This window comes from Triticum urartu, chromosome 5A (assembly GCF_056163025.1).
Source record: "Triticum urartu cultivar PI428250 chromosome 5A, HENAU_Tu73, whole genome shotgun sequence".
Classification (NCBI taxonomy): Eukaryota; Viridiplantae; Streptophyta; class Magnoliopsida; order Poales; family Poaceae; genus Triticum; species Triticum urartu.
In genome coordinates, this window is record NC_141877.1 from 355,256,248 (window position 1) to 355,328,336 (window position 72,089).

A 72,089-nucleotide genomic window follows, 5' to 3' on the forward strand; every position below is an offset into this window, starting at 1 on the left:
CGAATTTGATGGCAGTCTAGGACCACTTCAGATAACTGGGTGTTGCAGGAGCAACCATGTTTACTTCCCTGTTAATAACTTTCAACCGACTTTTGCTTTCAACATCAGCAAAAATCATCAGTGTGGAATTGACATTGGGAAAACCATCATCATCTTCTTCCCTATCCTCACCTCCGTCTGACTCCTTTTCCTTCTCCTTGGGTTGTTTCTCTCGAAACTGCTGGATAAGGAAACGACACTGTCGAGTGGTGTGTTTAGGGTAAATGATGTTCCCCTCTTCACCTTTTTTGGTATGAATATGGCATGGTAAATCCAACACATCATTCCCATCTTTATCCTTAACTTTTTTGGGAGTCCAAGGCCCCTTGGGCTTTCCTTTTAACTTTCCTTGGGCAACAACTAAAGCTTTACCAGGAGCAGCTAGTTCAGCCTTTCGCTTCTGTTTCCGACTAGAATTACCTCCTCCGGTTTCTTGGGCGATTGTTTTGTGCTTGCCACTCCGGAGTCCGTCTTCCTCTTCACCATTGGCATATTTGGTGGCAATCTCCATCATCCGAGTCAGAGTCATATCTCCTGTCCGACCGAATTTCAGATTCAACTCCCGACACTTAACGCCTTCCTTGAAGGCACAAATTGCTTGGTGATCCGACACATTCTCCACTGTATGGTGCAACGTGATCCATCTCTGGATATAATCCCTCAAGGTTTCATTCGGTTTCTGGACACAACACTGCAATTCTGTCAACCCTGCTGACCTTTTGCAAGTGCCTTCAAAGGTCCTAACAAACACTCGAGCAAGTTCCTCCCAACTATATATACTGCCAGGAGCCAACTGATTCAACCACGCTCTGGCTGAGCCCTCCAACATCAAGGGGAGGTGCTTCATAGCCACATCATCATTGCCGCCACCAATCTGCACATCCACTCGGTAGTCCTCAAGCCAAGTGTCTGGCTTGGACTCACCGGTGAACTTGCTGACTCCAGTCGCCAACCTAAAGTTGGGAGGAATCACCGCTGCGTTGATGGCTCTGCTGAAACACTCGGGTCCTGAAACGTGCACCCTGCTTCCAGTCGAATGATCTCTATCGTGGCCTTCTTTGTGAGCCCTGTTCCTATCAACCAGACCTTGAACGAGGATAGATCTTGCATCAAAGCCTGGCTCTCTGGGGTCGACTGGAATTCTTCGTTCGCCGCTGTGGGGGCGCCTGTCATCTTGCTGCCGAGGCACTTATGACCCACTCCTCGGAGGAGGCGTGGGCACTCGACGATGGTCATCGTGGTCGAGTCGATGATCATACTGCTCACGGTTCCTGTACTGATCTTGCCGGTGCCCACGTTCCTCACGTCGTGGAGGCGATCTTGGGCTGTGAGCAGATTGGATAGTATCTACCACCACAGATCTGCTATGAATCCTATTCCGCGACTAAGATACTGCTGTATTCTACTCTCCCGCTGCCCGGAGCAAAGCCCGGATCTGCATCAAACCTCGGCTAGCTTCTGACTGGGAAGGTTGAATTGACTTTGCTATTCGAGCTGCAGCTATGAGATTCTGGATCGAAGTTTGGTATATCTGAGTCGGAGGCGGAAAAAGTTGCCGTTGACTGTATTCAGGAATTCGCTGCCAAGCACGCTCGTCGAGTGTGCGCTAGAGGTTCTCCAGTCAAGTGCGCTCAGCCAAGTTGGCCAGGCACGCCTCCTCCAAGGCCTGGGCCTCGGGGGTTTCTCCAACGATAGGAGTGTGAAGTGCATCCATGTTATGGCGGCGAAGCTCTTCCCTCCGGTGCGAAGCGAGGGGTTCGAGACGGTACTCCTCGTGGGCATGTGATGGGTCGCCGACGCCATCACCATCGTCTTCACGGGTGAAGCCAGTAGGAATGCTTGGTACATTGACCATCAAAAATTCCGCCGCGGGGTCGCTGCTGTCGCACTCGGATGCAGTCTCGGCGGAGCCAGTCGACAGATCGAACATGCCGTAGAGAGTTTCATCAGGCTCGATCACCGCGATTTGTGGGGTGGCTGATTGGCGGGCCACCGCATGCCTCACCCACCGCTGAAGCCGCGATCGACCGGATCGCTGGCGCCGGCGAACAACGGAAAGTGAGGTTGCCGTAGGAGCCGATTGATACTGAGTCGACGGCTGCCGAAGAAGGACGCCGCGGACGCATGCACGGAAGTGCATCGCCCCGCAGACGGGGAGCGCCTCGACGTCGAGTGGAGCCTCATGGAGCTAAGCGGAGTCATCGGCGATGAAGATAAGCGTGCCGAGACGGATCTCGCGGCCTTCAGCCAATCCTCCGCCGGAAACCATGATGACGGGAATTGAAAAAATTGCAACTTCTCCGACAAATTGCTAAGACACCTTCCCCATGGTGGGTGCTAACTGACGTGGTTCTAAGACTGACAGTAGAATGGGGGGTAGGTATGAAGAGGCAAGATCCTAGCTATGGAGAAGTTGTACACACGAGTTTACGAGTTCAGGCCCTTCTCGGAGGAAGTAATAGCCCTACATATCGATGCCCTGGGGCGGTCGACTGGATTATATGTGTGTGTGTTTTACAAAAGATGTGAACCCCTGTCCTGGAGGAGGGGGTGGCTTATATAGAGTGTGCCAGGACCCCAGCTCCCCTCCGTTATGCGGGGTTCAATGTACATAAAGAAGGAGCGTTACAGGTAACATCCGTATTAAAGTGCTATAAATGATAGTTAAGTCTATGAGTAAACGTCCGACCGTTGCTGTGTAGAGTGGCCTCAGATCTTCTGTTTGTCGAGTGAGTTATGTGACGGTCGAGTGACATTGTTTCTTCCGAGTGGAATGTCTCTGGTTGAGTGGGTGATGGTACCCTTTGAATGCTGCTGGCTTTGGGGTGATGTCCTTGGGGAGGAAGTCTAGGTCAGGCCTATGACCCTACCCTAGGTACATAGCTTCATCAGTTCCAGCAGCCGGACATGCTGGCTCGCCAGCTACCTCGCCGAGCGGAGCGACGACAATCAGACAATGGACGTAGCTTCTGACCAGGAACCGGCACCACTGTCCAAGCCGGTTCATGTCGTGTTCACCATAGAGTACATGCGACCGCACTTCGACGCCCTAATGGCGGAAGAGCTACCAGCGCGAGAGGACATGCGCTGCAACCTCCATCTCCTCAACGAGCACCGGTGAACAAGCGAACGACAATGCCGTCGCGGACATGTGGCCCTATGATCCTGGCTTCTCGAATGAGCAGCGGGCGCTGTATCTGACCATCCGTAGGGCCCGCGAGGCCCTCTCTGTCGTCCTTCGAGTTGTTGCGCTCGCCGTGGTGCCGCCGTCTCGCATTGTCAACATGGTCAACAGACATGAGGATGAGGAGATGATTTTACTTGGAGAGGATGACAGTGGGGACCCACCAGGGCCATAGCCGCACGTACGCAAGTGCCTCCTTATTAGTATATAAAACTATAATTTTTTTTGCTTCCTCCTGGGTTCCTGACATCACGGTCCCACACCATTGTCAACCTATGTAGTCAATAAACGAGAGAATTGCACAAGAAGCGGCCGACAGCTGGGACCAAACAGCTCGAGCAATATTTGTGTTTTTGAGGTGTGAGAACTGCAGAGTTTTTCTTGAGCGATGTTTAGCCCAGATATTAATTATTCTCCTCTGAACAACAACAAAAACATCGCTGCAACTATTAACTGGGCGGGCTGTGGCCCGTCTAGCCCAGGCCAGATATCCAGCCCAGATCTTAATTTTTTTCAAGCTAAAAATGGCTAGCCCAACTATACTTTTTTTAGGAATACCCAGGCAAGGTCAAGTTGTTATTCTCCACCTCACTGGGCTGCAAATCTTTCCTAGGAGGGATGCATTAGGCTTAACAAGAAAATGGGCTTTAAGAAATAATAAATGGGATGTAATTATAAAAATTGGGCAGTAACTATAAAAAATGCACCAAACACGTAATTACTTTATAAAATATTATTTTTGGATATTGAAAATTTAATTTCATTAATTGTTGCGAGCGCAATGTTTCATTGGATTTTTACGTAATATAAATTTATATTGAAATTGTATTTAATCTGACTAGAAATTTCAGGATAAAAATACCCATCAAAATGTGGGAAATTTTATTGAATTCTGTTTTGAACGGTTGGTTGAAATGGGCTGTACTTTTAACAAACTGTAAATGGGTTGTAGTAAATTCCATTAGAATTTAGAAATTGGCTGCACATTCTTACAAATCTCAAATGGGCTATAAGTTCTCCGCCACACACTTGTGGCCTTACTAAGTTGACACGTCCCCTAAAAAAAGGAGAGTTGACACATATGCAAGGCTTTGTCAACTTATAGTCAATGCACGGTTCTAGCAGCAGTGGCCTGATACGTCTCCGTCATATCTATAATTTTTGATTGTTCCATGCCAATATTCTACAACTTTCATATACTTTTGGCAACTTTTTATATTATTTTTGGGACTAACATATTGATCCAGTGCCCAGTGCCAGTTCCTGTTTGTTGCATGTTTTTTGTTTCGCAGAATATCCATATCAAACAGAGTCCAAACGGAATAAAAACTGACGGAGATTTTTTTGGAATATATATGATTTTTGGGAAGAAGAATCCATGCGAGACGATGCTCGAGGGGCCCACGAGGTAGGGGGGCGCCCCCCAGGGTGTCAGGCGCACCCCTGACCCTTGTGGCCACCCCGTAAGGCGGTTGATGCCCTTCTTTCTGTGCAAGAAAGCTAATTTCCGGATAGAGATCGTGTCAAAATTTCATCCCAATCAAAGTTACGGATCTCCGGGAATATAAGAAACGGTGAAAGGGAAGAATCCGAGAACGCAGAAATAGAGAGAGACAGAGAGACAGATCCAATCTCGGAGGGGCTCTCGCCCCTCCCATGCCATGGAGGCCAAGGACCAGAGGGGAAACCCTTCTCCCATCTAGGGAGGAGGTCAAGGAAGAAGAAGACGAAGGGGCCCCCCTCTCCCCTTCTCTTCCGGTGGCGCCGGAACGCTGCTGTGGCCATCATCATCATCACCGCGATCTACTCCAACACCTCCGCCATCTTCACCAATATCTCCATCACCTTCCCCCCTCTATCTGCAGCGGTCCACTCTCCCGCAACCCGCTGTACCCTCTACTTGAACATGGTGCTTTATGATTCATATTATTATCCAATGATGTGTTGCCATCCTATGATGTCTGAGTAGATTTTCGTTGTCCTATCGGTGGTTGATGAATTGCTATGATTGATTTAATTTGCTTGTGGTTATGTTGCTATCCTTTGGTGCCCATCATATGATTGCGCACGTGGATCACACCCTAGGGTTAGTTGTATGTTGATAGGACTATGTATTGGAGGGCAAGAGTGACAGAAGCTTCAACCTAGCATAGAAATTGATGCATACGGGATTGAAGGGGGACCAATATACCTTAATGCTATGGTTGGGTTTTACCTTAATGAACATTAGTAGTTGCGGATGCTTGCTAATAGTTCCAATCATAAGTGCATAGAATTCCAAGTCAGGGATGACATGCTAGCAGTGGCCTCTCCCACATAATACCTGCTATCGGTCTAGTAAAGTAGTCAATTGCTTAGGGGCAATTCCGCAACTCCTACCACCACTTTTCCACACTCTCTATATTTACTTTATTGTTTCTTTATCTAAACAGCCCCTACTTTTTATTTATGTACTCTTTATTATCTTGCAAACCTATCCAACAACACCTACAAAGTACTTCTAACTTCATACTTGTTCTAGGTAAAGCGAACATCAAGCGTGCGTAGAGTTGTATCGGTGGTCGATAGAACTTGAGGGAATATTTGTTCTACCTTTAGCTCCTCGTTGGGTTCGACACTCTTACTTATCGAAAACTGTTGCGATCCCCTATACTTGAGGGTTATCAAGACCTTTTTCTGGCGCCGTTGCCAGGGAGCAATAGCGTGGGGTGAATAATCTCATGCGTGCTTGTTTGCTTTATCACTAAGTAATTTTTATTTGCCGTTATTAGTTGTTTTCTATCTTTAGTCATGGGTAGGAAACACAAAATACCAAAAACATTAGTTGTACCTACTGAACCAATGGTTGAAGAACCACTCAAAATCTATCACACTGCTGAAGCTTTTTACTTGGATCATCTTCGATCCCTTTGTGCTCGTGCCGAAACCCCAACTAGCTTAGTTGAGGGCAAATATTTAGATGAGCATGCTTGTTATGTGCGACACCGTATATCTGAAAAAGGGAAATTATTATGGAGTCAAATTCAACGTTTGCAATGCTATGCTTGGAATTTATGTGAATTATATGATTTTACTTGTTGTTCTGAAAACCCTAAGAAACACCTTCCCTACCAATGTGAGTTTATTGATAATGAAATCTTATCTTCTTATGCTAAAGGTGTTTATAGTTACTATGATGTTCAACAAATTGAAGAATTTGTTGCTTTTGAGGGTGCTTATGAAATTGCTTCTTTGATTTAAAAGTATGATGCTACTTTTCACAAATCTGAAAATTTTGCTATACTTAAATATTGCTATGATAATTATGCTTCTAATACCTATGTTAAACAATATATTGAGGAATACTCCGCTGTCCAAGAAGAGACTAATATTTTGCAGGAGTCTATGGAAGAAGAAATTAATGAAACTGTGAGCTCATTGGATGAAAAAGATGATGAGGAGAGCGAAGAACAAAAGGAGGAAGAGCGGATTGATCACCCGTGCCCACCTTCTAATGAGAGTAACTCTTCAACTCATACATTGTTTAATTCCCCTTCGTGCTTACCGAAGGATGATTGCTATAATGACTATTATGATCCCGTTGATTCTTTTGAAATATCCCTTTTTGATGATGCTTGCTATGCTTGTGGCCAAGATGCCAATATGAATTATGCTTATGGAGATGAACTTGCTATAGTTCCTTATGTTAAACATGAAATTGTTGCTATTGCACCCATGCATGATAGTCCTATTATCTTTTTGAATTCTCCAAACTACACTATATCGGAGAAGTTTGCACTTATTAAGGATTACATTGATGGGTTGCCTTTTACTGTTGCACATGATGATTTTGATAGATATAATATGCATGTGCTTGCTGCTCCTACTTGCAATTATTATGAGAGAGGAACTATATCTCCACCTTTGTATGTCTCCAACACGATAAAATTGCAAGAAACTATTTATACTATGCATTGACCTTTACTTTGTGTGCATGAATTGTTCTTTTATGACATGCCGATGCATAGGAAGAGAGTTAGACTTCGTTGTTTCTTGATATATGTTGCTTTGTGCTCACTACTAAATTACAAATTATTGTTGATTCAAATTGGCTTTGATATACCTTGGATCCGGGTGGATTCATTACTTGAGCACTATATGCCTAGCTTAATGGCTTTAAAGAAAGCGCTGCCAGGGAGACAACCCGGAAGTTTTAGAGAGTCATTTATTTCTGTTGTGTTCTTTTATAAATTTTAGAAATAAAAATAAGGTGCCAAGGTTTGCCTTTAGGATGTTTACATTTGCTTGATGGTTTGTACGGTGCAGGACAGAAACTTTGGCTGTAGTGCGCGATTTTACATTTTTAGCTGGAACGTCAAATGGTTCTGATTCTTTTTGCACTGTCTTCCTATACAAATTGTTTATGTTTCCTAATTTTTGCAGATTTTTTGAAGTATCATAAGTATGGTGAATGTTCAGATTGTTACAGACTGTTCTGTTTTAGACAGATTCTGTTTTTGATGCATAGTTTGCTTGTTTTGATGAAACTATCAATTTATATCAATGGATTAAGCCATGAAAAAGTTATATTACAGTAGACACAATGCAAAAACAAAATATGAATTGGTTTGCAACAGTACCTACAGTAGTGATTTGCTTTATTATACTAACGGATCTTACCGAGTTTTCTGTTGAAGTTTTTTGTGGATGACGTGTTCGATGATCGAGAAGGTTTCGATGTGAGAAGAAGGAAGAGAGGCAAGAGCTCAAGCTTGGGGATGCCCGAGGCACCCCAAGTAAATATTCAAGGAGACTCAAGCGTCTAAGCTTGGGGATGCTGGGAAGGCATCCCCTCTTTCTTCAACAAGTATCGGTATGTTTTCGGATTCGTTTCGTTCATGCGATATGTGCAATCTTGGAGCGTCTTTTGCATTTAGTTTTCATTTTTCTTTTATGCACCATGCTGGTATGAGATAGTCCTTGGTTGATTTATAGAATGCTCATTGCACTTCACTTATATCTTTTGAGTATGGCTTATAGAATGCTTCATGTGCTTCACTTATATCATTTGAAGTTTGGATTGCCTGTTTCTCTTTACATAGACAACCGCCATTTGTAGAATGCTCTTTTGCTTCACTTATATTTGTTAGAGCACGAGCATATCTTTTGTAGAAAGAATTAAACTCTCGTGCTTCACTTATATCTATTTAGAGAGATGATAGGAACTGGTCATTCACATGGTTAGTCATAAAACCCTACATAAACTTGTACATCGCTGAATATGATATGTTTGATTCCTTGCAATAGTTTTGTGATATAAAGATGGTGATATTAGAGTCATGCTAGTCGAGTAATTGTGAAATTGAGAAATACTTGTGTTGAGGTTTGCAAGTCCCGTAGCATGCACGTATGGTGAACCGTTATGTAACAAAGTCGGAGCATGAGGTGTTTATTGATTGTCTTCCTTATGAGTGGCGGTCGGGGATGAGCGATGGTCTTTTCCTACCAATCTATCCACCTAGGAGCATGCGTGTAGTACTTTGTTTCAATGACTAATAGATTTTTGCAATAAGTATGTGAGTTCTTTATGACTAATGTTGAGTCCATGGATTATACGCACTCTCACCCTTCCATCATTGCTAGCCTCTTCGGTACCGTGCATTGCCCTTTCTCACCTCGAGAGTTGGTGTAAACTTCGCCGGTGCATCCAAATCCCGTGATACGATACGCTCTATCACACATAAACCTCCTTATATCTTCCTCAAAACGGCCACCATACCTACCTATCATGGCATTTCCATAGCCATTCCGAGATATATTGCCATGCAACTTCCATCATCATCACATACATGACTTGAGCATTTATTGTCATATTGCTTTGCATGATCGTAAGATAGCTAGCATGATGTTTTCATGGCTTGTTCGTTTTTTTATGTCATTGCTATGCTAGATCATTGCACATCCCGGTACACCGCCGGAGGCATTCATATAGAGTCATATCTTTGTTCTATTATCGAGTTGTAAATAAATAGAAGTGTGATGATCATCATTAATAGAGCATTGTCCCAAAAAAAGGAAAGGCCAAAAAAGGCCAAAAAAAGAAGAAAAAAGAAAGGCCAAAAAAGAGAAAGGCCAAATAAAAATATATAAAAAAAGGGGCAATGCTACTATTCCTTTTTTCCACACTTGTGCTTCAAAGCGGCACCATGTTCTTCATATAGAGAGTCTCTTGAGTTATCACTTTCATATACTAGTGGGAATTTTCATTATAGAACTTGGCTTGTATATTCCAACAATGGGCCTCCTCAGGTGCCCTAGGTCTTCGTGAGCAAGCAAGTTGGATGCACACCCACTAGTTTCTTTTGTTGAGCTTTCATACATTTATAGCTCTAGTGCATCCGTTGCATGGAAATCCCTACTCCTTGCATTAACATCAATCGATGAGCATCTCCATAGCCCATTGATTATCCTCGTTGATGTAAGACTTTCTCCTTTTTTGTCTTCTCCACATAACCCCCATCATTATTCTATTCCACCTATAGTGCTATGTCCATGGCTCACGCTCATGTATTGCGTGAAAGTTGAAAAGGTTTGAGAACGTCAAAAGTATGAAACAATTGCTTGGCTTGTCATCGGGGTTGTGCATGATGTGAATATTTTGTGTGGTGAAGATGGAGCATAGCCAGACTATATGATTTTGTAGGGATGAGCTTTCTTTGGCTATGTTATTTCAATAAGACATAATTGCTTGGTTGGTATGCTTGAAGTATTATTATTTTTATATCAAAGGATAGACTATTGCTTTGAATCACTTGTGTCTTAATATTCATGCCATGATTAGACATATGATCAAGATTATGCTAGGTAGCATTCCACATCAATTTTTTTTATCATTTACCTACTCGAGGACGAGCAGGAATTAAGCTTGGGGATGCTGATACGTCTCCGTCGTATCTATAATTTTTGATTGTTCTATGCCAATATTCTACAACTTTCATATACTTTTGGCAAATTTTTATATTATTTTTGGGACTAACATATTGATCCAGTGCCCAGTGCCAGTTCCTGTTTATTGCATGTTTTTTGTTTTGCATGGCCGTTGGATGTCCATCCAACGGATGCCGTGCTTCTCCTTCAATATCGGATATTCTAGCTTCACCCGCCCAAAAAATGATTCCTCCCCCTGACATCTGGGGCGCACCATTTCGGAAGCTGACCTGTGGGCCTACTAAGTTGACACGTACCAAGGGCTTTGTCAACTTAGTCAATATGAACGACGTATGATGTCCATCCAACGGCCGTCGTGCTTCTTCAACCTTTGGTCTTCTTACTCTAACCGCGCAAAGTAGCATCGGTCGTGCCACCTGCTCCTGCCTCCCGTGGCCGGCTATGCTGCTGCGCATGCCTCACCCCCCTACTACTCCCACCGCTGGCCAGGTCATCCCTCCACTCACCCACACCCCCTGTTATTCTGCGGCGACGACAGCCTCACACCGCAGCCGAACCACTGAACCCTCGCACTCCTCTCCGCGTGGGCATCCACTGCCGCATCTTCCCTGGCTCCGTGTCGTCCCCTTCCCAGGCCTCGCCGTCGTCCACCGCCCTGGTGCTCTCGGCGCGGCGTGGTCAAGGAACGACTTCCATCAGAAGAATATTGTACGTGGAGAGGCTGACAGCTGGGTCCACGGCGGCCGCAAGGAAGTGCCTCCTTATTACGCGCAAAATAATTATTCCTCCACCTGACAGCAGGGACCCACCGGATGAGCAATTGTATTTCGCGAAAAAAATGTTTCCCCCTGACTGTTGGGACCTACCAGCTACATCTTCGCATGCAAGGAAGTGCGTCCGGGCAAAAAAACGATTCGCCCCCCTGACTGCTGGGACCCACCAGCTACATCTTCGTACGCAAGGAAGTGCCTGACAGTCAGGACCCACCTGGTTGAAGCGTACGTAGCATTGTCATTCTAGTCGCGAACGTGTATGTACATACTGGTCGATGTAGAGGCGCGCACGTGTCGTAGTAGAGGTGCGCATGTAGCATGTACACGTACGTACATCGGCCAGTGTGCAAGAAAGAAAATACGGCCACGTACATACATACAGGCAGGGTCTCGAACGCCTACTCGCGCATACGTACGGCCAGGGCTCATGTACATGGCTGGGTCGGAACGGAGAAACTGCATTGCCGTCGTGTTCATGGGGAGCCAACCGGCTGGGTCGAATGGAATGCATCGTCGTGTTCATCGGGAGGGCTTGGACAGAACAACCGATGGAAACGAGGCCTGGCGTACCGCGGAACGGAGGAATCAGCCTTGTGTTCAACCAGCCACATTCGAAACGGGATCATATTCATCAGGAGGGGTCTGGCGTACAGCAAAACAGAGGAAACAGACCTCCTACGGTCGAAACGGGGGTCCTATTGATCGGGAGGGGTGTGGCGTACCGCAAAACGGAGGAAACAGACTTATGTTGGCGCGCTACGCTCGAAACGAGGGTCCTATTCATCGGGAGGGGTGTGGCGTACCACAAAACGGGACTCCACTGTATACTGTTCATCTCCATCGTCAACCCCCTCCAGCCTCCACGGGCTACTGTTCATCCACTGTCGACCTCCTCCAGCCTCCACCTGTGACTGTTCATCCACGGGCTCTTGTTCATCCAGCCTCCACCGCGCGCTACTCCACCGGCTACTGTTCAACTAGCCCTCTCCACGGGCTCCTGTTCAACCACCCCTCCACGGCCTACTGTTCATCCATCCCTCCACTGTCTACTGCTCATCTAGCCCTTCATGGGGTGGTCCTATTCATCCTGCCCTCCATGGGGTCCTGTTCATCCAGCCCCAACCGGCTCGATCGATCGGGGTCCTGTTCATCCAGAGGCAACACCACGGGGTCCTATTCATCCACCCCCACCAGGAACTGTTCATCCAAACCCCCCAGCAACGCTCACTATTCATCCAGAGGTAGCATCGATCGACTTCAGTTAGCAGCAGTAGCGAAGGAATCGCTCGATCGGGTTCAATTAACAGCCATCGATCGATCGGTCGGGTTCAGTAACGCGCAACCTGCAGTGCAATCACTCGGGTTCAGTTAGAGCCCAACGCCTCGCTCGGGTTCAGTTAGAGCCCAACGCCTCGCACCCACACGCGTGCGTGTACGAGAGAAATGCACATCGCTCGGCCCCGACCACCTGTAACCGGGAACACCCCGATATTTTCCTCGCCCTCGCTTCTACCATCATTTTTTTCGTCATGGACGGCACAAAGAATGTCATGCAGCTGGGTCTCCGACCCGCCCAGGACGAAAAGCCCATTTTCTGTCATGATTTTTTGTCATAGATGTAGGACCCCACCACATCTATGATGATACCGGGTTTTGTCACAATTATCATCATAGAAGTGTCATAAGTATGACAGATTTTTTTTCGTTCGACCCAAAATGTCACAGATGTGTCTTTTTTTGTAGTGATACTTTGTTCTCATACATGGATCCCATCTTAGATTTCATGGCCTCAAGCCATTTTATGGAATTTGGGCTCATCATCGCTTCCTCAACGTGTTTGGTTCAGGGGAATTAGAGATGGGGAATGGGAGTTGAGGGGTAAGGAGATTAAAAATCCACTATTTGATTAGAGGGAATGGGAGTTTAAGTGGGAAGGGGACTGGGAGTTGGGGAAGCCAATTCCCACCGATTTCTTCCCAGGGGGTACCCTGTTAATTCGTGAGGAGAGTTTTATCCCATACCAATTCCCATCATATGCCAAACAAGGGAATGGGAGTAAAAATCTACTTCCCATGCCTAATCCCTTCATAAACACCCTTGTGCAAACTCCCATTCCCTTGCCCAAGTGTTTACCAAACAGGCTGTCATAGTTCGTAGGTTCGTCATGGTATAGTAACATGACTTCTAGAATAGGATTACCGTACTACTCTAGTGCAGAACATACTCTGGTTGACCTACGAGGTTCGGTAGTAACTTGATCTGAAGTTTCATGATCATTATCATTAGCTTCATCTCCAGTTGGTGTAGGCATCACGGGAATGATTTTCTATGATGAGCTACTTTCCAATTTGAGAGAAGGTACAATTACCTCATCAAGTCCTACTTTCCTCCTATTCACTTCTTTTGAGAGAAACTCCTTCTCTAGAAAGGATCCATTCTTAGCAACAAAAATCTTGCCTTCGGATCTGTGATAGAAGGTGTACCCAATAGTTTCTTTTGGGTATCCTATGAAGACGCACTTCTCCGATTTGGATTCGAGCTTATCAGTTTGAAACTTTTTCACATAAGCATCACAACCCCAAACTTTAAGAAACGACAGCTTAGGTTTCTTGCCAAACCACAGTTCATACGGTGTCGTCTCAACGGATTTAGATGGTGCCCTATTTAACGTGAATGCAGCTGTCTCTAATGCATAACCCCAAAACTACAGTGGTAAATCGGTAAGAGACATCATAGATTGCACCATATCTAACAAAGTACGATTACAACGTTCGTACACACCATTACGCTGTGGTGTTCCAGGTGGCACGAGTTGTGAAACTATTCCACATTTTTTTAAATCAAGGCCAAACTCGTAACTCAAATATTCGCCTCCGCGATCAGATCGTAGAAACTTTATTTTCTTGTTACGATGATTCTCCACTTCACTCTGAAATTTTGAACTTTTCAAATGTTTCAGACTTGTGTTTCATTAAGTAGATATACCCATATCTGCTCAAATCATCTGTGAAGGTCAGAAAATAACGATACCCGCCGCGTGCCTCAACACTCATTAGACCGCATACATCGGTATGTATTATTTCCAATAATTTATTGGCTCACTCCATTGTTCCGGAGAACGGAGTTTTAGTCATCTTGCCCATGAGGCATGGTTCGCAAGTATCAAATGATTCATAATCAACTGATTCCAAAAGCCCATCTGCATGGAGTTTCTTCATGCGCTTTACACCAATATGACCTAAATGGCAGTGCCACAAATATGTTACACTATCATTATCAACTTTGTATCTTTTGGCATCAATATTATGAATATGTGTATCACTACGATCGAGATTCAATAAACCATTTACATTGGGTGTATGACCATAGAAGGTTTTATTCATGTAAACAGAGGAACAATTATTCTCTCACTTAAATGAATAACTGTATCACAATAAACATGATCCAATCATGCTCATGCTTAACGCAAACACCAAATAACATTTATTTAGGTCCAACACTAATCTCGAAGGTAGAGGGAGTGTGCGATGGTGATCTTATCAACCTTGGAATCACTTCCAACACACATCGTCACCTTGCCTTAACTAGTCTTTATTCATTTTGCAACTCCTGTTTTGAGTTACTAATCTTAGCAACTGAACCGGTATCAAATACCCTGGGGTTACTATGAACACTGGTAAAATACACGCCAATAACATGTATATCAAATATACATTTGTTCACTTTGCCATCCTTCTTATCCGCCAAGTATTTGGGGTAGTTCCGCTTCCAGTGACCATTCCCCTTTGCAGTAGAAGCACTCAGTTTCAGGCTTAGATCTAGCTTTGGGCTTCTTCACTGGAGTGGAAACTTGCTTGTCATTCTTCTTAAAGTTCCCTTTCTTTTCCTTTGTCCTTTTTCTTGAAACTAGTGGTTTTGTCAACCATCAACACTTGATGCTTTTTCTTGATTTCTACCTTCGCTGATTTCAACATCGCGAAGAGCTCGGGAATCGTTTTCATCATCCCTTGCATATTGTAGCGACCCGACCTCAGACGGTCAAGTCTCTGTGCTTAAGTGTCATCCCTGGATCGGTATGCTGACACACACAGTACTCGAGGATTTATAACAGAGGTAAATCACATGTATAAAGTAACGTAAAAAACTATTACCTCAATCCAAAATAGCAGAAGTAACAAGGTTGTGGATTCCCATCAACACCAACAGCAAAGTTGAGTGTAGAAATCACAACCCTAATGTATCACTTAATCCTCGAGTACATTGAATGTACTGGCAAATTCACACCATAGAGAAATGATGAACAAAGGCTATCACTACATGCATATATGGCTGGTGGAAAATCTCTATGGTTAAATGGTTTTTGCGAAAAGCCAATTTTCCCTACTGCAAAGGAATAAATTTTATTTAACTATCATGGTGGTTGTTAAACATTGAGAGTGTAGACACCCTCTCAATCCCAATTAAGTATCATCATTAAAACCCAACAAAAATTAATTAAAGTCACATGATGAGATTCACATGATAATCCAAGTACTAGATACTCAAGTTGTCCATAATTGGGGACACGGCTAACCATGATTAGTTTATACACTCTTCAGAGGTTTGCGCACTTTTCCCCACAAGACTCGATCTCCTCCGTTGGGATTATCGCACTACATGATGTTTGAGAAACGGATGACTGAGACATAGTCTTTCAGAAGTGCTAGCACCTTACGAACGGGTAGACCGTACCACCTACATCCCCTACATCTGCTAGTCTACCACTGTAAGAGTTCGCACGACTTAGTCAACTATGCTAGAGCCCACAGTAGCTTGTGGCTGCACATGGAAGTTTCTAGTATGAATAATCTCATGATCCCTTTGAGCCTGGGTGGCGGTCCATAAAAAAACAGGCAATCGCTGGAATACCCAGGTGCCTCAATCCACCCAGATGTGTGTTAAAGTTGCCACCTTAAGTAAACCATTAATTAACAATCTCACATCTGTCATGAATACTCTCAAACCCAATCCACGTCTACGAGCATAGCATAGCAGTATAAGCATAACGTAATAGTAACTCCCAAGGTTTGAATGCAGGGCAATAGGTTCCTACCTCATCAACTACTTCCCAATACCCACATGTTATCAATCCTACTCATGCAATGTTTGAGGTTGAAACTAATGCATAAAAACTGGGTATGAAAGGATTATGATCAAAGTGTGAAGTTTCCTGCAATGTTGATGAAGATGCTTCGCTTTCAAAACTCTTGATAGTTCTACTCGTCACACTCCGGTCAATCTATCGTAAGCAAGCAATAGTAACCACACATAAGCAATCACTCAAAAGATAGGGAAGAACGAAGAAAACGATTCGGAAAACATCAAAACCAAGCAAATAACTCTTGCAACATAAGACAATTTCTAACAGTACCAAAATTATGTGAATTTGGCCTTATCAGAATGTTTAGGTCAAGAGCTTCAATTTGCAAAAAGAATCAACACAAACGGAGTTACGAAACTCAAGTTATGATCAAACGAAGTTTGAATTCAAATCTGGTCTAATTCAAATTTTAAACTTTCAAAAACATGTTTAAGTTGTTTTACTGGATAGAGGAGATCGTAACGAAGATGTGAGCGTTGGTTTCGTTGGATTTGGACAAATGAGTAAAAAGTTGCGGTCGTTTGAAAACCAGGGGCTAATATGTAAAAAATAAATTCACAGATAGGTCCCTGGCCAGAATTAAAAAGAAAAAGAAAAACTCTACCGGGCGAACGCTCGCTATCGAACGCTAATGAACAAAAACCGTTCACTACAGAACCCTAACTAATGAACACTCGCGAAATAACTAAACCTAAATAATTAAACCGCTGAAAGAAATAAAAACCAAACTAACTAAAGAAAACCAGGGCGGTTTTATCAGTTTTACCGGCTCGGGGTGAATAAACCGACGGCGGCGGTTTGGATCGGGGCGGCTGTCAGGACCCCGATTCTAAGTCACACCGATCTAGCCTGTAACACCTCATATCACTTTGTGGCCTCACGCACGGTATTCCCACGGGTGTCGCCTTACCATGGCCCAGGACCGTTTGCGCCTTTTGGCTCACGTATATGATAGTGTCGCTAGCATCCATATGACAGAGAACCCGGGCCGACATGACTAGTCGTGAACCCAAAGTGGCACTAACTTACGGGGACATGCATACATGAATCAACATCGAGCATGTCGGTCAGCAGTGTGTGAATCCGGGCTGTAGCACTGGGCTAACAGGACTCCGGGAACTCGGGCTGTAGCAGGCTAGGCAGGACTCCGGATGTCACCGCGTGACATTTCCCCGAAGGGACAGACATAGGAACAAAGTGAAACACATGCCGGCCAGTCAAGTGTCCTGAGCAGTAGTGCTGGGCTAGCAGGACTCCAGTGAACCGGGCTGTAGCGGACTACTATGGCTCATGGAAGCACTAGACTACATTTCCCCATAAGAGAGGCTGTCAAGGATAAACAACTAGATTGTCGGATCCCACACATACCAAGCATTTCAATCATACACACAATATGCTCGATATGTGTAAATACAACATGGCATCACAACATAACTCTACGACTCAAGTATTTATTCATTAGGCTCCGAGGAGCGAGATATTACAAGAATGGGTCTCATGACCAAACATACAGAGCATACAAGCAACAAGCACATGCGGAAGCTTAACTTGTCTGAGTACAGACAACTAAAAAAAGAAGGCTGAGGAGCCTGACTATCTACCAGACCCTCCCAAGGGTACAAGACCATAGCTGAGGTAACAAGCTAAACATCGAAGTCCACGTGGAACTACTAGCGAGACTGAAGTCTCTCTGCAAAAACATAAATTAAGCAAACGTGAGTACAAATGTACCCAGTAAGACTTACATCAGAACTAACTACATATGCATCGGTATCAACAAAGGGGGTGGTGGAGTTTAACTGCAGCAAGCTAGCTTTGACTCAGTGGCTAACCTGAACTACGACTGCAAGTAACTCTTTTGAGGTGGCGCACACGAGTCCAAAAATTCACCATACCAATACACCACTATGGATCCGCTCCCGTCTCCCTGCGAGAACGCCATCCATAGCACTCACGCTTATCTTGCGAGGTTTAGAGTATCCACTTTCACTTGTCTATGAACTATGCAAGGGGTCCAAGTTTCCATATCCGAGGAATCCGACTATTCGAATAGATAATGATAACCCTGCAGGGGTGTACTTCTTCACACACACTCTCACCACTTATCGCCCTGTACATGTCATGTACCTCGGCAACCTTCAAGCGGAAGCCGGGCGAGGGAGTCGGCCACGACCTGACTAACCAACAAGTCTCTAGTCCAGGTTTATCGCCTATTCGGGTTCCATCCGCAAGGAGATCCGGCCGGGGTGTCGCTCACGGCCCCAAACAATGTGTGCAGGGTTCCCAAGCCCACCATCCGGGTGCCACTTGGTACACCATGCCACTGTGCCTAGTCTGTCCCAAGCCCACCTGTACCGGGTGCCACTTGGTAGACTACTAACACAATCTACAAACACCAGAATCTAGTTGCAACTCCTGGACAGAGATCGAGTTGATTAATAAGCCGAGAGGGGCCGAGTTACGGGAACCCAATGTGTGGTAGTAACTGTTCATGGATCACAAACACATAACTCAGTTCCTGAGGATGGCTGCAATGAGACAACCCACCATGTACTCCTACATGGCCTCTCACCGCTACCTTTACCAAATCATGTTCACACACTTAGCTCACACACCGTAGGACATGTTCAACACCATTCCAATTCATCCCTGATGAATCAGACCTGACTCAACTCTAAGCAGCAACAGGCATGACAATCAAGCATGAATGAGTAGGCACATCAGGGCTCAAGCAACTCCTACTCATGCTAGTGGGTTTCATCTATTTACTATGGCAATGACGTGTCATGCAGAGGAAAAGGGGTTCAGCTACCGCAGCATGTAACAGTTGAAACATTGTTGTCCTAATGCAGTAAAAGAGAGCAGGAGCGAGAGAGTGGGATTATATCAGAATGAACAAGGGGGTTTTGCTTGCCTGGCACTTCTGAAGATAATATAGTTCTTCATCGGTGTCATCGATCAATCGTCGGAACCACGTCTATCGGGGGGGGGGGGGAACAATCACCGGCAAACACAGAAAGAATACAATCAATGCAATGCAACAATATGATGCATGATCATGACATGGCAATATGCTGTGATTTGGGCTAATGCAACAGAAAGTCATTTTAATTGAAGTGGAATTCAAAACTACATCAAATTCCAACTCCAAACCTATTATAAAATTTGCCCTAATCATGTTTCATCCTAAACAGCGAGGTTAACTTGCTCAAACATGCATGAAAATGGTACAGATGGATTCCTTGAATTTTTCTGATAATTTTTCATATATAATTTATTTCATTTGGAGTTACGGTTGATTTACTATGAATTTTAGAAGTTTATACTATTTTCTGGAATTTCCTGAGTAAGAATAAATCCAGAAAAACCTATTACTGCATCAGCATTATGTCATGCTGACCTCAGCAGGTCAACAGACCCGTTCCAGGTCAAACCTGACCAGTGGGACCCACTGGTTAGTGTCACAGTTAACTAACAAGGTTAATTAAAATTAAACTAAACCTAATCTAGTTTAGTTAAGGCTTGGGCCCACATGTGAGAGGCTAATTAGACTAACTAAGAAAAATTAACACTAACCTGGGTTAATTAGCAGGGCTGGCCCCACACGCCAGTGACCCAGGGTGGTCTAACCCTGCTCAGACGGGGTCAAACCCCCGGGTCAACTCGCCGGAGTTGACCCGCGGCTCGTCGCCGGCGAAGACCGAGACGGCGGAGGGCTCTGGATTCCTCCTTCGGTGACCAAATGGCCGGCGGAGGGCATCTACGTGGAGCTGGGACTCGCCCGCATCCATTCCAGCAAGCAGCAGCAGCTGGGATGGCCGGAGCTCGCCGGAACAAAGCTTGCGGCGGTGGCCGGAGTTCGGGTTTGAGCGGGCGCAGGGCTGCGGTGCGCTAGGAGGCCAGCTGAGGGGCTGGGAGGCCCCCGAGGAGTGCCCTGAGTGCGGTGACGCGCTCGGGAGCGAGCTGCGGTGGCTAAAGCGGCGGCGGCGACATGGCCGGCGGCAGGGGAAGCTCGGCCACGGCAGCAGCGCTAGCTAAGGGACGAGCAGAGCAACGTGGTTAGGGGAAGGAGAAAGAGGAGCTCACGGCGATGCGACAGGGTAGGTTAGCGGCCTCGGGGACACTCTGGACGAGGCGAATTGACGGAGTCGATCTCCGGGCACCGGAGGTGAAGACGACGATGCTCCGGTCGACTGGTGCCTCTTCTGGTCGCGTGCGTCGGGTGTGCTGCTCCACGGGGTCATGGTGGAGCTCGGGGACGCGGAGAGGGAGCGAGGGAGTGGCTGTGGCCGTGGTGGAGCTCGTCGGTGGCGGCGGCACGGTCGGGCACAAGAGAGAGATCCAGGGAAGGGGGTGAGAGCGCGCGCGCGCGAGAGAGAGGGAGATGCAGGGAGGTGCGGGGCTTCGTCCACGTCTCCTGGGCGTCGCGAGAAGGCCACGGGGGCGTGAGGCAGGCAGGGAGGAGGTGGCGGCCTCAGCGCGCGCCGTGCCCGCCTTCGCCTCTGCCTACTGGCAGAAGTTGAGGACGACTGGCAAGTCGCCAGGTGGGTTGGGCCTCCAACAGTACTAGGCCAACTGGGCGCTAGGTCAGCTACATGTGAGGTTCTGCCTTTTTTGTGTGTTTTGGTTCTTGTTTTTTATTTTTGACATTTGTTTTAATTTGGTTTTTGAACCAAACTATTTTTTCTACTTCTGACAATTTTTGCAGGGACTAAATGGATTATTCCAAAGCCCCTCAACAATTATCAGAACTATTGGACATATAGTTAATATATCACCTATATAAATCCAATGCAAATAGTTTTTGGATTAACTCAAATGCCCAAAATAAATATTTCTGTGACTCCAAAAATATTGGTTTGAATTTTACCTCTTGCCAATATTTTTATAGCTGAACAGGAACATTTTCTTGGGTTTATTTGAAGCAATTTTTAATGTTGATCATTTTTTTGAAATGATTTCTGAGGCTTTCAGCTTTCCCCAATTCAACTTTCAGAAATTTAAACATGATGCAAGCAAGATGCAAACACTAGGCTGCACCAGAAGCTAGGGATGTGACAGCTCACCCCTACTAAACAAGAATCTCGTCCCGAGATTCAAGTCGTGAGGTAAGAAGACAGAGGGACACAAGCTAACACAATCTTCACGATCCAGATGTCTTTCTCGAGGATGTTGATTCATTGCATCACCTTGATCTCGACGTCTTGCTTTGAGAACTACATCCAACATGACAACGAGTAGAAAGGGAGAATTTAAGAAGAATCGACCTTCCTGAGGTTCGAGCAACTTAGGATCATCTTAATGATCACAAGATCAACTCATGGAATGAGAGATAGTAACATCTCTGGAGCTGAGAGGCAAAACACACATCGAGAGAGATGGAAGGTAATAGATGACAAGGGTTCAAATTGGTAGGCAACAATTCCACGCTGGAGTAGGATGGTGCATGGTTTCAAAGTAGCGAGGAGGTAATTGCCATGATTCCATAATGGGACACCTTAGGGAAAGGTGACTCATAGAGCATTTCCCTTAAGTGGCAAAAAGAATTACTTTTGATATAAAGATCATTGAAACTCTTTATACCAGCCTCAGGCAATCACAAACGATCGTGTGAAGGAGCTCGAAGAAATGGCATACTCGAACTAGAATGAATGATGTGGACTACCTGGTTGAAGACAACGCAATGGATGATTTTGCTTGCGCGTGCTCTCAAGAACTTGAGCATTTCCATATTCATCAAGGTTCTACCAACATCCGTATCGAGGATCCTGGCAACACATCTTACTACCTTGACGAATAGAGATGGACAATGCAGATGCATAGAAAGGCAACCCTTTCTCAGATTTCACCTTAGCGAGGCCAAGGAAACGAAATCTGGATGATCGACCGAGAGACATTTAGCACTCCGCTTCTAATGTTCTCCTTGATGTACTGGTTACTACGGTCATGCTTAAAGCATCAACATAGCCATCAAGTAGTGGTCGGACTTCGGAATACAAAGGATTCATAAAGAATAACTTCTGGAGTAAATCCTACGAAATCCTTATGGGGAGGTGGCCAACTTCCTCAATCAAGATACTACAATAATAGGTCTTCCGGCTGGGTGTGTTGGCCACGACATCCACTTTATTGGTTATAGAGAGACCAATTTTATAGTTCTTGGAAAACGTTCCAACCATCATATCTGCCTGAGATTCAGATCTGGTTGGTGTCAGGATATTCTAGACTCATCAAGTCTAGAGAGAAAAATGAAAGTTTGCAACACAAGTCGACGAGATGACGTTGCAGGATTCTCGGGAAATGGACTATGGTGGTAAGCTCCAAAACATGAGCTGGTTCTGCTACAAACATGTGAACATGCTGTCCCAGACAAGCATGACCACGTAGTAGTCTTACAATGAAACACTACCGAGTGCAGGTGGGGAATCATCATTGCGGATAACGAAGTCCTTGATTAAGCCCGGGTTAGCTCTTAAAAAGGAACTTCTTCTCCTTGAACAAATCAATCAGTGGCTTGGTGTGCTAGGAACACATATGGAGTGGAGGTAATTAATCTACCAAACCATAGAATACTTCGCACGCATGCATGACTGATTTGGGATGATTCCAAGGGAAACAAAACAATCCTTTCTCAAATTCATGGCGGCAACTTACACCTAATGCACGTGAACTTAGAGAAAGTCACTTCTTTCACCCAAACATATACCTCATGAGCGGAACACGAAGGCAATGCTTACAAAAGTTCCAACACTAGCTCAATGTTCAACATGAATCATGGAGGAGACAAGATGCTGCTGATGGGCTCAACAACAACTCATCGAAATTTCCATATCACTGGAATTCCACCATTATGTGAACAATGTGATAGTATTGGTCAGACCAAAGGATGTAATGGTGTATGCTCGAGGAACAACCATGAGTAAGACAACATTATGAATATCGTTGGTTCTAACTTGATTTGACGATAGCCCACACTCAAATCAAGGTTTGGACAAGATGATAGATTCAACAACCAATCACGAGGAACAATCGATGAAGATATCATCTCTCGTCAACACACACACACAAGATATCCCCTTTGGATTGAACTAAGTGGATTAAGCTTTTTTCTTCCAACTCTCCAAGTTGTTGTTTTAGCTTAAGCAATTAGTCCAGAGGTATCTAAAACGGATTCTTGGAGAAAGAGTGGCTTACAAGAAAACCAACTTGATCATGAACTCAACATAGCGGTCAGGTGACAACCTGGTAACACTTCTGAGAACATATTCAGAAAATCATGAACCACCGATATGTTACTAAGCTCGAGAACAATCATGCTTATCAGGGCAAGACGATATGATCAAGGGAGCGAGGGATTGACACAATCCTAACTCATTGATCGAAGAGTGCACCAGAAAATATGGACTAGGTAGCAAGATCAATCTTAGAATGGTAGTTCAATAACCAACACGCTAAGAATGAGGATATTGTCCATTTACTACCAAGCAACGAGTTGCTCGAAGTATTGATTTCACACATCACAATTCACTTGTCGGCATTCCGGTTACAACAACACGAGGACCAAGGAATGAATGATGATGGTGAGAAGTATCACTGCATCAAGAATTCATAAGAGGTGGTGTAATTCTCAAGACATTCTTGACATAAAGATGGTAACACTCCAAGGTAGAACAGAGCAAAAGCTGGATTGACATTTTGATCTGCGGAATACAATTGCTTTGACCCAATCCTAGATATGGATGAGGTTCTGGAGTTTGTTTCTCCTAGTCATTCTGAACTAGAATGGCTTGATGGACCACAAGAATGATAGGCACCGATGAACGAATGCTCACATACTCTTGACTATCAATTGATAGATGAAGGTCGGAATACAACTAAAGAGGGACAACTCAAAGGAACATATAACTTTCTAAGTTGTGGATGCATAGATTTAGTATGTCAAACAAGTTCAACATATTTCTTCCAGATAATCCATGCAGAAAAGTAGGACTGGCAGAGTCACAATTATGAATGGAGAACTCCTTACGAGTACTCTGATTGTGATCTTTTGGTTCAAATAACTTCTGCCTTAATGGTTCATGGTATTTGGAAGAAGAAAATTCCACGGACCTTGAGGACTGTCGCAAGGTTACTAATATCCTAAAGGAACGAGCAACACTATCTACACGAATTAAGTAGAGTGAACCTTGGGTTCAAGAACCCAGAAATAGAATGCCTACTAACTAAGTGGCATCACGGGATGCTTTCGAGAATGACGGCCAGAATCATCACACTGGGAATACAAAGCATTGCTAAATTACTAGGTGACTCCCTAAAACACATAGGGCCATAATAATAGCTCCAACATATATGTCGAGGCAACAGAGTACGTCAACTCACCAATTAGTGTGCTTATTCTGACCAAAAAGGACATTAGGAATAGAAAGAAAGGATTTGCAAATGCATCAGACTAAGTAGAGACCTAGGATGACTCGGACAACATAACGTCTGTAAATGCTCAAAAAGATTTGAGACATCCTGCAAAAATGGTGGCATAACCACTCAACATCACAATATCAAGGTTCGGAGGCCAGCTATGAACATATGGAAGTAGTAGGAACTGAACTGAGGCTTAAACCCAACAATCCTAGGCAACTACAGTTTAGTAACATGTCATCCTGAGAGATAGAAGAGAAGCCTAGTTCTTAACCCCCGTAGAAAAGAAGAGGTTGACTCAGAGCAAAAGGGCATGAGGATAAGGAGTAAAAAGAGCCTTACGTTCCCATCCACAATCAATTCCCTTATATAACTAAAGCATTTCTAGACTCAACATCAACTGGTATGGCTTGGTAATCCTACAGGCAGTCAGGCTCTGATACCAAAGCTGTCAGGACCCCGATTCTAAGTCACACCGATCTAGCCTATAACACCTCATATCACTTTGTGGCCTCACGCACGGTATTCCCACGGGTGTCGCCTTACCATGGCCCGGGACCGTTTGCGCCTTTTGGCTCACGTATATGATAGTGTCGCTAGCATCCATATGACAGAGAACCCGGGCCGACATGACTAGTCATGAACCCAAAGTGGCACTAACTTACAGGGACATGCATACATGAATCAACATCAAGCATGTCGATCAGCAGCATGTGAATCCGGGCTGTAGCACTGGGCTAACAGGACTCCGGGAACCCGGGCTGTAGCAGGCTAGGCAGGACTCCGGATGTCACCGCGTGACATTTCCCCAAAGGGACAGACACAGGAACGAAGTGAAACACATGCCGACCAGTCAAGTGTCCGGAGCAGTAGTGTTGGGCTAGCAGGACTCCGGTGAACCGGGCTGTAGCGGACTACTATGGCTCATGGAAGCACTGGACTACATTTCCCCATAAGAGATGCTGCCAAGGATAAACAACTAGATTGTTGGATCCCACACATACCAAGCATTTCAATCATACACACAATATGCTCGATATGTGTAAATACAACATGGCATCACAACATAACTCTACGACTCAAGTATTTATTCATTAGGCTCCGAGGAGCGAGATATTACAAGCATGGGTCTCATGACCCAACATACAGAGCATACAAGCACCAAGCACATGCAGAAGCTTAACTTGTCTGAGTACAGGAAACTAAAAAAAAGAAGGCTGAGGAGCCTGACTATCTACCAGACCCTCCCAAGGGTACAAGATCGTAGCTGAGGTAACAAGCTAAACATCGAAGTCCATGTGGAACTACTAGCGAGACTGAAGTCTCTCTGCAAAAACATAAATTAAGCAAACGTGAGTACAAATGTACCCAGCAAGACTTACATCAAAACTAACTACATATGCATCGGTATCAACAAAGGGGGTGGTGGAGTTTAACTGCAGCAAGCCAGCTTTGACTCAGTGGCTAACCTGAACTACGACTGCAAGTAACTCTTTTGAGGTGGCGCACACGAGTCCACAAATTCACCATACCAATACACCACTATGGATCCGCTCCCGTCTCCCTGCGAGAACGCCATCCATAGAACTCACGCTTATCTTGCGAGTTTTAGAGTATCCACTTTCACTTGTCTATGAACTATGCAAGGGGTCCAAGTTTCCATATCCGAGGAATCCGGCTATTCGAATAGATAATGATAACCCTGCAGGGGTGTACCTCTTCACACACGCTCTCGCCACTTATCGCCCTATACACGTCATGTACCTCGGCAACCTTCAAGCGGAAGCCGAGCGAGGGAGTCGGCCACGACCTGACTAACCAACAAGTCTCTAGTCCAGGTTTATCGCCTATTCAGGTTCCATCCGCAAGGAGATCCGGCCGGGGTGTCGCTCACGGCCCCAAACAATGTGTGCAGGGTTCCCAAGCCCACCATCCGGGTGCCACTTGGTACACCGTGCCACTATGTCTAGTCTGTCCCAAGCCCACCTGTATCGGGTGCCACTTGGTAGATTACTAACACAACCTACAAACACCAGAAACTAGTTGCAACTCCTGGACAGAGATCGAGTTGATTAATAAGCCGAGAGGGGCCGAGTTACCGGAACCCAATGTGTGGTAGTAACTGTTCATGGATCACAAACACAGAACTCAGTTCCCGAGGACGACTGCAATGAGACAACCCACCATGTACTCCTACATGGCCTCTCACCGCTACTTTTACCAAATCGTGTTCACACACTTAGCTCACACAGTAGGACATGTTCAACACCATTCCAATTCATCCCCAATGAATCAGACTTGACTCAACTATAAGCAGTAGCAGGCATGACAATCAAGCATGAATGAGTAGGCACATCAGGGCTCAAGCAACTCCTACTTATGCTAGTGGGTTTCATCTATTTACTGTGGCAATGACGGGTCATGCAGAGGAAAAGGGGTTCAGCTACCGCAGCATGTAACAGTTGAAATGTTGTTGTCCTAATGCAGTAAAAGAGAGCAGGAGCGAGAGAGTGGGATTATATCGGAATGAACAAGGGGGTTTTGCTTGCCTGGCACTTCTGAAGATAATATAGTTCTTCATTGGTGTCATCGATCAATCGTCGGAACCACGTCTATCGGGGGGAACAATCACTGGCAAACACAGAAAGAATACAATCAATGCAATGCAACAATATGATGCATGATCATGACATGGCAATATGCTATGATTTTGGCTAATGCAACAGAAAGTCATTTTAATTGAAGTGGAATTCAAAACTACATCAAATTCCAACTCCAAACCTATTATGAAATTTACCCTAATCATGTTTCATCCTAAACAGTGAGGTTAACTTGCTCAAACATGCATGAAAATGGTACAGATGGATTCCTTAAATTTTTCTGATAATTTTTCATATATAATTTATTTCATTTGGACTTACGGTTGATTTACTATGAATTTTAGAAGTTTATACTATTTTTTGGAATTTCCTGAGGAAGAATAAATCCAGAAAAACCTATTACTGCGTCAGCATTGCGTCATGCTGACCTCAGCAGGTCAACAGACCCGGTCCAGGTCAAACCTGACCAGTGGGACCCACTGGTCAGTGTCACAGTTAACTAACAAGGTTAATTAAAATTAAACTAAACCTAATCTAGTTTAGTTAAGGCCTGGGCCCACATGTCAGAGGCTAATTAAACTAACCTGGGTTAATTAGCAGGGCTGGCCCCACGCGTCAGTGACCCAGGGTGGTCAAACCCTGGTCAGACGGGGTCAAACCCCCGGGTCAACTCGCCGGAGTTGACCCGCGGCTCGTCGCCGGCGAAGCCCGAGACGGCGGAGGGCTCGGGATTCCTCCTCCGGCGACCAAATGGCCGGCGGAGGGCATCTACATGGAGCTGGGACTCGCCCGCATCCATTCCAGCAAGCAGCAGCAGCTGGGATGGCCGGAGCTCGCCGGAACAGAGCTCGCGGCGGTGGCCGGAGTTCAGGTTTGAGCGGGCGCGGGGCTGCGGTGCGCTAGGAGGCCAGCTAAGGGACTGGGAGGCCCCCGACGAGTGCCCTGAATGCAGTGACGCGCTCGGGAGCGAGCTGCGGTGGCTAAAGCGGCGACGGCGACATGGCCGGCGGCACGGGAAGCTCGGCCACGGCAGCAGCGCTAGCTAGGGGACGAGCAGAGCAACGTGGTTAGGGGAAGGAGAAAGAGGAGCTCACGGCAGGGTAGGTTAGCGGCCTCGGGGACGCTCTGGACGAGGCGAATTGATGGAGTCAATCTCCGGGCACCGGAGGTGAAGACGACGACGCTCCGGTCGACTGGGGCCTCTTCTGGTCGCGTGCGTCGGGTGTGCTGGTCCACGGGGTTGTGGCGGAGCTCGGGGACGCAGAGAGGGAGCGAGGGAGTGGCTGTGGCCATGGTGGAGCTCGTCGGTGGCGTCGGCGCGGTCAGGCAAGAGAGAGAGAGAGATCCAGGGAAGGGGGTGAGAGCGCGCGCGCGAGAGAGAGGGAGAGGCAGGGAGGTGCGGGGCTTCGTCCATGTCTCCTGGGCGTCGCGAGAAGGCCACAGGGGCGTGAGGCAGGCAGGGAGGAGGTGGCGGCCTCAGCGCGCGCCGTGCTCGCCTTTGCCTCTGCCTACTGGCAGAGGTTGAGGACGACTGGCAAGTCGCCAGGTGGGCTGGGCCTCCAACAGTACTGGGCCAACTGGGCGCTAGGTCAGCTACAAGTGAGGTTCATCCTTTTTTTGTGTTTTGGTTCCTTTTTTCTATTTCTGTCATTTGTTTTAATTTGGTTTTTGAACCAAACTAATTTTTCTGCTTCTGACAACTTTTGCAGGGACTAAATGGATTATTCCAAAGCCCCTCAACAATTATTAGAATTATTGGACATATAGTTAATATATCACCTATATAAATCCAATGCAAATAATTTTTGGATTAACTCAAATGCCCAAAATAAATATTTCTGTGACTCCAAAAATATTGGTTTGTATTTTACCTCTTGCCAATATTTTTATAGCTTAACAGGAACATTTTCTTGGGTTTATTTGAAGCAATTTTTAATGTTGATCATTTTTTTGAAATGATTTCTGAGGCTTTCAGCTTTCCCCAATTCAACTTTCAGAAATTTAAACATGATGCAAGCAAGATGCAAACAATAGGCAGCACCAGAAGCTAGGGATGTGACAGTGGCGGCTTCAGCGACAAGATGCGGCTGCGGCGACGGACGGCTCCGGCGAGCGGGCAGCGGCGACGCGGGCAGCGGTGATGCGGCGACTACGGCGGCGCGGGCGGCGCGGTAGGTGGCGCGGTGGCGAGGAGCGGCGCGGGAGGAGCAGCAGTAGCAAGCGGCGGCGGTAACCGACGGCGGCGGCGGCGACGCGAGAGACTAGGAGGAGAGGGCCCGGGCGGCGCTTATAAAGGCGGAGGGGAGGCGTGAGGCGTGGAGGAGGGGGCAAGGTGGCGGCGGCGGGAGGCGGTGTCCGTGAAGGACACAGCGGCGGCGGCGTGCTGATGCTGGAGTCGGGGACGAAGGCGGTGGCGTGCTGGGCCTGGGCCTGGCTGGCTAGCTGGGCCGGCCGAGTCGGGAAAGAAAGTTTTTTTTAAACAGCGCCAAGAAAAAAATAAAGAAAACCTTAAATAACTAAAAAATACTATAGGCATATAATATATCAAAATTTTCAGAAAAAGATTTCCTACAAGCTGAACATTTTTCCTAGAGTCAAATAAAATCCACAGAAATTCAAATAATTCAAAGAGTGCTACTGATCTAATAAAATCCAATAAAAATCGTTATAAAAATACCAAAATTAATTCAAATTTATTTCTCTCCAATTTTCTGATCTAGGGAATCATGTTACCCTATTTTTTGTATATTTTATTTTTGGAGAAAAATAATTTGAATAAAACCCAGGTACCTCCAAATTGAAAATAATTTCAAAAGGATTTTAAATTTTGATCCTTTTAAACTCCCAACTCATATTTCATATAATTTGAAGAAGTCATTTTATCTTCTCTCATGAAAATCATTGAGTTGCTTGAAGTTTCTGAATTAAAAATATTTCCAAATGAAATTCAAATCTTTTCAAAACCCTTTTCATTTATTTAAATGGAATAAGTCATGTCATCTTCTCTCGAGGGTTTTGTATTTGAAAAGAATTTGAATTCACGGAGATCAAAATGCAAAAGGTGAAAGTTTGGGAAAGTCCTTTTATTCCCTCTCTTTTAACTTTCAAAAACTTTCGAATTTCACTCAATCAATCACACAACAATCAAACAATCAATCAATCTATCTATTTATTATAACATTCCAAAATTTAGAATTTTTGGATGTTACACATATTATAGTTCATCACGAAGTTCTAGTAGCTTGATGATAGTGACTAGAGAACTCTATCAATCACTATCTTATCTGGAAGATTAACTCCCACTTGATTCAAGCGATTGTACTACCTAGACATTCTGAGTACATGCTCATTGGTTGAGCCATTCTCCTCCATCCTATAGGCAAAGTACTTGTCAGAGGTCTCATACCTCTCGACATGAGCATGAGTCTGAAATACCAATTTCAACTCTTGGAACATCTTATATGCTCTGTGGTGTTCAAAACGTTTCTGAAGTCCCGGTTCTAAGCCATAAAGCATGGTGCACTAAACTATCAAGTAGTCATCATACCGAGCTTGTCAAACGTTCATAACATCCGCATCTGCTCCTGCAATAGGCCTGTCACCTAGCGGTGCATCAAGGACATAATTCTTCTATGCAGCAACGAGGACAATCCTCAGATCACGGACCCAGTCTGCATCGTTGCTACTATCATCTTTCATCTTAGTTTTACCTAGGAACATATCAAAAACATAGGGGAGCTACAACGTGAGCCATTGATCTACAACATAGATATGCAAATACTAACAGGACTAAGTTCATGATAAATTAAGTTCAACTAATCATATTACTTATGAACTCCCACTTAGATAGACATCCCTTGAGTCATCTAAATGATCACGTGATCCAAATCAACTAATCCATGTCCGATCATCATGTGAGATGGAGTAGTCTTCAATGGTGAACATCTCTATTTTGATCATATCTACTATATGATTCACATTCGTCCTTTCGGTCTCTAGTGTTCCGAGGCCATGTTTGTACATGCTAGGCTCGTCAAGTTTAACCAGAGTATTCCACATGTGCAAAACTGCCTTGCACACATGGTATGTGAATGTAGAGCTTATCACACCCGATCATCGCGTGATGTCTCGACATGACGAACTGTCGCAACGGTGCATACTCAGGGAGAACACTTATACCTTGAAATTTTAGTGAGGGGTCATCTTATAATGCTACCGCCGTACTAAGCAAAATAAGATGCATAAAAGATAAACATCACATGCAATCAAAATATGTGACATGATGTGGCCACCATCATCTTGTGCCTTTGATCTCCATCTCCAAAGGACCGTCATGATTTCCATCATCACCGGCTTGACACCTTGATCTCCATCGTAGCGTCGTTGTCATCTCACCAACTATTGCTTCTACAACTATCGTTAATGCATAGTGATAAAGTAAAGCAATTACATGGCGTTTGCATTTCAAAAAATAAAGCGACAACCATAAGCTCCTGCCAGTTGCCGATAACTTTTACAAAACATGATCATCTCATACAACAACGTATATCACATCATGTCTTGGCCATATCACATCACAACACGCCCTGCAAAAACAAGTTAGACGTCCTCTACTTTGTTGTTGCAAGTTTTACGTGGCTTCTATGGGCTTCTAGCAAGAACCGTTCTTACCTACGCATCAAAACCACAATGGTGATTTATCAAGTTTGCTATTTTAACCTTCAACAAGGACTGGCCGTAGTCAAATTCGATTCAACTAAAGTTGGAGAAACAGACACCCGCCAGCCACCTTCATGCAAAACTAGTTGCATGTCTGTCGGTGGAACCAGTCTCATGAACGTGGTCATGTAAGGTTGGTCTGGGCCGCTTCATCCAACAATACTGCCGAATCAAAATAAGACATTGGTGGTAAGAAGTATGACGATCACCGCCCACAACTCTTTGTTTTTACTCATGCATATCGTCTATGCATAAACCTGGCTCGGATGCCACTGTTGGGGAACATAGCATGCAATTTCAAAAAAATTCCTACGCTCATGCAAGATCTATCTAGGAGATGCATAGCAACGAGAGGGGGGAGTATGTCCATGTACCCTCATAGACCGAAAGCGAAAGCGTTTGACAACGTGGTTGATGTAGTCGAACTTCTTATCGTTTCTACCAATCAAGTACCGAACATATGGAACCTCTGAGTTCTGCACACATTCAGCTCGATGACGTCCCTCGAACTCTTGATCCAGCAAAGTGTCGAGGGAGAGTTTCGTCAGCTCGACGGCGTGGTGACGGTGATGGTGAAGTGATCCACGCAGGGCTTCGCCTAAGCACTACGTGAATATGACCGGAGGCGTAAACTTGGAGGGGGGCGCCGCACACGGCTAACAATGTTTGTTGTGTGTTCTAGCGGTGCCCCCCTTCATATGTATAGGTTGGAGGGGAGGAGAGGCAACCAAGGGGGCGCCCCAAGTAGGAGGAATCCTACTTGGGGTCCTCCCAATTCGGTCTCCCCCTTTTCCTATTCCTATTCGGAGTAGGAAGGGAAGAGGGGGGAGGGGAATCCTATTCCCTTTTTCCTTTCCTCCTTCCCTTTTCTACTCCAATTTGGCCAGCCCACATGGGAGGGGAGCACCAGCCCCTTAGGGGCTGGTCTGTCCCCCTCTTGGCCCATTAAGGCCCATGTAGTTGTCAGGGAATGCCCAGAACCCCTTCCGGTGACCCGATATGCACCCGGTACCTCCGGAACACTTCCGGTGTCCGAATATCATCGTCCAATATATGAATCTTTACCTCTCGACCATTTCGAGACTCCTCGTCATGTCCGTGATCTCATCCGGGACTCCAAACAACATCCGGTCACCAAATTACATAACTCATATAATACAAAATCATCATCGAACGTTAAGCATGCGGACCCTACGGGTTCGAGAACTATGTAGACATGACCAAGACACCTCTCTGGTCAATAACCAACAGCGGAACCTGGATGATCATATTGGTTCCCACATATTCTACGAAGATCTTTCTCGGTCATACCGTAATGACAACATACATTATTCCCTTTGTCGTCGGTATGTTACTTGCCCGAGATTCGATCGTCGGTATCTCCATACCTAGTTCAATCTCGTTACCGGCAAGTCTCTTTACTCGTTCTGTAATGCATCGTCCCGCAACTAACTCATTAGTCACATTGGTTGCAAGGCTTATTATGATGTGCACTACCGAGAGGGCCCAAAGATACCTCTTCGGTATCCGGGAGTTGCATAATCTCATAGTCAAAGGAATTTGTATAAGTCATGAAGAAAGCAATAGTAATAGAACTTAACGATCATTATGCTATGCTAACGGATGGGCTTGTCTATCACATCATTCTCCTAGTAATGATAGGGAGGCTAATGATGTGAATATACGTTTGGTTATGACATTTATGACATCGACAACTCTACCATGGCAGGAAGCAGTTTCACACTGTTCACTATACTATAAGATGTTTTAGATATTTAAAAGTAGACTACATCCGTAATGAGTGAACAGACACATTAAAATGTGTCTACATACATCTGATTTACAAAAAAGTTAGAATATCATATAGTAGTGAGTGGAGGGGTTTTTAATCAATGGCCCAATGACTGGGTTACAAGTGAAGAACCCTACGCAAGCACAATGTTAGGCAAATAGGATGTCTTGGTAATTGTAATATAGTGTGACTTACCTTAATTGGTTGAACAGTCTCGGCGCTGCTCCTCCTTCTCTTGCAAGGATCCTGAGGGAGTCCTGGACTGAGGGATCCTCGGGTGTCCGGCGTGTTAGCCATGGGCCGGATTGATGGGCTGTGAAGATATGAAGACCGAAGACTGCACACGTGTCCGAGAGACTTTCCTTGGCGTGGAAGGCAAGCTTGGCGGCCAACTATGTAGATTCCTTTCTCTGTAACTGAACTTGTGTAACCCTAGATCCCTCACGTGTCTATATAAACCGGAGGGCTAGGTCCGTAGATAGGCTGAATCCTCATAATCATAGCCAGACTAGACCTCTAGGGTTTAGCCATTATGATCTCGTGGTAGATCAACTCTTGTAATACTCATATTCATCAAGATCAATCAAGCAGGACGTAGGGTATTACCTCCATAGAGAGGGCCCAAACCTGGGTAAACATCATGTCCCCTGTCTCCTGTTATCATCGACCTTAGACGCACAGTTTGGGACCCCCTTGTCGGTGTGAAAACCGGCGGATCTCGGGTAGGGGGTCCCGAACTGTGCGTCTAAGGCGGATGGTAACAGGAGGCGGGGGACACAATGTTTACCCAGGTTCGGGCCCTCTCGATGGAGGTAATACCCTACTTCCTGCTTGATTGATCTTGATGATATGAGTATTACAAGAGTTGATCTACCACGAGATCGGAGAGGCTAAACCCTAGAAGCTAGCCTATGGTATGACTGTTGTTGTCCTATGGACTAAACCCTCCGGTTTATATAGACACCGAAGGGGGCTAGGGTTACACAGAGTCGGTTACAAGGGAGGAGATCTACATATTCGAATCGCCAAGCTTGCCTTCCACGCAAAGGAGAGTCCCATCCGGACACGGGACGAAGTCTTTAATCTTGTATCTTCATAGTCCAACAGTCCGGCCAAGGGATATAGTCCGGCTGTCCGAGGACCCCCTAATCCTGGACTCCCTTAGTAGCCCCTGAACCAGGCTTCAATGACGATGAGTCCGACGCGTAGATTGTCTTCGGCATTGCAAGGCGGGTTCCTCCTCCGAATACTCCATAGAAGATTTTGAACACAAGGATAGTGTCCGGCTCTGCAAAACAAATTCCACATACCACCGTAGAGAGTATAATATTTCCACAAATCTAATCTGCTGACAACTTTTCATAACGTGATATCACACCATGGCCCCGGTTATTATTCGAACCATTTTTCTCAACTAGCTACTGCACATATTGCGAGGCGGTTTTCTTGGCACGTCTTGTCGAAGCAGAGATCGTGTCCCCTTATCCCGGGATCATCATCAATACGGGCGTGGGTAACCCAACCGCGCCATCAATCACGACGCTTGGGGAATAAGCGAGTTTTACCAGGCAAGTGGGGAGGCACGCAGTTTCTACCGCCCTTATAAAGGGATAAGGTATCCTCTTTTTTACCCACACCTTCTTCTTCCCTACCTATCCATTCTCGTGCACTCGAGCTCCAGCGCCCAAGTTCGCATCTTCTCCGCAGAACACTCCAAACATGTCCAGAGCGGGAGGCAAGTGGATGGCCTCCTCCGTTACGGAGGAGAACATCACGAAGCTCTGGGAAGCCGAATACCTGGCCGCAGATATCGCGCACCGGCTCCCAGGCGCGGGGCAGATCGTTCCTACCCCCGAGCCCCACGAAAGGGTTGTATTCCTTACCCATTTCGTCCGCGGGCTGGGATTTCCCCTCCACCCATTTGTCTGCGGGCTCATGTTCTACTACGGGCTGGACTTCCATGATCTGGCCCCCAATTTCATCCTCAACATCTCTGCGTTTATCGTCGTGTGCGAGGCTTTCCTCCGCATGAAGCCCCACTTCGGCCTGTGGCTGAAGACCTTCAATGTTAAACCGAAGCTGGTGGTCGGCCAGCAAGCGGAGTGTGGAGGCGCCATGGTGGGTAAAATGCCCAACGTCACCTGGCTCGAAGGCTCCTATGTGGAGACCGTGAAGGGGTGGCAATCAGGGTGGTTCTACATCACCGAGCCGTGCGACACCAACTGGGTGGCGGCCCCTGAATTCTGATCCGACATCCCCATGCGGCTAACCTCCTGGAAGGAGAAGGGCTTATCTTGGGGTTCATCGGTGGAGCTGACCGGACTCCAGAACTGTGTTAAAAACATGATAAGCAAGAAAATGAAGTGTGTCAACGTGGTCCAGGTCATGCTCTTTCGTCGGATCCTCCCGTGTCAAAGACAGGCATTCAATATGTGGGAGTTTGACTCGGCAAGGCACCAGACGCTGCGAGAGCTCTTCGACACGACGCACCAGGACATCTGGAGGGTGCTATTCAAGTCTGCCGAGGTACCTCCTCCCCTTATCGAGGATCGCGGACTCAGCGCAAAGCGCCCTGCTAATCCGGTAAGCTCCTTACATCTCATAAGGCGTTTCTTTCCCTAGTATAATTATGTGAGGGATCTGAGCCTCCACATTATTTGACAGGAATGGGTCGCGACAGCGGAGCGGATCGACTGTCTGGCCCCACTGCCCGAAGATCCAGCAAGTACTCTCCTGACGGAGATGCTGGTTCCGGCGCCCTTTGAGGCGCCGGAGAAGAAGGCCAAGAAGAAGGCCGCGGGGACCAGGAAAGGTCTCCAGTGCAAGGTTGTATCGGACTCGTCGTCCGATAACACCGAGACGCCCTCCTCCCATGAAGACGAGGAGGAGGAAGAGGAAAATTCTCCCCCTCCAGTCGAGGGAGATAAGAAAAGGAAGGCCGCCCCATCCGGGGAGGCCGAAGGGTCCAAGAAGGGAAGAGCCCTCCTTCCGGACCGCTCCACCACGGCCGCGTTCAACTACGAGGAGTGGTTGCCTAGGGACAAGCCCTTGGCGAAGTCATAAGTATCCGGATACCATAACAGTTCTGGTATATTTCGTTTTATTGTTTCTTATCATGCCGAACATGATCATGCAGCCCACCCAAGGACCGTCTCGACGTATCCTCTTCGGATGGGTCTCTAGGCCTGTCGGAGATGAACATTGATTCGCTCCCGACCGCCTCCTCCCCCCGCCCTACGGACGACGCTGAGGTGTTTTCCCAAAGGGCACCAAGCCAAGGGAAGGTAGTTCTGGGGGCGCCCCAAGGCGACCTCCCAGACGCCGGGCGCATGGGAGGAAAGGCTCCCATGGGCCTTAATGACAGGGGCAGCAAGTCCGGCCCTCAGCCGAATACTGCGCCGGAACCTCCAGTGGTTCCGGACTCTGTCAGGCGACCCCTCACTGAGGGGGGCGAGTCGTCTGTGCCGATGGCCTCTGCCATTCAGAGGCACCGGACAACTTGCTGGAAGTGCTTCGCGGCGCTTCCATTGACGAAGAGCACCGCACTGTCATGAGTGCGGTGGTAGAGAAGGTTCAGCCTGCTAAAAGCGGACTGGCTGAAGCCTGTGCCAACCTCCTAATAGGCTTTGAGGTAAGTAATCAATTTATAAGAAAATGTTATAGCATAGACAGTAGCCCCTGATGCTCTGTTTGGCATTCGCAAAGAAAGGCTGAACAGAGGATCAAATAATAATCACAAGAGTCTAATCAGAATGTGTCTTATGTGAATAAGTAGGCTTCGCTGCTGGCCGCTGCCGCTCGCACTGCGGAGGTATCCATACTGAAGCGGGACCTTGAGCGGTCCAAAAAAGAGCTCGGCCTTACCAAGAGGCAGCTCGAAGAGAACAAAGGTAAGTAATACCCGTCCGTATATTGATAAGGAATAAAAAAAGAATGTGGTTGTTAAGTCACAGGATCATCATGAATGTTTCTAGGGGCCACGACCGAAGTGGCGGCCCTGAAGGAGGCACTCTCCGAGGCCGAAGACAAAGCGGCCAAGGAGCGCACCAAGCGCGAGAAGCAAGAGGCTCGAGTCGGCGAGGTGCAGCAAGAGCTCCAGGATATCGTCAAAAAATATGAGTCCTTGGAACGTGACTCTAAGACGCAAGGGTCTGAGCTTGCGAAGGCCCTTGAGAACGCAAAAAATGCCAAGGCCGAAGCCCACAAGGCCCTCCAGGAGCTTCAGGCGGTCCAGAAGATAGCGGCGGGTAAGGAATTCATTATGCAAAGCAAGCATGTGAAGGAAACTTTCCTTTTACTTACCCGAGTTCGGAGCTCTCCAGGAGCGTTCGCAGATCTTCCCCGCAGTGTGTCTGATGCCACAGAATTTTACCGGGCCGAGGAAGGGAGCTCGACGGAGAAGTTGTTCTGGTCTCAGTATACTGGGACCGAACATCCGATGCCCTTGAGCGACCAGTTGAAGCAACTAGTCGAGCTCCACAAGGCGGCCGAACAGGCCATGAAGGGCATCATAGTCTGGATGTGGCCTGGCGAGCCCCTGCCTAGCAGCTACTTCGGTCTGGTGAGGCGGCTTGTGAATGCCTGCTGACAGCTTGAAGTCATGAAGCAGTCCGTCTGCATTGAGGGTGCTTCAGGGCTTTTGCCCGAGCGAAAGTGCACTGGGCGAAGATGGACGCCGAGAAGCTGGTGAAGGAGGGGCCGCTGGAGGGCAAGGAGAATCGCCACCTCGAAAAGTATTATGACAGCGTCCTGAAGGGTGCCCGCCTTGTGGCGGAGGAATGTTCTAAGGATGTAATATTTGAATGAATGTACTCATGTGATCCTGTAATATGAAAACGAGTTCACCTGCGCTATATAACGCTTGTTGATTTAAAATATTACCTTCTGTGCGGCCGTTTATAAAATCTGAGAGTTGGCTAGTCCTCGGCTTCTGCCCCCATGTAGCTAGTACTGAGGTGTTCGGGATAAATTTGATCACTCTTTATCCCAGTTTTGGGTCCTTCGAAGGAGGTATTCAGCGCAATGAACCGGGCAATCAAACTATAAAGCTTTAGCACTCTCACTTAGCCATAGAAGTCTACAATTTTAAATTTTGGCGAAGCCCCTAGTATTCGGAAGGCCAAACTTGGGGCGCTATGAACGCCTAAATCGGACAAGGCTGACTCCTCGCCTGAAGCAGAAAAAATCTTTAGGGATTTGGGACCTCTCGAACAGTGACCAGCTCTCACCCCATCATGACAGTCAGTTTTCGGCTTTCTCTACTGAGGTGCTCGTCCGGAAGAATCGGGACACAATCGCAGTAGTTCTCCCAGTGCTACCTTAGCCGATATAGCGGAATGTAAGGCACCAAAACATGGGAGTCGGGCAAACCCAACTATTGACCCAAGACATGATTCAGAGTTGATTCATATAATGCTATAAGTTCGAGGTGCCGCACTGTCGAAAGTGTTCGGACTTTTCTTGCCGTGTTATGGGGTACACTGAAGCCCCTGGCGTACTGAACGTACCAGAATGTACGGGAGCAACTTGTCATGAATAGACAAACAAGGAAAAAAAGAAGATGAAGAAATGTAATAATAAGCTGACGATGTGCATTGTTATTTATAGGATACGTCAAAGCGTATGTGTATAAGTAATACAATAAGAAAAAATAGGACTATCTGACATGTCCGATACAAGGGCGAGCTGCGTGCGGGTATGTAAAACAGGTATAACGATTAGTATGAGAGACCACTTGGGGATTCCCTTGTATGTCAAAGCTTCTTGCTCCCTTGGTGCTTCCCTCCCGTGATTGGTCCGATGATCTAGCTATCGGAGAGGGCCTCCAGAGAATAGGGTCCTGAAAGGAAGAAAATGATAAAGATATACTGGTCCCGAGGCGGTTGAACCGCATTGTGGGACGTGCCATAGCCGTGCCTCCGCCTATACCCATGGTATCTTTAGTGCGTAGTTATGTACACGCGGCACAAATTTCGTCGCTTGACTGGGACTAGGACGGAGGCTGAATTGCTAGGCGATCTCTGAACGTGCCTGGTGATTCTGTTGCAGGTTATTCCAGACTCGCTTGAATGTGTCTATGGACCTTGTCGCCAAATTGGCGGTTTGCCTCAAAAGGCTGCTTTGCACTTCTGCTGCAAGGGCCGCAATGTGCTCCTCCATGCGGAGCGAGCGTTCTGTGTTTCCGTTAACTGTTATAACCCCGCGAGGTCGTGGCATTTTGAGCTTGAGGTATGCATAATGCGGTACCGCATTGAATCTAGCGAATGAGGTTCGTCCGAGTAGTGCGTGATAACCACTAAGGAAGGGGACGATATCGAAGATTAACTGTTCGCTTTGGAAGTTATCCGGAGATCCGAAGACCACTTCCAGTGTGATTGAGCCAGTGCAACAGGCCTCTACACTTGGTATGACACCTTTGAAGGTGGTTTTTGTGGGTTTGATCCTCAAGGGGTCTATACCCATTTTGCGCACCGTATCCTGATAAAGCAGGTTCAGGCTGCTGCCACCGTCCATAAGGACTCGAGTGAGGTGGAATCCGTTAATGATAGGATCAAAGACCAATGTGGCAGAACCGCCATGACGGATACTAGTGGGGTGGTCCCTGCGATCAAAAGTGATCGGACAAGAAGACCATGGGTTGAATTTTGGGGCGACTGGCTCCATCGCGTAGACGTCCCTGAGTGCATGCTTCCATTCCCGCTTGGGGATATGGGTTGCGTATATCATGTTCACCGTTTTCACTTGGGGAGGAAATTTCTTCTGTCCTCCTGTGTTCGGCGGCCGGGGATCCTCCTCGTCGTCGCGATGCAACCCCTTTTCCTTGCTTTCGGCATTCAACTTGTCGGCCTGTTTGAACACCTAGCATTCTCTGTTGGTGTGGTTGGCTGGCTTATCGGGGGTGCCGTGAATTTGACATGAGCGGTCGAGTATGCGGTCCAAACTGGACGGGCCCGGATTGTTTCTTTTGAACGGCTTTTTCCGCTGACCGGATTTAGAGCCACTGAATCCGGCATTGACTGCCGTGTCTTCGGTGTTATCACCGTTGTTGCGGCGCTTGTATCTGCTGCGACGTGGCTTGCCATTGCCGTCTTTGGCCTCCGATGTGCCAGGGTTGCTTGCTGTGTTGTTGCTACGGGCCAACCAGCTATCCTCGCCCACGCAGAAGCGGGTCATGAGTGTTGTGAGGGCTGCCATGGACTTTGGCTTCTCTTGGCCGAGATGTTTGGCGAGCCACTCGTCATGGATGTTGTGCTTAAAGGCCGCTAGGGCTTCGGCATCCCGGACAGTCCACAATTTGGTTCTTTTTGGTTAGGAACTGAGTCCAAAATTTCCTGAATGACTCTCCGGGCTGTTGGGTTATGTGACTTAAATCATCAGCATCCGGTGGTCGCACATAAGTGCCCTGGAAGTTGTCCAGGAATGCGTTTGCCAGGTTCTCCCAACTTCCGATGGAGTTTGCTAGCAAGCTATTTAGCCAATGTCGAGCTGGTCCTTTGAGTTTTAACTTTGTCTTCCCCGCGGGCCATGTGAATGTGGAGGAAGAAATCCTCTATCCATACCGCGGGGTCAGTAGTACCATCATATGATTCAATGTTCACGGGTTTAAACCCTTCTAGGAATTCATGATCCATTACTTCATCAGTGAAGCATAGGGGGGGTGTGGCGCCTCTATGCCGGGCTATGTCACGACGCAGTTCGTACGAGTCTTGTCTGCTGTGTTCGGCCCGACCAGATTTGCTTTTGGTATATCCGGCATGACGGTCGTCATCATGTGTTGGGGCGCGCCCTTGTGATCCGAAGATCGATCTTTTGTGTCCTGCTTTGTTTTCCAATACGTCTCGCAGGTCCTGTGTGTTACCCAGGGCCTTGCTATTTTTGTTTGACTGGCGACGGGGTGCGGGCTGGACTTCAGGCTTATATGCCACTTTGTCCCGGCCACGAGGTGGCCGGTCTGCCGCATCATACGCTGGAAGCGCAGGCTTTAATGCTTCCTCTTCGAGTTGGGGTAGCAACCTACGCTTTGGGAAACTTTTGATTGGGCGCTCGAGTTTTTGTTCCTCGGCTGCCAGGACCTCAGTCCATCTATCCGCTAGCAGATCTTGCTCAGCTTGAAGTTGTTGCTGCTTTTTGTTTAGGCTTTTTGCTATGGCAATAAGCCGGCGCTTGAAGCGCTCCTCTTCGACGGGATCCTCAGGCGTGATAAATTCTTTGTTGCCGAGGCTCACCTTGTCTTCGGAGAGAGGCATGTAATTGTCATCCTCTGATTCTCCATCTGATGCCTGTTCCTTAGGGCTGGCTTGCCCATCCTCCTGCTCAAAGCCTGGCTGGAGGGGATTAACTTTGTCTTCGACACTATTTGGAGCGTTATTGTCTCCTGTGCCGGTATCACTATTTTTGCTATGGCGGGGCTTAGGGCGGCGCCGATGACGCCGGTTCTTGGATTGCTTCTCGGGGGGATTATCCTCCGTTGCCTTATTGCCATCGCTTTCTTTGGGGGTGTCCACCATGTATATATCATACGATGAGGTGGCAGTCCAGCGCCCTGTGGGCGGTGGTTCCTGTTCGTCTCCCGCATCGTCGTCCATACCGTCGATGTCTTCGGAGTCGAAGTCGAGCATGTCGGTTAGGTCGTTGACAGTGGCTACTAAGTGGGTGGTGGGTGGGGAACGAATTTCTTCGCCGTCCGCTTCTCACTCGAGCCGGACATAGTTCGGCCAAGGGTCTCCTGACAAGGAGAGAGACCATAATGAGTTTAGCACGTCGCCTAGGGGCGAGTGCTGAAAGATATCCGCGGAAGTGAACTCCATGATCGGTGCCCAATTAGATTCGATGGGCACAGACGCGAGCGATTCGGAGTCTGTGGCCGGGGACGAATCCGAGTGTCCGGCAACACAGGTCTCATAGGAGGTGAAGTCGGTATTCGGCTCTATCGCCGCTGAGTATGCGGCCTCCGTGGCAGGGTCCATCCACCCGTCCTCAGATAGCGTGATCTGTTCCGGATTGAGGGCCGGAGTAGTTACAGGTGTGATCTCCCGAACACTGTCCGACGACAGAGCTAAATCATGCTCATCGTGACTGTGCGGCGCACCTAACATGGGTTCGAATCCGTCGAAGATCAAGTCTCTGCGGATGTCGGCGGTATAGTTCAAGCTTCCAAACTTGACCTGATGGCCAGGGGCGTAGCTCTCAATCTACTCCAGATGGCCGAGCGAATTGGCCCGCAGTACGAAGCCGCCGAATATGAAGATCTGTCAAGGGAGGAAAACCTCACCCTGGATCACATCGCTGCCGATGATCGAAGGAGCCATCAAGCCTTGATTGTGACAGCATAGTGGAACTCTCAATGAAAGCACCAATGTTGGTGTCAAAACCGGCAGATCTCGGGTAGGGGGTCCCGAACTGTGCGTCTAAGGCGGATGGTAACAGGAGGCAGGGGACACAATGTTTACCCAGGTTCAGGCCCTCTCGATGGAGGTAATACCCTACTTCCTACTTGATTGATCTTGATGATATGAGTATTACAAGAGTTGATCTACCACGAGATCGGAGAGGCTAAACCCTAGAAGCTAGCCTATGGTATGATTGTTGTTGTCCTACGGACTAAACCCTCCGGTTTATATAGACACCAAAGGGGGCTAGGGTTACACAGAGCCGGTTACAAGGGAGGAGATCTACATATCCGAATCACCAAGCTTGCCTTCCACGCAAAGGAGAGTCCCATCCGGACACGGGACGAAGTCTTCAATCTTGTATCTTCATAGTCCAATAGTTCGGCCAAGGGATATAGTTTGGCTATCCGAGGACCCCCTAATCCCAAACTTCCTCACCCCTACCCAGGATCCGCCGGTTTTGACACCGACATTGGTGCTTTCATTGAGAGTTCCACTGTGACGTGGACGACAGGATCGATGTCTCGCCTTGTTCTCAAGCATAATATCACCACCAGAGGAACGCTGGCTCCAGGTCAAACCCTCCGCCTGGGCAGCTTTACTATGACCGCCCGTTCGGTCGTTAAGCCGACGATGACCTCTCGGGTCATCAAAACCCCCCTTCGTATCGACTCCGAACACTCCAAGCAGATGGATCCAGCGGAGCTTTCGTCCTTAAATGAGCTCCTAGATCGCATCGCCGCCTTGGGGGGTCGCTACAGACTACGATCGAATTGGGCTTAAACCCGATCAGAGAGAAATCAAATCTCCACCGATCACCCACCAGATAGCGGTAGTCGAGGAGCGAGTCGACAACTCTTCCTCCATACTAAGGACAGACTATGTCCAGTTCTCCGGTCTCGAAGAGCCGGACACCTACCTGTGAGGAGATGCATCCTGCCCTCCGAGCATAGAATCGGACGACGGGCATAAGAAATCAGTGGATATCCCGGAGCCCGGTCTGTTAAGTTGGGAAGACCTTCAGACTCCAGATCCAAAACCGGGTCAGGGTTCAGATTTGAATCCACCCACCCACCCGAATACAAGCGCTCTCATGAGCATACAACAGCAGTCTCAGGAAACAGTCCACCACTTTTGGGCCAGATTCCTTCTTGTCAAAAACAAGATTAAAGATTGCCACGGCGAGGAAGCGATCTTAGTGTTCCGCAACAATTGCAGGGACGAAGGAATCCTTAACGCCATTAACCGCCGTCGCATCCTACACTTCGCTGACTTGGCAACTATCGTACAGAAGTACAGCGCAATGGAAAGCGCCTGGAAAACTCAAGCAGCCCGTTGGGAATAATCGGTCCCCACTCAACCCCTCATTCAGGCGAAAAGGGCGCACCCTTGCAACACACCCAGTTCAATAGTAAAGAAATATAAGTCCAGTACGGGGCGCGGAACCGTTCTGGAAGGATAGCTCGATGGGCCATGCAAAATACACGCAACACCGGATAACATACCAACACATAGCCTTAGAGCATGTTGGATACTCCGACAAGTGGCCAAGAGCGGCGAGGATATCCTCGCCAAGAATAACCCAGAACAACACCCCCCAGAGGACAACAACCCCAAAGTACTGACAGTCTTCGAGACATTCGCCTCAAACAATAGGCGCAAAAGAGCACTCTGCGGACTCGCCGAAGTCTGTCAAATAGCAGCAATAAACCCCTGGAACGACACAACTATAACTTTTAATGCCAGTGACGAACCAAAATACAGGACAGTCCGAGCACCAGCCGCCTTGGTCCTCAGTCCAATCGTGGACGGCTTTCGGCTCACCAAGGTCCTCATGGACGGCGGCAGTGGACTAAACCTCATCTACGAAGATACACTCCACAAAATGGAAATAGATAGGAGCCGCATTGAGCAAAGCAGCACGACCTTCTGAGGAATTATTCCCAGTCGGGAGGCGCGGTGTGCGGGAAAAATAACACTCGACGTGGTATTTGGCACGCTGGAGAATTATCGGTCCGAAGAAATAACCTTCCAAGTGGCCCCTTTCAATAGCGGATATCACTCCCTTTTGGGGCGGGAGGCATTTACACGCTTCCAAGTTGTACCTCATTACGGGTACATGAAGCTTAAGATGCCCGGGCCCAAAGGCATAATCACTCTCGCCAGTGATCCGCACATAACACTCTGCGCCGAAAATAAAACCGCATCCCTGGCCCTTGAGGCATTATCTAAAGCCCTCATGGCCGAAGAATTAACCGCACTACGCTCCACGGTGGACAGGGACGATGTGATCTTAGACAAATGCCCCAATTCCACCTCCTTCAAGCCAGCGGAAGAAATAGTCAAATTCCAGGTCCATCCAATGGACCCGAAAAAGACAACATCTATTGGGGCACAACTAGAACCAATGGTCGATGCCGCGCTAAGGGATTTTCTTCGCGAAAACTGGGATATATTCGCTTGGCACCCTTCTGACATGCCAAGTACCCCGCGCAAACTGGCCGAGGACACCCTCAACATATTAAAGGGATACAAACCGGTCAAACAAACACTACGGCGCTTTTTCGAACCCAAACGTCAAGCCATGGGAGAGGAGCTAGCCAAGCTAATTGAGGCCGGATTCATTAGAGAATTAAAACATCCGGACTGGGTGGTAAACCTAGTGATGGTACCAAAGAAGGATAAATCCTGGCGCTTGTGTGTTGATTTTAAATACCTCAATAAGGCTTGCCCTAAGGATCCCTTCCCCCTCCCCCGCATTGATCAAATCATTGATGCTACCGCAGGACACGACTCACTGTGTTTTCTCGACGCATATTACAGACACCATCAAATCAAAATGAAGGAGTCTGACCAAGCTGCAACAACATTCATCGCCCCATATGGGCCATTCTGCTTCAACACCATGCCCTTCGGGCTCAAGAACGCCGGCGCCACCTACCAACGCATGATCCAAACATGCCTGGAGAAACAGATCGGAAAGACAGTTGAAGCCTATGTGGACGATGTCGTAATCAAGACAAGGCACGTCGAAACAGTAATAGACGACCTACGCCTCACATTTGACAACCTCCGCGCATATGACATTAAGCTCAATCTGGAAAAGTGTGTTTTTGGCGTCCCCGCAGGAAAGCTGCTGGGCTTCATCGTCTCCAATAGAGAAATTGAAGCAAATCCAGCCAAAATCCGAGCTCTGTCATAGTTGGCTACACCAACAGACCTTAAACAAGTCCAAAAACTCGCGGGTTGCATGGCAGCTCTAAGCCGCTTTATCTCCAGATTGGGAGAAAAGGCACTGCCACTCTATCGTCTTCTACGGTGAACTGATCACTTCGAGTGGACGAACGCGGCAACAGCCGGACTGGAAGAAATAAAAACGCTCCTAGCGAGCAACCCAATCCTGGCCGCGCCAAACGTCGGCGAACCCATGTTGCTATACATATCGGCAACACATCAAGTGGTGAGCGCTGTGCTCTTAGTTGAACGAGAACAGGACAGACATAAATTCTTGCTTCAGAAGCCAGTATACTACGTATCCATTGTCCTTACACCATGCAAATCCCGGTACCCGCATTATCAAAAGATAGCATACACGGTCTTCATGGCATCCCGAAAGCTACGACACTACTTCCAGGAGTGTTCGATCACGGTGGCTTCCAAAGTACCACTCAATGACATAATAAACAACCGCGATGCCATGGGCCGGATTTCCAAATGGGCCATTGAGCTCCTTCCATTTGATATTACATACAAACCACCTTGAGATGTTAAATCCCAAGTACTGGCTGGCTTCGTCGCCAAATGGACAGAGGCCGAACTCCCTAAAGAGTACGGCACATATTCCAACTGGGTTATGTACTTCGATGGCTCCAAAATGTTGGCAGGGCTGGGAGCGGGCGTCGTTTTGACGTCCCCCACAGGAGACGTCGTTCAATACGTACTCCAAATACTATACACAGACTCCAATAATGCAGCCGAATACGAGCCTTATTGCATGGTCTCCGGATGGCTGTCTCCATGGGCATACAACGCCTGGAAGTGCACGGGGACTCAAACCTTGCAATGTCTCAAATAAATGGATACTTCGACGCCAAAGATCTGAAGATGGCAGCTTATCGTAATGCCGTCCTAAAAATGTTGGCTCGGTTCGAGGGACTCGAGTTTCATCACGTGGCCCGAGAAAGTAATCAAGCGGCGGACGTTCTTGCTCGTATCGGCACCAAGCGCGACCCAGTCCCACCTAACATCTTTCTGGAAAGGCTTTTAAGCCATCCGTGGTGTGGCAAGGGGAAAGCGGCAACGCTAGTCCGGATCCGAACACAACCCCAGATTCCGAACACACCGATATCATCGGAGGCTCAGCCACCGAAATAACACCGTTGGCCCATCTCATTATGGAAGTCATTGCCCCATGGACCGAACCCTTCTTGGCTACCTTAATAGGAAGGAACTCCCTGAGGATCAGAATGAGGCCCGCCGCATTGTCCTGCATTCGAAGGCCTACAAGTTTCACGGTGGAGAACTCTATAAGAAAAGCGCTACCGGAGTCCTTCAAAGATGCATCTCTGAGGAGGAGGGCCGGCAGCTCTTGGCTGAGATTCATGCCGGTCTCAGCAGGCACCACGCCGCAGCTCGGGCCCTTGTTAGCAAGGCTTTCCGTACAAGGTTTTATTGGCCGACGGCCTGAGAAGATGCACATGACCTTGTCCAACATTGCGTCGGATGCCAACTCTTCGCTAATCAAAGCCACATGCCCCCACTGCCCTACAAACAATCCCCATCACTTGGCCTTTTGCAGTCTGAGGACTGGACATGGTTGGACCCCTTAAAGGAGGAAGCCATAAGAAAAAATATCTGCTGGTCATGGTGGATAAATTCACTAAGTGGATAGAGGCCAAACCAGTTAAAACGGCTGAGTCCAGGCCGGTGATAGAATTTATATCCGGCGTCGTACACCGTTATGGTGTCCCACACAGCATCATCACTGATAACGGCTCTAATTTCACAGCCGACAAAGTGAAAACCTGGTGCGCTAATCTGGGCATCAAGCTCGATTACGCCTCTGTCTATCATCCGCAGACAAACGGTCAAGTCGAACGGGCCAACGGTCTTATAATGAGCGGCATCAAACCCAGGCTGGTGCGGTCTTTGAAGGAATTAGATGCACACTGGGTCGAGGAGCTTGACTCCGTACTCTAGGGGCTGCGGACCACGCCCAACCGAACTACCGGATTCACACCTTTTTTCATGGTGTACGGCGCAGAGGTTGTGCTACCCTACGGCATTATACATGACTCACCTCGGGTGCGCATGTACGAAGAGAGAGAGAGGCCAAGCTCGATCGGCAGGACAACCTAGACGCCCTGGAGGAGGAGCGTGACGCCGCAAAAGCCCGTTCCGCATTTTATCAACAACAAGCCCGTAGATATCAAAGCAGAGAAGTACGAGCCAAGACTTATAACGTTGGCGAACTCGTTCTACGCTTGCCGGAGAAGAAAAATGACAAACTCAAGCCCAAATGGGAGGGTCCCTTCATCGTCGATGAAGTCCTCACCGGAGGAGCGTACCGCCTGTGTGATGCGTCGGACAATCGCCTCGAGCCGAACCCCTGGAACGCGGCCAGACTCCAAAGATTCTATGCCTAAGCGCCGAACTCTTTGTTCATCTCCTTCTCCTTGCTGTTTCCATAATACTTTTTTTTTCTTATTTCTCTCTCTTTTAGTTTTTCTCTTTAGCCTTAAAGCTTTCGTGCGGTTAGATCGCCCACCTCGGACGCACACATATGCCTTTAAATATGTACGTCCATTATACCTGGGGGCTTCTTGTACAAAAGCTTGCTATTATTCTCCGGGCATCAAGCTCATCACATATGTGGTTTTCCCCATATGTACCTTTTATTCGCCATTATATGCATCGATATGACTTAAGTTTTGGCCAAGTTGGGTTGCCTGGCTCCTGTGCTTATGCCCTACGTTCCCGTTAGTTTGGCTAGGGCATAAAGGGAGCACCTCTTCAATTGTTACTGTCGGGTCATCCGGATGTGTACCTCAGACTGGGTGAAGCCGAAAGCTTGGCGTTCTTAAGGGAATATTCGGTCGGTGAATTAAAGATGTTTTTTGTATTTGCTCCATTTGCGAACCCCCAGAAGATATATATATATATATATATATATATTGCGATTTTTTCAATCACAGTTCGGGCATGCGCTCTAACGCATGCACACCCAGGGAAAGGAACCCTTAACGGAACTAGTCGGATATGCATACCACGTACTGAATATGCCGCCTCACAGCTTTTTGTTCTCCTTCACGGAGTCGGCCAGCTGGGCTCGCACATCTTTTAGTTCTTCGCCCAGTTTGGTGTTTGAATCCTGGAGTTTGTTCTTCTCCTGTCTAACTCGGGTCAGAACGCGCTTGCCTGCGGCATGTTGTCTCTTCGCCTATTTTTTGCTCATTTGAGCGGCCTCCAGTTTCTCTTACAGTTGGTCCGATGACCCTGTTATGAGACAAAGCAGCAGTTTCAACATAGCTGGAATATCATTTTTTGTTTCTCGATGGAGGAAAATATTACCAGAGGACGCCTTCTTTAGTTGTTCCAGTTAGACAGTAGCAGCAGATAGCTGTGTCCGACACTTTTCCAGCTCTTGGGCTAGCAGGTCGTTCTTCTCCATAAGAACCTGGTTACACAATGATCCTTAAATCATTTGTACCAACTGCTTCAAGTCTCGGGGGCTACTGGCATATGGTTATCATAGTCAGACAAAGTAAACTTACCTGCACATCTTTTAAATGCTGCTTTGTGGCTCTGTTAAGCCCATCTCGAGCAGCTCGAATATATGCATCAGCCGAGCTAAAGGCGTTAAATGTCTCTTCTGAAAAACCAGGGTCTTGTAAAACGGCCCTGCGACGCTGATGCTTCATGGCGCTCTCCACTTCTGAGTTGGTGACGGATACATCATCTGAATCCTCAGCTGCAGGACAGTCCGGCGTCACCCCCGCATCAGCCCCCGCCTTCACAGCAGGATCTGGATCCTGGCTGCGGGAAGTATGACCGGCCGGACCCCCGGATATAGTCCGGCACACCTTTTTCCTGATACATGGTAAACAGAAAGGTCACAGTTGGATGTGACTGCCAAGGTGCATATTTTCAAATCCATACCTCTTTGATGAAGGCTCGACCGTATCTTCGTTTGCCTTCCTCTTCAAAGGCTTGCCTGGTGTGCGGGACGCTCTCTTCGGAGATGCCCCCGGGGCAGCATGGCGCACCGAACGCCTCCCCTTTTGAGCACAGGACAATGCGGTGGGTGAGGAGGAATGAGAAAACTCTCTTGGACAAGGTATCTCCGGATTACTTACAAGTGAAGCAGGAAGGAGACCGGGGTAATCAGCGATGATGGGTACATCTGTACTGTCATAGCTCATCTAATAGAATATTCCATCCTCGAGCTCCACAAATATGTCCGGATCTTCCTCATATCCGGGGTCAAGATCCCGGTTGCGATTCTCCGGCTGAGGAGCAGGGTCATGGATCCCCTCGACAGCCTTTCGCCATTCCTGTTATAAGCGGATAAGATACTGCCTATCAAGAATGATTCAGGGACAAGAGTAAAATAGTGGAGCTGAAGCTTACCCAGCTCGGAGGATTATACATGGAAAATCTATCTCGATATTGGAGACGGGTGAACTCCTCCTTCTCCCCTTTATACGGCTTGACCAGTATTTTGGCCAGGGCAGCGGGGGTCTTCGGGCCCTTCCGACCATAGCGTGAGGCGTTGTATTCCCTGTTATAATGCCACATGGGCAGCCCTCTGTATTGGAGTGGCTGGACCGCCCGCGCTATAGAGATCGCCATTACCTTGACTATTGACAATCCGGACTGGGCAAGCGTTTTAATCTTGCCCGGCAACAGGCTGATCTTTGCACTATCCTCTTCCTCGAGGCTCCGAGGATGCCAGCTATGGCGTTTCTTCAGCGGAGCACTTGAAAACTCGGGGAGGCCCATACGGACGGGGTCAGGTAGAGTGACATTGTCGATGTAGAACCATTCGGAAGGCCACTCTTCGGAAGCTTTCTTCGGTGTGCCGGACAGGTATCCGGTCCCGACGATGTGCCACACTTCGGCTCCTCCCACTTCAAAAATTGACCCACCTTGATTACGATGGATGAGGCAGAACAGTCTTCTCCATAAATCGAAATGGGCCTCGCAGCCCAGGAATAGCTCGCATAGAGCGACATAACCCGCAATATGAAGGATAGAGGCGGGAGTGAGACTGTGTAGTTGGAGGCCGTAATACTCCAGCAGACCTCGGAGGAAGGGATGGATTGGAAATCCAACACCTCTTAACAAGAAGGGGACGAAACATACTTGTTCTCCCTTAGACAGATTGGGGAAGTTCTCCGTTTGAGCCCCGCCCTTGAAGGACGTCATCCCTGCTCATACGGGAACCAAGTCGCGGGGGGAAGAAAGCCTTGTGTTTGCAGCTTCACGATCTGACTGTGGGATACATAACATCTCTCCCAATCACCCTTTTTGGAGCCGTGGGGACGAGAGGAAGAGCTGGGAGCGCTAGCCATGTTGGGGTGGTTTTTTCTTAGCAAGCTCTGAGGATTTTTCGCGGGGTGTGGAATGGATCTGAGGTCTATTCTCTTTAAATAGGCACATTTGTGGTACGGTCGGGGTGGTATATGCAAAAAATACCCCGACCTCTTGCATTCGCTCGACACATGGAGACTGAAGTTGTTGATGCACAGAAGCTGAGGGGTACAACATTAAATGGAAGGGCCGAACACACTACTTGGAAGTCATTGGTGAAGGAACCCGCCTTGCAATGCCGAAGATAATCTATGTGCCGAACACCTCGTCATTGAAGACTGGTTCGGGGGCTACTGAGGGAGTCCTGGACTAAGGGGTCCTCGGGCATCCGGCCTGTTAGCCATGGGCCGGACTGATGGGCTGTGAAGATATGAAGACCGAAGACTGCACCCGTGTCCGGATGGGACTTTCCTTGGCGTGGAAGGCAAGCTTGGCAGCCAACTATGTAGATTCCTTTCTCTTTAACCAACCTTGTGTAACCCTAGATCCCTCCCGTGTCTATATAAACCGGAGGGCTAGGTCCGTAGATAGGCCGAATCCTCATAATCATAGCCAGACTAGACCTCTAGGGTTTAGCCATTACATCTCGTGGTAGATCAACTCTTGTAATACCCATATTCATCAAGATCAATCAAGCAGGGCGTAGGGTATTACCTCCATAGAGAGGGCCCGAACCTGGGTAAACATCGTGTCCCCTGTCTCCTGTTACCATCGACCTTAGACACATAGTTCGGGACCCCCTACCCGATATCCGCCGGTTTTGACACCGACAGCTCCTTCCTAACATCTTGTACTTGGAAATCCTCAATCTTGTCTTCATTGCACCCCCTCTGCAAGGTGACACAAACTAGTTACTGGTATCCTTGAAAGATAAATATGCATACTTTCCAGTCTGTGAACAACACAAAAGGATGATAGTATAAAAAAACAACACCACATAATGAAACATGCCACATCTCTTGCACATAATGAAATGAGCATTTACTATGTGTGCACTATGTAGAAACTAGGCATACCTTCGAACTGGATCTCCAAGTATGATGTCTACCACACAACCTTCTTCTTGTAGACGTTGTTGGGCCTCCAAGTGTAGAGATTTGTAGGACAGTAGCAAATTTCCCTCAAGTGGATGACCTAAGGTTTATGAATCCGTGGGAGGCGTAAGATGAAGATGGTCTCTCTCAAGCAACCCTGCAACCAAATAACAAAGAGTCTCTTGTGTCCCCAACACACCCAATAAAATGGTAAGTTGTATAGGTGCAGTAGTTCGGCGAACAGATGGTGATACAAGTGCAATATGGATGGTAGATATAGGTTTTTGTAATCTGAAAATATAAAAATAGCAAGGTAACTAATGATAAAAGTGAGCACAAACGGTATTGCAATGCTTTGAAACAAGGCCTAGGGTTCATACTTTCACTAGTGCAAGTTCTCTCAACAATAATAACATAATTGGATCATATAACTATCCCTCAACATGCAACAAAGAGTCACTCCAAAGTCACTAATAGCGGAGAACAAACGAAGAGATTATTGTAGGGTACGAAACCACCTCAAAGTTAGTCTTTCTGATCGATCTATTCAAGAGTCCGTAGTAAAATAGCACGAAGCAATTCTTTCCATTCAATTTATCCTAGAGTTTGTACTAGAATAACACCTTAAGACACAAATCAACCAAAACCCTAATGTCACCTAGATACTCCAATGTCACCTCAAGTATCCGTGGGTATGATTATACGATATGCATCACACAATCTTAGATTCATCTATTCAACCAACACAAAGAACTTCAAAGAGTGCCCCAAAGTTTCTATCGGAGAGTCAAGACGAAAACGTGTGCCAACCCGTATGCATAAGTTCACGAGGTCACGGAACTCGCAAGTTGATCACCAAAACAAACATCAAGTGGATCACGTGATATCCCATTGTCACCACATATAAGCACATGCAAGACATACATCAAGTGTTCTCAAATCCTTAAAGACTCAATCCGATAAGATCACTTTAAAGGGAAAACTCAATCCATTACAAGAGAGTAGAGGGGGATAAACATCATAAGATCCAACTATAATAGCAAAGCTCGCGATACCTCAAGATCGTACCATCTCAAGAACACGAGAGAGAGAGAGATCAAACACATAGCTACTGGTACATACCCTCAGCCCCGAGGGTGGACTACTCCCTCCTCGCCATGGAGAGCGCCGGGATGATGAAGATAGCCATCGGAGAGGGATTCCCCCCTCCGGCGGGGTGCTAGAACGGGTCTAGATTGGTATTCGGTGGCTACAGAGGCTTGCAACAGCGGGACTCCCGATCTATTCTGCTCACCGATGTTTTTAGGGCATATGGACATATATAGGCGAAAGAAGTCGGTCAGGGGAGCCACGAGGGGCCCACAAGGGTTGGGGGCACGTCCAGGGGGTAGGGCACGCCTCCCTGCCTCGTGGCTTCCTCGAAGCTTCCCTGACGTCTACTCCAAGTCTCCCGGATTGCTTTCGTTCCAAAAATAACTCTCCCTAAGGTTTCATTCCGTTTGGACTCCGTTTGATATTCCTTTTCTCTGTAACACTGAAATAGGCAAGAAAACAACAATTTGGGCTGGGCCTCTGGTTAATAGGTTAGTCCCAAAAATAATATGAAAGTGTTTAGTAAAGCCCATAAACATCCAAAACAGATAATATAATAGCATGAATACTTCATAAATTATAGATACGTTGAAGACGTGTCAAGGTACTCCTGGAGAGCCTACTTTAGTGTACAGCCAAACCTTTATGTCACCTATCAGTTATACAAGCCCCCACTACAGCAGCCCTTAAAGTTTAAATCGTTGACAAGCTCTATTAGGTCAAGAACAACAAGTAATCAAAGCAAACAGTCCTAGTATGGTTGGCTGACAAAAACAAGCAATTGAATAGATGTGTGAGCAAATCTTACATATCAAGAAAAGAAGCATAGAAGGAGGCTTAAAGACCATCACTTGACTGACCAGATTTAAGGAGCATTTAAACATCATGTGCAACGTATGAACTAACATAAACATTGCATATTTTAGATTCTATAATGAAATGCACATGTATTAGGTTATGTCATGTATGATGATGCCTAAATGTACACTATAGCAGGCAGGAGTGATTCATCATTGCACGCACAATTAAATTGCAGGTTAAGGGCCAGTTCTATTCCGCCTTTTCAGGGCTTATTGTCAAAATAAGCCATAAAAGATGTAGAGAAGTCATTTTTGAGTTATGGGCTTGGACTTAACTTATTTCGCTTTGGAGGGGGGGTTTTCGGGTAGAAGCTCACTAAAAATTGAAGTGAAGGGGAATAGTGAAATGACTCTGATGTCTGCCTATATTACACTCAAAATGCCACTGCTCACGCCTGCGTCACACCTGGCCCTCAAGTAAAAACAAACACGCAAGTGTTCATTGCCCTGCCCGCTTGCATCTCCTCTCCTCTTTCCCTCTACCTCGATCCCCTGCCTGCAGCGCTATGGTTCCTCCAGCGAGCCGTCGCCACTGGTCCGATCTGGCCTGGTCCTCAACGATGCTCTGTCCAGCTAGGCTACATGGTCGGCAGGTAGGGCCAAATCTGCTTGGCTGCTCCTCCCTCTGGCGCCGCCCCTCATTCTCATGGTCTCCAACAACTGCTTCGCTGAGGTCCGTCCAATGCACCACTCCGGCGGGCGCCGCACAACTACGTCCGATGCCACACTGCGATAGAAGGCACCTCGTTCCCCTCCCCTCCTCCTAGGACGTGGCCTTGAGGTGCCGTTGAAGGATGATCTCATCCAACAAGGTGAGGATCTCCTTTGGTTTTTTCCAAATTTTCATTCTGATCCGATATACGATGAATTGCTATGAGCTACTTCTGCTACTGCTATATGAAGCATTGCTATGAGCTGCTCCTGCTGCTGCTATATGATGAATTGTTATGAGCTACTTCTGCTGCTATATGATGAATTGCTATGAGCTGCTGCTATATGATGAGTTGCTATAAGCTGCTCCTGCTCCTGCTATATGATGAGTTGCTATGAGCTGCTCCTGCTGCTGCTAGTATATAATGAATTGCACACTACTGCTGCTACTTGAAGGAAATATGCCCTAGAGGCAATAATAAAGTTGTTATTTATATTTCCTTATATCATGATAAATGTTTATTATTCATGCTAGAATTGTATTAACCAGAAACTTCATACATGTGTGGATACATAGACAAAACAAAGTGCCCCTAGTATGCCTCTACTTGACTAGCTCGTTAATCAAAGATGGTTAAGTTTCCTAACCATAGACATGTGTTGTCATTTGATGAATGGGATCACATCATTAGAAAATGATGTGATGGACAAGAACCATCCGTTAGCTTAGCATAATGATCGTTAAGTTTTATTGCTATTGCTTTCCTCATGAATTATACATATTCCTATGACTATGAGATTATGCAACTCCCGTATACCGGAGGAACACTTTGTGTGCTATCAAACGTCAAAATGTAACTGGGTGATTATAAATATGCTCTACAGGTGTCTCCGAAGGTGTTTGTTGGGTTGGCATAGATCGAGATTAGGATTTGTCACTCCGAGTATCAGAGAGGTATCTCTCGGCCCTCTCAATAATGCACATCACTATAAGCCTTGCAAGCAATGTGACTAATGAGTTAGTTGCGAGATGATGCATTACGGAACGGGTAAAGAGACTTGCCGGCAACGAGATTGAACTAGGTATGAGGATACCGACGATCGAATCTCGGGCAAGTAACATACCGATGACAAAGGGAATAACATATGTTGTTATTACGGTTTAACCGATAAAGATCTTCGTAGAATATGTAGGAACCAATATGAGCATCCAGGTTTCGCTGTTGGTTATTGATCGGAGATGTGTCTCGATCATGTCTATATAGTTCTCGAACCCGTAGGGTCTGCACGCTTAACATTCGATGACGATTTGTATTATGAGTTATGTGTTTTGGTGACCGAAGTTTGTTTGGAGTCCCGGATGAGATCACGGACATGACGAGGAGTTTTGAAATGGTCGAGAGGTAAAGATTGATATATTGGACGATAGTATTCAGACACCGGAATGGTTTCGGAATGGTTCGGGTATTTTTCGGAGTACCGGGAGATTACCGGAACCCCCCGGGGAAGTATTGGGCCTATATGGGCCATAGGGGAGAGGGGAGGCAGCCCACAAGGGGTGGCCGCGCCCCCCTCCCATAGGGAGTCCTAATTGGACTAGGGGAGGGGGCGCGCCCCCTTTCGTTCTCCTCTTCCATCTCCCTTCCCTCTTTCCCCTCCATGAGAAGGAAAAAAGGGGCGGGGGCGAATCCTACTAGGAGTGGAGTCCTAGTAGGACTTCCCCCCCTTGGCGCGCCCCTGGTGGCCAGCCTCCTCCTCTTCCTCCTTTATATACATGGGCAGGGCACCCCTTGGAGACACACCAATTGTTCCAAGCCTTGTGGGGCGTCTCTCTCCATGGTTTACTCCTCTGGTCATATTCACATAGTGCTTAGGCGAAGCCCTGCACGGATCACATCACCATCACCATCACCAAGCCGTCGTGCTGACAAAACTCTCCCTCGACCCTCTGCTGGATCAAGAGTTTGAGGGATGTCATCGAGCTGAACGTGTGCTGAACTCGGAGGTGCCGTACGTTCGATACTTGATCGATTGGATCGCGAAGACGTTCGACTACATCAACCGCGTTAACCCAACGCTTCCGCTTTCGGTCTACGAGGGTACGTGGACACACTCTCCCCCTCTCGTTGCTATGCATCTCCTAGATAGATCTTGCGTGATCGTAGGAATTTTTTGAAATTGCATGCTACGTTCCCCAACATTACTGCTGTATGATGAGTTGCTATGAGCTGCTGCTGGTATATGATGCTTTCAGGTGGTGCTGCTATATGATAATAACCAGCCACTTGGACCATCGAATTTCGATAAATCATTGTTCTTCATTTAAATTAGGCATTGGGATCTCTATGGAATACATTGACAAACTAGACTGTGCCAAGTAGATGGTATCTTTGTATTTGCATTTTGAACAAATATTGATGGTCTGTTTTCCTATCATATTAATTACTGTAAATGGGTTCAATTTGTGATGTTTGTAAGTCAAATTAATTTTCATATGGGCAGCAAAATGACAAAATATAATGCAATCTTGACTTTTCACTGATCATACCACAGATAAGCTGAAAAGGCAGGCAATGAAAAGAACTGGTTGGCTTATTACCTGGAGCTTATATTCAAAGGTGCTTATTTTCTTAGGGTAACTCGAAATAACTATCCCTAAGAAACTTGGCCAATAGAACTGACATACAAATAACATGTCACGATGATTGCAATGGAGGCCCAGTTCTTTTGCCAGATTCTCCCAGAATCTGACCCCTACCCAAATTCTCCCAGAATCTTTGAGCCCTATTTGTTTTACAATCCTATCTAGTTAGGGTCTAATTAGGTAGGACTGTAAAACAAAAGGGGGTCAAAGATTCTAGGAGAATCTAGAGAGGGGCAGATTCTGGGAGAGTCCTGCAAAATAACTGGGCCGGAGTGACCTACCATAGCACACTGTATAGGCTCACCGTTGCCTCTCCTTTTTTGCGATGTTCCATGAAATTTCCACATACATCTTGTACTTTTTCATTGTGTAACCCTATATGCAAGTTGACATGGCTAATTTCAGACGCCTCTACATGATAATACATTGCATATCCCTTGTGCATATTAAAACCACCAATTAATGATTGTATGTGTAGCATAAACTAGCCATGACTCTGTGTGCTGGACTAGCAGTCACTCTAAGGGAGCCTAATGTAGTGCATTGGAATTCCTACATGCCACCTACGATTTTGTGTAATGTACTACCTCTATTCCTAAATACATGTCTTTGTAGAGATTCTAGTATGGACCACATACAGATGTATATAGATGCATTTTTGAGTGTAGATTCACTCATTTTGCTCTATATGTAGCCTATAGTGGAATCTCTAAAAAGTCTTATATTTAGGAACGGAGGGAGTATCATGTATGACATCTACATATCTAATTTAGCAGCCAGTAGTAGAAATCATTGTCTGCACAAAGGGATTACTGGTTCAAAATCCTAACTAAGCACGCTGGCAGGCACACAACAATACAAGAGAGAGAGAGACACTTACAAGATCATAGCAATTCCTTAGTGCAGGATCTTGGTTGGCCAAACTGTTAGATCCAGAAGAAACATCATCCTTGTAGTTTTTGCCAGATGCATAACATGTAACAGCGACCTGTTAGTATATTTGAAGTACATCGGCAGGTGATGCTGGACGGGTTTAAAGGTGACAAGTACCTAGGCCATGGCGGGTGCTTGGCATTTTTCCAGACGGTTGGAATCGGGTTAGAAACGTCAAGGGTGATGACGTTGCGCTGGCTTTTGGGGTCCGGTAAGGAGATCTAGAACCGTCGAGTAGGTTGTTTGTGGAGTGGCTGCGGTAGGGTGGACTTCGGTGCAGGCGAAGCAGATCTAAGGCCGTGGACGAGGGTGTCGGTGAAGCTGCTCCGGTGGTTGGGTTTAGGATGGTGTCGACGATGCGGATCTGCGGTCGTGGACGGGGCGTCAGAAGCTGCTCCGATAGGTTGGACGTGGGTGCGACGAAGCGGATCTAAGGCCATGGACTTGTGCGTTGGCAAAGCGGGCCCGGTAGGGTTGAGAATGGTATAGGCAAAGCTACTCTGGTAGGGTTGACGATGGTGTCGGTGAAGCGGCTCTGGTAGGGTTGAGAAAGTTGTCGGCAAAGAGGATTAGAGGCAGTCGATGGGGGCGTCGGTGGGGCGGCTCCGGGGGGGGGGGGGTGGACGAAGCGTCTCTGGTGGGGAGTACAAAGGAGCCGCTGTAGATGTGTTGCGGTTGACGAGAGTACCAGTGAAGCAGATCCAGCGCCGTGGACAAGGCCGGCATTGAATGGGCTGTGATACAGTGGTGGATGAGAAGTATACTTGTTTCTAGGGGAGATGGGAGGGGTAGATGCGGCCGCAGAAGCGGGTCCGGCGAGGTGGACGCCGCTAGCAGTGAATGGGCTCTGGTATGTCGGTGGATGAGCAGTCTGGGGTTTCGAGAGGGGAGGGGTAGAAAGGCCGATGAAGTACGGACGGCATGATGCATGTAAGATGCTCTCGTGATGTGGAGTTAGTCGCTTTTGCGGGAGGGGGAGAGGAAATGGGGATGCTGTGTGGTGGGGGGAACCGGAAGTTAACAAAGCAGCCCCGACCTATTATGTAAATGAGGGTCGTATTGTAACTGTTGTTCTCTGTGCACCAAGGAGAAAAGGGGAATTTTGCATGCTAAAGACTAGGTGGCGGAAATTTTAGAAGGAGGCGGGAGATTTTGCCGCCCGCGAGATCATTCGTATCCAGTTTCAACTAATTTTGGACGGTGCTAGCGGGAAGGTCATGCGAGACTGTGTACACGGGGCACACGTTAGCAGTTAATAACTGGTGTGAAGTGTACCCCAGAAAAAGACAACAACTCGGGATGATGCGCCGATAACTTGGACGTTCACACGGGCGTGGCCAATCGTACGGGTGTAGAGGCGTGTTCACAAAAAGGGATCAAACGCTAAGCCTATGTATTTCTCGTGTAAATAGATAATTTAGTGCCATTGGTTATTTACTTTAAACATCATGCATTGATGTGTTATTGTAGAGGCGCACAAAAAGAAATGGATATTGTAGTCGCACAAAAGAAATGGATATTGTAGTCCGCTACTTAAAAGTGTTACCTCATATGATTACATAGCCTCCATTTCATAAATTGCATACCCGTTGAATTCATATATGAATATTACATATATTACTTCATAATAGAACCTTAAATCATCCAAGACTAATGAATTTGAATGCAAGACTAACAATGGTGCATGTACATGATAGCTACATTGGTTGTTTGAAGAAACATCACTGTAACTTTGGCATGCACAATTGAATAGGATCATTTAGAAAAAATGTGATATGTGAGTGTCCAATCTTTATAGCGTTGAATCAATATTGTATCTTTAGCCACAATACGAAGTAGATATTGATTTATGTTCAAGCGATGCACGTCCATGATCGGTAGATACAATCTCTCTCACACGCATACATATATCATTTCTCCGTGGGCATCAGAATCACACACACGCACTTCATGTATTTCTCTCCCTCCGTCAAGGTTAGAATTCATCTTTCTACCCCATCCTACAAGTCTCTCACACAGAAACACACACGCTCTCTCTGTCAAACACGCCCACCCCCTTTAATTCTGCCACCGCCACTAATGTCTCAAGTTATAATTATGTCTCTCACACATATGCCTAAGGTTAACTCGAGTCTCGGAACCATATGAATACATACAATGGGATTCCAGCAGAGCACCTTTTGTTTTGAGATTTCGCTCTATCTCTCTCTCTCTCACACACACACATGTAGACATTGTTTCTCTCTTCACTTTTTCTGGCACTTGCATGCACACCGCTTGTGTATCTCCTTGATGCTTTAAGTATGCCTCGCACACATGCTATCTACCTATCCCTTAATATAGATATGTGTCACACAAACTCCTACTCCCTATATCTAAGTGTCACTATCCTCCCCCCACACCCACAAATACACACCTCCCGACACTGAAGGAGTAGGGTGACACCTCGATCTTGATACTAATCCATCTACTGGCTTCTCTCTTAAACACAAACACACAAGCACACACACACACTACCCGACACCGAAGGAGTAGGGTGCCACCTCGGTCTTGATAGTAATCTATCTACTGGCTTCTCTCTCAAACACACACACATACACACACTCGCTAGTTGTGCCTCTGTGCCTACCACGCACACACTCTCGATACATCTTTCTCCCCACCCCCAACAATGACAACAGAAGGGTGCCAACTCGATCTTGATCTTAATCTATCAATTGGTTTCTCTCTCTCTCTCACACACACACAAGTTGTGTCTGTGCCTCGCTCACACACACTCGATACATCTTTCTCTCTGTAGCCCCCCTCGATATGTAGACTTCTCGCGCACGCACAGCTGTAGTGACAATGCCGCTGAACCCAGCGTGCCTTGTTTTTATCGGCGTCATGTGATAGTTTTCACCCCGTTTTCTGTTAATTAACAAGGCAACCTTTTCTTTGTTACTACTAGTGAATCTAAGATCATTCGGGGCAGACATAAAATATATCACTTCAACCCAATCATCATGGTAACTATTTTAGAAGAAACTAGCTAGATGCCCGTGCGTTGCACGGAACATCAAGATGCATTTGTATGAGTAGTTTATCTTGTGAGAGAAAAGGATGAACGAAGGAAGGCCTTATTTGCAAATGTGGAGAGGGGTGTGGGTATCTTTTGCAAAATTGCCATAGTTTCCTTCCCATCCGTTAGATATAAATCCGACGGCCTATATTGCAGGATGGCAGGCAACACCAACTCTGTTTTCTACCCCGTCCGTTCCTAAATAATTGTCTTTTTAGAGATTTCAACAAGTGACTACATACGGAGCAAAATGAGTGAATCTACACTCTAAAATATGCCTATATACACATCCGTATCTGGTAGTCCATTTGAAATCCAAAAAAGACAAATATTTAGGAACGGAGGGAGTATAAGAGTAGACATAGAGATATATCTCTAGCATCGTCCACAACAAAAATGTGCTGGAGTGGTTAGCGCCGGATGCTCGCAACGCGATGACCTGAGTTCGAATTATGTCTTTAACAGTTTAACTTTAGATTTTTTATATTATATAATATTTAATGTATACTCCTTTCGCTACTGTACTGACAGTGGAACCCACAGAGTACTTAGAATACAAGATTAAGGATGGATTTGTTTCTTTTTAACTTTCTGTATGAAGCTGTAGCCACCCTGCAAGTCATGTGTACACTGTACATGCAATTAACTTTTTATAGAGGGAGAATCATACACACAATTAACTCAAATGGATTGGATGTGACTATTATTTCTAGCATAAGAGCATCTCCAACGGCAGCCGACAAATTTCCTCTCGCTTCCTTCTGCGGAGGACGACATCCAATGCCAGCGGCATACATTTTCACAACTCTAACCAACCAGAGGAAATTCGTGCAAACACGGACTGATTCCATATAAGCATGAAGGATTTAAAAAGATGGATCTTCATATAAACATGATGGATTTCATTACATTTACATGAACTAAGCGGTGCTAATCCGACTCTTGTGGTATAATTAATACCTAATCTAAATGGCCGCCCGCGGATCTCTTTGTCTTCCTCATGTCCGGCAGACACTTGCGGGGTCGATGAAGGTCCTCGGAAGAGATGAAGCAGCAAAGGAACCACCTGAATACGCAGTCATAGCCACGACGGTGGCCTTCATGGGACCGAAGTGGTGGCGGCCTCCTATGTTCTACTTCTCCTCGACGATGGCGGCGGACACGGAAAAGTTGGCCACCGACTCATCGCTCTCCATGCACCCGACTTCTGTCTCTGCGTGCATGGCGCTGCCGCAGGCACGGGAGGCATGCCCACAGACACGGGAGGCGCAGACACCATAGACACTGGTGGCATGGTATGGCGCGGTAGCGACGACGCCCGTGCCGCCCTGCCGGCATGGAGAAACTCGCCGCTCCTCATCGAGCTAAACTAGAGCGGCAAGTTGCTGAACCACACGTCGCCTTGGGGCAGCAACTAGCACCGTCACGCCAAGCGAGGTTGGTGAAGCACCGAGCGGCCTCGCTCGTATCCGGAGGGCTCGGCGGGCCACCCAGCCGGGTAGTATGCCAGAGAACGGCTCCTCCGAAGCCATCGAAAGAGTGGAGAAAATGGTGAAGGAGGAGATGGGGGAGCGGCAGAGGTGTGCGATTCTTGCCAGCTGTCTGTCTGGCCTCGTTTAAATAGAGGGCGAATGGTAGGAGCTTGGCCGGTGTCTGGCCTCGTTTAAACCGAGGGCGGATAGGCGAAGCCCGGTCGACGTTGCGTTTAATTCTGGCCCGCTCATGAACAGACGTATGGCCGAAGTAGGCTTCTCGGTTTGCATGCGGGTTTAACGGAGGCGTTTGATGGAGGCGAGGAGGCGTGTTCATGCAGGCGTGCAGCGGGCGGTGCAGTACTATTCAATTTGACAACTACTAGTAAACCAGGACAAATCCCGATATGGCTTTAATGCAGACGCTGGAGAGGGTAGCGGTTCCCGAAATGTTGAACGGCCAATGATGCATCCTCCTTCAATTAGCATCCTGAATGCATGAGGGAAGTAATGGGAGGAGGACGGGGAAAATAGGAAGCACAATGTGAATGCAACACAGTTTGCACCCATATAAAGGCGCCCCTCCATTCCAATGCATCTACCACATCGTACGCACCTAAGCACCTACACTAAGCCCAAAAGTGCTCTCTCCAGACCCATGGTGGCGATGTACACGAGCGGCCAGTGGCTGTGCTAGATGGTCCATGACGCCGGCCTGCGCATGGCACCGAGGATCGTCTCCAGACAGTGTTGGCGACAAGCTGGTTCATGGCCATCGTCGACGCCAACTACGACTCTCAGTTGGACCAGATGATCGTTTCCACTATCAACAAGATCACCGTCGTCAAGAAGCTCCTGAACGACATCGCCGTACTCCTCTAGCCCGCGTGCCTGGGCTCCTCATTGCCTGCCACCCTAATCGGCCTCCATGGCGAGAACCTCTTTCAAGCACTGGTGGCCCTGCGACTGCCCGCAGACGCAACGAAGAATGTCCACTTGGAGGTCACGCTCGCCGCAAGGCACCTCGCACTGCTACAATTCATCGACCTACACATCCACGTGTATGAGAAAGTCATGTACATAGGTATCTACAAGGCCGGTGAGGACGCTGGGATGTTGGCCTTCGTCAACTAGCTGGAAGCATTGGACACCTTTGTTGAGAAGCACCTTGACCTCGCCATAAAAGCTGCCGCTCCTAAGCCGCTGGTCGGTGGCCCGTCGCACTGAGTCGAGGAGGAGGAGGTCATACGTTGATGGATGCATCTTTCTTCTTGCCTCCTGTAACCACCACTCTGATTGCATCATCGTGGCCTTAATCCTTATTGTGCTATTGCATTCTCGTTCCAGTCAATATCGACATGTGCGATCCATTTGCTCACATTTGGAGGCAATTATATGCGTCACTATAACTATTACTCCATCCTTCAATTTATAAGTTTTGCTTACCTTTTCCATCAACTTCGTGCAACGCATGAGCATCTTGCTTGAAATAGTACAACATGTCGAACCGCATGTGACCAAACCAACGATGTGCCAACCTAGCTACTACCCTGCTTATCTGGCGGAAAAAGCCCCGCCCTAGCGTTTCCAATCGTTATTTCTATCTATTGATCGTGCCAAGGAGCAGAACCAAATGTAGTTGCATTTTTTGAAATTGCATGCTACGTACCCCACCCCTACCTGGTCGTTGTCGCGGCGACGTTCGCGACTCACTTGTTCGAGTTGAACCGGCCGGTGGTGGCCAGGCCGTGGCGAGGGTGCCACAGCTGGATGTCGGGGTCTTATGAGGCGTAGATGTCCATGGAAGGAAACTATGGCAATTTTGCAAAAAGATACCCACACCCCTCTCCACATTTGCAAATAAGGCCTTCCCTCGTTCATCCTTTTCTCCCACAAGATAAACTACTCATACAAATGCATCTTGATGTTCCGTACAACGCATGGGCATCTTGCTAGTCTCCTATAAAAGACTCAGTTGGTGATGGTGTTGTGTCTGCCATCCGTCATTTCTGACCATTAGATCTGCATCTAATGGCTGTGAGGTAATTAACTTGTGGCATTTTTTGCAACAACCCACTTCTTTGCTCCAATTTGCAGAAAACCCCTTATTATCTTGAAAGCAACCACATCCCTCCGTCACCTCATCAAAATAGCCTGAGAAATATATTTTGAGTGAAAAGCAATATATTTTTAGTGGTGTATATGTATATCAAAACAAGAGTGTTTTCTTTCAAGTTTGTGAACAAGTACTATTCTACTTTGGATCCGTCGCAACACACGGGCACATTGCTAGTAAAAGAAAAAGGTCTGCTGCGTTCGCGTCGCACCCCAACACGCCCGGGAATCGGGAGTACTCCACGGCCCTTCCGGCATGCCACATAGCTTGGGAAGGTGTGTTTCCTAGCATTTTCATTTTCATGTGGGACCGTAATTGAGAAAACCGACTATTGGCAAACCGCACCCCGCCCGAAAACAGAAACGAGGAGGGGAAGATCTAGCTGTAGCACGGAAGCCAAGAAATTTGGTGTCAGATGGGGCTTGTTGAAAGAGTAGGAGCACTCCGTACTACTACTCCTACTCCTACTTGTATGAAGTTTGTACTACAACTAGTACTACCACTATACAACTAGGTATGTGCACGACACAACATCGTAGGAACAAAAAAAAGGAAAGATCTTGTTTTGGGTGATTTATCTTTTTTCCAGTCAACGTAGTATGAATAATATGATGGGCGGGGCACCCGTGAAGCTTATGTGGCTTGGTTGCATGGCTACGAAAGGCTAGAGAAAAATAAATAGATAATGTGTTTAGAGTGCACTCCATTAAATAGATACTTTGGATCCATTGCAACGCACGGGCCGACACATTGATAGTAGTAAGAAACAAATTCCAGGTTTGGCAAGAGTTCATACTGCGGGAGCACCACAAGGCCTGGCGCAGGAGTTACATTTCCCTCTCGGGGCCCATGGGACCGAGCTTCAGTGGCTTAGTGCACCGGCCTATGAGTCAATGACATGTGGACCTTAAATGCGGCTGGCCCACATGTTATTCTCATGAAAGCAGAGCGACGGTGGGACCAAGAGGGGTGACGTGCAGGTCGGCGAACGAGGCTTGCCTGCTCCCTCCCATGCTCCGATCCGTACTCCCGCACCACTAATTTTCATCCTACGGTTATAATAGATTTCCTCGTGTGGGTCATCTATAGCCTCAAAGAAAGGTAAACAAAGGTCGTATTTCCATGAAATAATTTCCTACATGAATTTGTACACGCATGCAAAACCCTTTCCTTTCCTGCTCATCCTCGTACGGATCATCAGCTGCGTTGACAATGCCGGTGCCAACGCAAGAGCGTCGCAACAGGTGCCTGCCTAAGCCATGTAGCACAGTGTGGTGCCAGCGAGTACCACCTCCTCCATGCCAACATCGGCGTCTGGGCCATGCACATGTAGCTGATCCTGTAGTATTTTACCCGCATGTTCGACTGCAGTACCACACCGATCTTGGATGATACCGTGGAGCTTGTGGCCAAGAAAAGTCTCTGCCTGGCCGACGCATGTCGAGGTGCTTAACTGTTGTGACGTGCCGCATGATGTTTACTAGCTCGCGCTCTGGATGAGCAGCAGGGTGCTGCTTCCGATCGTCAGTGGTGTGACGGCAACGATGGCTGGGTGGGAGCTCGGGTGAGAGCCAATGATCTACCCGGGGAACATAACTCGACTTGGGCTTGATATTCCGACCACTTGCACCGCCCCGAGGATGTACCAATCAGTGATGAGGCTGGAATGCTGGATACGTATAGGCGTATGCTCGTGGGCGGGAGCAAGCTGCTCAATGGGTACTAGTTTGCGAACATGATGTACTCGACGTAGTTGAGCCAGTGAGCCTAGAGGCGTTCCTGCCATCGTACATTGACGCGTGGCTCAACAACGTGCGGCCATGTGCCAGCGTAGGTCAATCGGCTACGGGGAAGCGGCATCGGTGTGGTTCAAGATGCCCAGCTAGCCATTGTCGCGGCGGCGTTAGCGAGTCACTCGTTCAAGTTGAACCAGCCGGTGGTGGCCTGGCTGTGGCGAGGGTGCCACAGCTGGATGTCGGGGTCTTATGAGGCGTAGATGTCCATGGAAGGAAACTATGTCAATTTTGCAAAAAGATACCCACACCCCTCTCCACATTTGCAAATAAGGCCTTCCCTCATTCATCCTTTTCTCCCACAAGATAAACTACTCATACAAATGCATCTTGATGTTTCGTGCAATGCACAAGCATCTTGCTAGTAAGAAACAAATCTCGAGTTTGGCACGAGTTCGTGCAGCGGTAGCACCACAACGCCTAACGTAGGAGTTACATTTCCCTCTCGGGGCCCACGGGGCTGAGCTTCAGTGGACCCGATAGGTTTCTGGTCCACATGCCATGCTCCCGAAGGTAGAGGGGCGGTGGGGCCGAGAGGGGTGAGCCGCAGGTCGGGGACGTGTGGTGTCATGGGTTCGGGTGGCGTCGTGGGAATCGCATGCCGCTGTGGTAGAAACTTGATTCTCTCTGCATTTCAGCTGGCCCACATGTCATGCACACAAAGGCAGAGGGGCGGTGCGGCCGAGAGGGGTGAGGCGCACGTCAGGGGACGTGGTGCCGTGGGTTGGAGCGACGTCGTGGGAATCGTGGGTGATAGTGTATGAAACGTGATGGTCGCTGATACGTCTCCAACGTATCTATAATTTTTTATTGTTCCATGCTATTATATTATCTATTTTGGATGTTTAATGGGCTTTATTATGCACTTCTATATTATTTTTGGGACTAACCTATTAACTAAAGGCCCAGTGCAAATTGCTGTTTTTTGCCTATTTCAGTGTTTCGCAGAAAAGGAATATCAAACGGAATCCAAACAGAACGAAACCTTCGCGAGGATCTTTTTTGGAACAAACGCAATCCAGGAGACTTGCAGTGGAGGTCAAGGAAGCAGCGAGGCGGCCACAAGGTAGGGCGGCGCGCCCAGGGGGCAGGCGGCCCCCCACCCTCGTGGGCCCCTTGCAGCTCCACCGACCTACTTCTTTCGCCTATATATACTCGTATACCCTAAAAACATCTAGGTGAGCCACAAAACCACTTTTCCACCGCCGCAACATTCTGTACCCGTGAGATCCCATCCGGGGACCTTTTCCGGCGATCTGCCGGAGGGGGATTCGATCACGGAGGGCTTCTACATCAACACCATAGTCTCTCCGATGATCTGTGAGTAGTTTACCACAGACCTTCGGGTCCATAGTTATTAGCTAGATGGCTTCTTCTCTCTCTTTGGATCTCAATACAAAGTTCTCCTCGATGTTCTTGGAGATCTATTCGATGTAATTCTTTTTGCGGTGTGTTTGCCGAGATCCGATGAATTGTGGGTTTATGATCAAGTTTATCTATGAAAAATATTTGATTCTTTTCTGAATTCTTATATGCATGATTTGATATCTTTGCAAGTCTCTTCGAATTATCAGTTTGGTTTGGCCTACTAGATTGTTCTTTCTTGCAATGGGAGAAGTGCTTAGCTTTGGGTTCAATCTTGCGGTGTCCTTTCCCAGTGATAGTAGGGGCAGCAAGGCACGTATTGTATTGTTGCCATCGACGATAAAAAGATGGGGTTTATATCATATTGCTTGAGTTTCTCCCTCTACATCATGTCATCTTGCCTAATGTGTTACTCTGTTCTTATGAACTTAATACTCTAGATGCATGCTAGATAGTGGTCGATGTGTGGAGTAATAGTAGTAGATGCAGAATCGTTTCGGTCTACTTGACACGGACGTGATGCCTATGTTCATGATCATGCCTAGATATTCTCATAACTATGCGCTTTTCTATCAATTGCTCGGCAGTAATTTGTTCACCCACCGTAATATATGCTATCTTGAGAGAAGCCACTAGTGAAACCTATGGCCCCCGGGTGTACTTTACATCATATAAGTTTCCGATCTACAATTCTCATTTACTATTTATTTTGCAATCTTTACTTTCCAATCTATACAACAAAAATACCAAAAATATTTATCTTATTATCTGTATCAGATCTCACTTTCTTAAGTGATCGTGAAGGGATTGACAACCCCTTTATCGCGTTGGTTGCGAGGTTCTTGTTTGTTTATGCAGGTACTAGGCGACTTGTGTGTAGTCTCCTACTGTATTGATACCTTGGTTCTAAAAAACTGAGGGAAATACTTACGCTACTTTGCTGCATCACCCTTTCCTCTTCAAGGGAAAACCAACACATGCTCAAGAGGTAGCAAGAAGGATTTATGGCGCCATTGCCGGGGAGATCTACACTCAAGTCAAGACATACCAAGTACCCATCACAAACTCTTATCCCTCGCATTACATTATTTGCCATTTGCCTCTCGTTTTCATCTCCCCAACTTCACCTTTGCCGTTTTATTCGCCTCTTTCCCGTCTGCCTTTCTTTCACCATGGCCGAATCGAAAAGGGGTAAGGGTTCTCTCCCGAGTTCTAGTACTTTGGATAGTACCTCTTCCTTTCTAAGCTCATAAATAATGATGCTATGGAAAGACCTACCGGGGTTATCAATGAGAGTTTGGATAATTTCGATGAAGATGATCCCGAAATTTTTCGTTATTTGCTTGATGAGTCATTGAAAGACGCTCGGGATAGGTTATTAAGGATCCGAGTTAGCTATGTGCCCCAATATCAAATTGGGATATACCTAAAAAGCTTTTATGTTGGCTTACCCTCTTCGTGCAAGCAAGTTTTAGATTCTATTTTTGAAGAAGGTTTTCTTGAGGGGGATGCCATAGATACCTATGAAAAGATGAAAACTATATTTGGGCACCCCATGAGTGAGAGGGTTGAATCCACCTCTCTTTTGTGCTTTTATCAAAATGAAATTATTATAGAGATGAAGGCTAGCTTAGATGCAAATTTTCGTAGCGTGCTTAATCTTTCTTCCACCATTAATGCCATGTGCTTTCTCAAAATAGAAAGATAAATGTTATAGATAAGAATTTTTCTCTTTTATTTCCCAACACCAAAGATGGCAATACCTAGATCTATTCTTGTTTTTATGCCTAGCTAGGGGCGTTAAACGATAGCGCTTGTTGGGAGGCAACCCAATTTTATTTTTGTTCCTTGCTTTTTGTTCCTGTTTAGTAATAAATAAATCATCTATCCTCTGTTATGATTGTGTTTTTATGTTTTAATTAGTGTTTGTGCCAAGTAAAGCCTTTAGGATCTTCTTGGATGATTGTTATTTGATCTTGCTGGAAAAAACCCAGAAAGTATGCGCTCACGAGAATAATTTTAGTTTTTTTCAGAGAGCAATAAAATACCAATTCCAACTGCAGTAGATCAATATACAAATTATTTAGGACTTCCTAATTTTTCAGAATATTTGGAGTTACAGAAGTATTCGAAACTTCCAGATTGCTACAGACTGTTCTGTTTTTGACAGATTCTGTTTTTCATGTGTTGTTTGCTTATTTTGATGAATCTATGGCTAGTATTGGGGGGGGGGGGGTATGAACCATAGATAAGTTGTAATACAGTAGGTTTAACACCAATATAAATAAATAATGAGTTCATTACAGTAACTTAAAGTGGTGGTTTGTTTTCTTATACTAACGGAGCTTATGAGATTTTCTGTTGAGTTTTGTGTTGTGAAGTTTTCAAGTTTTTGGGTAATGATTTGATGGATTTTGGAACAAGGAGTGTCAAGAGCCTAAGCTTGGGGATGCCCAAGGCACCCCAAGGTAAAATTCAAGGACAAACAAAAGCCTAAGCTTGGGGATGCCCTGGAAGGCATCCCCTCTTTCGTCTTCGTCTATCGATAACTTTACTTGAGGCAATATTTTTATTCACCACATGATATGTGTTTTGCTTGGAGCGTCTTGTATGATTTGAGTATTTGCTTTTTAGCTTACCACAATCATCCTTGCTGTACACACCTTTTGGGAGAGACACACATGAATCAGAATTTATTAGAATACTCTATGTGCTTCACTTATATCTTTTGAGCTAGATAATTTTGCTCTAGTGCTTCACTTATACCTTTTTAGAGCACGGTGGTGGTTTTATTTTATATAAATTATTGATCTCTCATGCTTCACTTATATTATTTGAGAGTATTTTAGAACAACATGGTAATTTGCTTTGGCTATAAAATTAGTCCTAATATGATAGGCATCCAAGATGGGTATAATAAAAACTTCCATATATATTGCATTAAATATTATCAGAAGCTTGATACTTGAAAGTTGTTTTGAGATATAAAGATGGTAATAGTAGAGTCGTGCTAGTTGAGTAACTGTGGAATTGAGAAATACTTGTGTTGAAGTTGGCAAGTCCCGTAGCATGCACGTATGGTAAATGTTGTGTGACAAATTTGAAGCATGAGGTGTTCTTAGATTGCTTTACTTATGAGTGGCGGTCGGGGACGAGCGATGGTATTTTCCTACCAATCTATCCCCTGGGAGCATGCGCGTCGTGCTTGGTTTTGATGACTTGTAGATTTTTGCAATAAGTATGTGAGTTCTTTATGACTAATGTTGAGTCCATAGATTATACGCACTCTCACCCTTCCATCATTGCTAGCCTCTTCGGTACCGTGCATTGCCCTTTCTCACCTCGAGAGTTGGTGCAAACTTCGCCGGTGCATCCAAACCCTGTGATATGATACACTCTATCACACATAAGCCTCCTTATATCTTCCTCAAAACAGCCACCATACCTACCTATTATGGCATTTCCATAGCCATTCCGAGATATATTGCCATGCAACTT

The 72,089-nt window shown here is 46.8% G+C and overlaps 1 protein-coding gene across 1 annotated transcript; it reads left to right on the forward strand.

Annotated features, from left to right (window-relative positions):
* Positions 1 to 34,368: 34,368 nt before the first annotated feature.
* Positions 34,369 to 38,643, forward strand: LOC147971374 (uncharacterized). Its single transcript, XM_087523942.1, has 4 exons — positions 34,369 to 34,401; positions 37,365 to 37,479; positions 37,564 to 38,005; positions 38,580 to 38,643. Exons 1-4 carry the CDS (start codon positions 34,369 to 34,371, stop codon positions 38,641 to 38,643), a joined length of 654 nt encoding a protein of 217 aa, XP_087380068.1.
* Positions 38,644 to 72,089: the final 33,446 nt, after the last annotated feature.

What these genes read in the sequence shown, in the direction of transcription:
- LOC147971374 (XM_087523942.1), top strand. Translation starts at nt 34,369, where the DNA reads ATGTTTACCCAGGTTCGGGCCCTCTCGATGGAG. An exon ending in GCAGCTCGAAGAGAACAAAG is followed by an intron (nt 37,480 to 37,563) that starts GTAAGTAATACC and finishes GAATGTTTCTAG; the next exon opens with GGGCCACGACCGAAGTGGCG. An exon ending in GAGAAGTTGTTCTGGTCTCA is followed by an intron (nt 38,006 to 38,579) that starts GTATACTGGGAC and finishes TCTTTATCCCAG; the next exon opens with TTTTGGGTCCTTCGAAGGAG.